The 60,948-nt window shown below is 41.5% G+C and overlaps 4 protein-coding genes and 1 long non-coding RNA gene across 5 annotated transcripts; 3 read left to right on the top strand and 2 right to left on the bottom strand.

Annotated features, from left to right (window-relative positions):
• Nucleotides 1-1,990: 1,990 nt before the first annotated feature.
• On the top strand, nt 1,991-19,380 carry arhgef11 (Rho guanine nucleotide exchange factor (GEF) 11; the record flags this gene model as incomplete). Its single annotated transcript, XM_079216325.1, has 43 exons — nt 1,991-2,025; nt 3,469-3,501; nt 4,365-4,379; nt 4,683-4,774; nt 4,872-4,976; nt 5,298-5,347; nt 5,448-5,505; nt 5,641-5,840; nt 6,011-6,082; nt 6,384-6,491; nt 6,843-6,891; nt 7,131-7,168; nt 7,292-7,384; nt 7,766-7,834; nt 7,959-8,063; nt 8,472-8,570; nt 8,981-9,023; nt 9,165-9,261; nt 9,348-9,470; nt 10,007-10,030; nt 10,220-10,346; nt 10,694-10,787; nt 11,186-11,215; nt 11,425-11,554; nt 11,663-11,869; nt 12,092-12,139; nt 12,386-12,534; nt 12,624-12,764; nt 13,578-13,654; nt 13,848-13,973; nt 14,337-14,454; nt 14,538-14,686; nt 14,801-14,876; nt 15,346-15,528; nt 15,617-15,698; nt 15,784-15,864; nt 16,025-16,080; nt 16,234-16,386; nt 16,642-16,881; nt 17,288-17,398; nt 17,544-17,830; nt 19,040-19,172; nt 19,255-19,380. 43 exons carry the CDS (start codon nt 1,991-1,993, stop codon nt 19,302-19,304), a joined length of 4,356 nt encoding a protein of 1,451 aa, XP_079072451.1. The 3' UTR covers nt 19,305-19,380.
• Nucleotides 19,381-27,405: 8,025 nt separating this feature from the next.
• On the top strand, nt 27,406-32,329 carry LOC306734607 (vang-like protein 2; the record flags this gene model as incomplete). The annotated part of the gene is made up of 7 exons (XM_079215968.1): nt 27,406-27,491; nt 28,330-28,453; nt 28,536-29,143; nt 30,541-30,677; nt 30,885-31,020; nt 31,135-31,381; nt 32,072-32,329. Exons 1-7 carry the CDS (start codon nt 27,421-27,423, stop codon nt 32,327-32,329), a joined length of 1,581 nt encoding a protein of 526 aa, XP_079072094.1. The 5' UTR covers nt 27,406-27,420.
• A 2,555-nt stretch (nt 32,330-34,884) lies between these two features.
• LOC306734445 (CD48 antigen) lies at nt 34,885-37,245 on the top strand (the record flags this gene model as incomplete). The annotated part of the gene is made up of 5 exons (XM_079215801.1): nt 34,885-34,955; nt 36,012-36,221; nt 36,315-36,425; nt 36,708-36,977; nt 37,094-37,245. Exons 1-5 carry the CDS (start codon nt 34,919-34,921, stop codon nt 37,243-37,245), a joined length of 780 nt encoding a protein of 259 aa, XP_079071927.1. The 5' UTR covers nt 34,885-34,918.
• A 6-nt stretch (nt 37,246-37,251) lies between these two features.
• Nucleotides 37,252-43,361, bottom strand: LOC306734444 (uncharacterized protein; the record flags this gene model as incomplete). Its single annotated transcript, XM_079215800.1, has 7 exons — nt 37,252-38,389; nt 38,907-38,981; nt 39,138-39,196; nt 39,289-39,396; nt 40,404-40,676; nt 41,308-41,613; nt 43,292-43,361. 7 exons carry the CDS (start codon nt 43,359-43,361, stop codon nt 38,312-38,314), a joined length of 969 nt encoding a protein of 322 aa, XP_079071926.1. The 3' UTR covers nt 37,252-38,311.
• Nucleotides 43,362-50,680: 7,319 nt separating this feature from the next.
• Nucleotides 50,681-51,179, bottom strand: LOC306734883. Its single transcript, XR_013770978.1, has 3 exons — nt 51,161-51,179; nt 50,947-51,077; nt 50,681-50,856 (listed from the first exon to the last, which is right to left on the bottom strand). It is a non-coding gene; the product is annotated as an uncharacterized lncRNA (long non-coding RNA).
• Nucleotides 51,180-60,948: the final 9,769 nt, after the last annotated feature.

Here is a 60,948-nt window from a genome sequence, read left to right as displayed (position 1 = left end):
TTGATTGGAGTTTTTTTAGAGCATGAATATATAAATAAACCATATATAATGTATTTATTTGGATGATGTATATATTTCTCATGCCAGTTTACAGCAATTTTACAGTCCACCCCTTATATATTTTGTGTAATGTATTTAATTATGTGATACATATATTGATCATGCCAGTTTATAGCAGAAACTGGCACAATAGTCAGTAGCATCAAGGCTGCGGTGGAGCAAACTGCCTGCAGTACCACAGTCCGTCCACACGAGGGCGCGTTGTGCTCTGTTTGTACGTATGATCTTTGAGAACATGGTGGTGTATCAGCAGCCAGTCAAGACAGCAGGATAACAACACAGCAGAGATCACTGTTTACAGAAACTCGAATTTTTTTAAAGGCAATCAATACATGCAACCATAACTTCCGAGTCTTCTGGCACACCACGAGAGAGAGAAGCAAATCCGGATTTTACCACTGCGACTTGTTTTGGGGGTAAAAGAAAAGACCTGAGGTGGAGCTTCACTGGAATCGTATTGCCTTCTAGCTCGCATGCTAACATGCAGCTTTAGTGTTTGAATTTGCACGAAAACGGGACTCGCGGATATATCGAGCTGGGATTTGCATGGACGTCCACTATCTCGGCCACTTCGACATCCATCTATCCGCATGCAGTTAACGCCATGCCGGCGTCTCATCTTGCAGACATAGCTGGTTAGCTAGCTACCTCCAAGGGACCCACTCCCTGTCGCATCTGAGAGCCGAACCCACGGCGCTTTCGGCCGGCCTGAGGACCAACGCGATGCCGCGGGTTGCATTCGGCCCGTCCATAGAAGCTAACGCTAGCCGGGTATAGCAGGCCGCTTCAGATGCTCGTTCTCACCCCTCAGTCGTATAATTAGATAACTCACAACCCAAAACAGAGAAGCAGCTTTTTAACTTTCATTCGGCCCGCTGCTTTAATTAAAAATGTTTGTACAATCCCAACGGCGGAACTAGTTAATGCCGGCTAACTAATCTGTTAATTAGCTGGCCAACGTGATTCGTTAGCGAGTGACGCAAAGCCCAACTGCAGCTTCTGGGTCGTAAACGACAAAGTTACAGTTAACGTTGCTTTGGGAAAGTGTCGGAGTGGTTTGGCAATTTGTCAGTGAACTTTTTTTTTAATGTACGTTATTTAGCGTATCGAGAAATTCGCAATATCGAGCCACACACACACACACACATGCACACGCGCGTGTCAGTCCAGTTGATGTCGATATCTAACCCACTTTGAGGGACTCGTGTTAAGCTAGTTAGATGTGTTAAACACACAGGTACGTGCGACGGTAACGCGGTGCTTAACTTGTGTGGGATTACCGAGTGCAGCTGTTTAAAGACACACATGTAAACAAGTCTGCCTGCGCGGAAGCTTTTGTTTGGGTATTTCACTCGCAAGGTGTCGATCCATATCAACCAGGCTGCTATCTGGAAGTCAGAGCAGTTGCATTGCACGTATCTGCCTACAATTAGCTTTACACGGAGGCTAAAATGCAATGCAGTTGTTGACACCCCCCGGAGCATAGCGAGACATATCAGCCATTCATTCATTCATGATTGATGACCTTTGAGGGAGCAGACTGTCCTTTATCCGCTTTACACTTCAGCTGAGCCAATTGCATCAAGCCACCAACAGTCTTGGATTTATCTTTTAACCACTCATGGGATACTGGAGGACATTTGAGTGTTAGTTTTTTTTCTTCTTGTTTTTGTTTTTTTAAATATTGCTGACAGGAACCAGTGGGTGCATGGGAACATGAGGAGCACCCTGTGTGATCTGCACCAGGGTCCCGGTAGCTTGGAGCTCTGATCAAAGCTAAACAGAGAGCCTCCATTGTGTGGACTGCAAACTGAAGAGGAAAGAGATGATGAGGAAGATGATGATGCTGATGGGGATGATGATAAGAGAGGCCCAGTGACAGTGTTGATCCCCGCAGCAGGAAGCAGAGGAGCGTCTCAAGGCTGCAGACATGAGTCTCCGCCAACCCACCTCGACACTGGACAGGTACGAGCCTCACACCCACGACACCCAACACCCACCTAGACACCTTACACACAACACATGTACTGCTCCCAGATCAGCCTATTGACATGTCTTTATCTGACTGAGGTCCAGTATGGCCTACGGAAAAACTAGTCAGACAGGCTGTTTACTGGGAGGTGTAAACACCTCTCCAAAACAATAGCAGCAAACTGAGACACATTACACCTCTTTTTTTTTAATGTTCTAATAAGAATCGCGATTTAAACTTCTATGGTTGTGACTCGATTCACAAATTGCAAAAAAAGATATTTATTTGTACGTTGTAAATAAAGTTTGTTGACGGAACGAAAAAACAGCGGAACTCGACATCAACCACACAGTGCGGCACCCGGACGATGTGCGGCGCGCACACGCGATAGTTATCGTGTAGTTCAGTTTAAAGAAGACACAAAAACAGTTAACTAGTAATGTTGTTCAGTAGATTTAAGTGTTTTTTAATTTTCATATAGCCCACTATAAGTATGACAGGGAAATGATCTGATTGGTCTAAAGTCTGCTAGACATACTTATCATCTAACTATCCAACAAGACACATTTTTAGATCACATGAAATATCACACTTTTATCAATCGTCAAAGTCAGTTTTTTTCAAAAGCTGGGAAAAAGCTGAAGTTGTGTTTTATCAAATGTTTCCCTCATGTTTATTTTTTGTATGATATGTGTGCATATATTTGATATTCAACTTGTCAAATGCTTGAGTTTCTGAGATACAGCCATTTTCTTATCATACTATATTTAGTCTTTGGGCATGTTGGACTACTTTTTTTCCTAAAATATAATGGTGTATATTGCAGATTATTACAGATAACATTTCCATCAAATACAATAAAGAAATTCAGCCATGGGCATAAATGGGAGATACGACTGTTACCAGCCTTCAAATACATGCAGACATGTTTAACTGCATAGTCACACTTCTCTTTGCATTTTTCTGCTCGGTCAGGAAGTGTTGGGTTAACTCCCAGTTATATTTTATTTTGCATTTCACTGTAACAAGAGCGTGAACATATACTTTTCTGTTAATTCAATCGAAACTCTGTTCTGAATCGAATCGTGACACCAAGAATCTGAATTGAATCATACGGCTCTTGTGTCTTAAGTGAGTTTAAGGGTCTATTTGTTGCTGAATGTGACTCTTCACCTGCTGTGTTTAACCCAGCCGCTGCTTAAACCTGATGCACTGTATCTCATCTTGTCCGTCATCACCACATTCACCATGTAGCCCGACACTGTTTCTGTGATGTCTGTTCAATGCATCTTTGTCCTGATCATGTGTCTTTCCTGTTTCTCCTGCTGTCAACTGTGTGTGTGTGTGTGTGTGTGTGTGTCTGTGCGTGTGTGTTTGTGTCTTGTGCACGTGCCTACCCCTGTGTCTGTGTGTGTGTGTGTGTCATGTGACAGCAGGGCAGCCAATAAGAAAAACGCCCATCCGTTCAGGTAGGACAGCGGTGCAGCGAGAGCTTCTGTCAGGGTTTGGGGTTAATGACACCGTCAGCATATTTCTCAGTGGCTGCTCTCGTTATTTCAGGTTAACTAACCTGACTACAGGGATGCGTCTAATGATCATTATTGTAAAGAGGTGGCAGTGGGAGCTTAAAGCTACAGTTACAAACACAAATGAGGAAGGCTCGAGAAGACGGACCGTGATACGGCAACAAAGAAGCTAAGCCAGAGTCTCAACTCGGCATCTTGTAGCAGTACGACAAAGTTAAATCATATTTTTTTCCCCAGACGTCAATTTATTTTCCTTATCGAAACCGCCTCGATAGCAAGGTCAATTTAGTCCGTACTGGTCTCCATTGTTTTTATTATTACTCCTCGGTCCAGACGCACAGCTGTCAATGGTGCTGAATCTGAATCTGATTTGCTATTTGCTTTTCTAATCTATGAAACCGCTGTTATGTATCACGATCTCAGAGTGGCCGAATTCAAAGGTCGGCACCCAAGCAACGCTACGAGTGTAGTAGCTCAATATCTCCAGATCTCAGCAAACAAACAACAAATCTTTCTGGATGGATTAATAACTTTAACCACGTTCACCTTTTTGTTTTCATAAGCCGTCCAGTCGACCTCTGGAATAATACCAAATCACTAAAGAGCTTTCCCTTGTTCCACGTGCACTTAAATAAACATACTCTCGGAAGTCCAGGCCGCTCTGTGTTTAGAATCTGTGAGAGTATAAAGGGCGTGGGTGATGATGTGATGGTGTGAACTCTTGATCAGGTTTCCTTCAAGATTGGTCTTCATGCTGAATTTCTTCTCTCTCTTTTTCCTTCTTTTCCGTCATGCTTCGCTTTCAGCCCTTTTGCTGCTTGGTGAGTTTTCCCTTCGACCCCTTTCTTGTTGCTTCTAATGCCTTTTCTCATATCCTCACCCCCTCCACCACACACCTGACCCTGAGCTCAAAAGCCCTGGATCCTCTCCCTCCTTACATCCTCCTCTCTTGGTGCTCAAATTGCAAGCTCCCCCTCTTTCTCTTTGGCATGTTACACCACTTTATTTATTTATCTCAATCCTCCCTCTCTTCAGATCTCCCCTCCATCAGTGCAACCCACTCCCTCAATCACCCCGTATTATTGTTCCGCGCTCACCCTCTTTCTCTCATCTCTCAAACCCAGGCTCAGCAGTCTGACCATCGGGGACTCGGAGCGCAAATCCTCTGCCGCCCAGCAGAGGGAGCCGATGGTGGACTTCTCTGCTGAGAGTACGGGTAATTGCGACTTCCCGCGCCAGTTGATTTTTCACAATATCTAACATCATTTAATATCTTCCTTAAACACCCTGAACCTCCTTCTGTCCTCCTCCAGGTACTGGTCTTGTCCAGAGATGTGTGGTCGTGCAGAAAGACCAGCTCGGCTTTGGCTTCACAGTATGTGGAGAGAGAGTCAAGCTAGTGCAGAACGTCCGACCAGGTAAGACGCATGCACAGCTGCTTAATGTGATCATAATGCTTATTCTGTTATTTTGCGTGCAGGTGCTCCAGCAAACTACCACGAAAAGTAGTTTTATACACATTTGTAATACAGTGTTCATATACAATTTTAAAAATCAGTTCTCAGGTGTTGATAAAGATCTAACACATCAGCAAAACTGTTTATTTTGGAGAGTATCTATGACATATAATATGACGTGGACAGTGATAGTCATTTGTTGCGCAAACAAGTTGGTGTTGTACAAGCGGTGTTGTATTACTCTACGAGAGCTTCACAGACCGACTGTACTCGGCTTTACAGGTGGTGCAGCAGTCAAGGCCGGGGTCCATGAAGGGGACCGAATCATTAAGGTTTTTTTTTTTACTTCTTAACACCACAGTTACACGGAATCAGAAAGTTATTGGTTTCTTCCTGTTTTTAGTGGTGCTGATTTTCCTCTTCCTCTCTCAGGTGAACGGCTCGCTGGTGTCCTCCATGTCCCATCAGGAGGTTGTAAAGCTCATCAAATGTGAGTTTGACAGAAGTGTGATTGTTGTGTGTGTGTTTTAATGTGTTTGTTAAATGCATGCTCTCTTGTCCTGTATTTATCTGATTCCATTACTGCTATTGTTTTTATTTAATTACATTTGTTATCGTCCCATAGCGGGTCCGTACGCCGCTCTGACACTACAAGGACCGCCCCCTTCCGCCGCCTCCTTGCCCTTAGAGCCCCTCTCCACTGACCTCACACCCAATCAAAGAACGTCTCTGGGTGGGGAGGCTCCGCCCCCTCCACCCCCACCCCTGCCCTCTGGACTGAGCAGCACCCCTTCCCAAAGAATCACTGGACCCAAACCACTACAGGTGAAAGAAATGATGCTCAGGATTTATGTCATTGCTCAGCCGGTATCATCTTGTCAACACATTTTATGCTTTAAGTTTGACAATATGAAGCTACTTTTCTGAATCGAAGAAATGTATAGGTCTCTAGCATGAAGGGAATTTACAATGTCTGTTGTAAATGTGTTCTTCAGGACCCAGAAGTACAGAAACATGCCACTCAGATACTCAGGAAAATGCTGGAGCAGGAAGAGGCTGAACTGCAGGTAAACACACACACACACACACACACACACACACACACACACACACACACACACACACACACACACACACACACACACACACACACACACACACACACACACACAGACTGCTGTCCCAGTTCAGTTCTGATCCCTGACTGCATCCTCCTGTAGATGGAGTAAGGATCTGTAATGTCCCACACTATTATTATATGCTGACGCTGTAGTGTTCTACATAACCCCTTGTTGCATCGCGCCCTCTGCATAAGTATTTATAAGGAAGGCTTGCAGCTAAAATCTGCTGTTGCTATCCAATTACCAGGAGTTGATGGAGGCGCAGTTGAGGAACCCGTCGCTGTCACTGGGCGAGCGGATTGAAAGTGCCAAGAGGAGAGCGCGCCAAGTCCGGGTCAAGATTCAGCAAGATCTGGTGAGGAGACTGAGTGTTTTTTTTATCTGCTCTTTGTCAGGCCTTTTTGCATTCACTGAAAACCCCTCGAGATGTGCTTTTGTTTTTTCCTCCTCATGGAGTGTGGTAAATAGGATTTTTGATTTGCAAAAAAATGTTTGAGAGAATTGCGTCCAGGCGACACAATGAGGAAAAACAGGAAGAGAGCGCATATTCAAATTTCACTGATTAACTCATTTGTAATTCGAATCCAAAAATGGTCTGACGTACTTCTCACCTGTAGTTCACCTTCTCTTCTTGCAATGTCAACTCCAATTGTAATCTACTTTATTATTTTCCTCTTTAACTGACTGCTTTATTCTGCTTCTCCAGGAGGGAACGCGATCAGAATTTGCCATAAACTACGTCCAAGCAGGAGAAGGTTTGTTTTCTCTTCATCTTGCACCTTTTTGAATTAAATATCTCAGTGCTACAAACATTCACAAGGGATCTTGTGCTTAGCACCGCACACATATCACCCCAAAATACACAGAAGTGACTGATTCATATTAGTAAATGTTATGGTTTACGCGACAGGACTATATGCTCTGACAATCTAACCATCTATACCAAGTATAAGTGGCTTTTTAAGTGGTTCAAAGCTGCTGTGTGCTCTGGCAGGTCGGCTATCAATGGACTCAAGTGAAGGAGACATGGAGGTAGGCTGCACAGTCTTGTCTTTTCATAAACTGGTGAGATTGTATGTGTGCGATTGTGTATGTGATGGTCCCACTCATCCCGTCCCCCTCGTGCTCCCTCCCTCCCTCCTCCTACCCCCCCAGGCCCTTGAGAGTCCCCACTCCTCCCCCTCATTCTCCTTCAGGACCCCACACCACCGACGGCAGAACTCCAACACACACACCCTGTCTGACTCGGTGAGAAGGACACACACACACACACACACACACACACACACACACTCGTTCCTCTTCATCCGTTCCTCTGCATTTCTCTCACTGTGACTTGCGTAGCAGTTTTAAAATGTATGAGACCAGCAGCGAGACTGAGAGGATAATTTATCACCACTACCCTTCAAGTCGCATTTCATGTCCCCCGACTCTTTTGCACTGAGCCCTGCATGCGCAGCAGCATATGGATGGAAATGGCAGATGTGCTTGGACCCGCTTGTCAGTGTCCTCGAGCGTGTGACCGGGTGCTGCCCATTACTTTAAATGTGTGTGTGTGCGTGTGTGCGTGTGTGTGTGTGTGTGTGTGTGTGTGCGTGTGCGTGTGTGTGTGCGCTTCTCTGTTCAAAGGGCGGAAAGGCCCAGATCATCGGCCCCGAGGAAGAGGATGAAGAAGATGACGGCTATGCATTTAATGAGGTGAGGACTCAAAATTGATCGGCGTTGATGTGATTTTCAGCTTTTTCTTTTTACCACCTCTACTTTTGTATTCCTTTCCCTCCATCGACACGGTTATCCATACTTCTTTCTGTCTCTCTCTCAGATGGACGGTCCATTCCAGGACATCGAGCTGTTGAAGTCACGACCGGCTCACATGGCGGTGTTCATGAGATACGTCTTCACCCAGCTTCTGGACCCCAACCCTCTGGTCAGTCTCCGTTATGTCTAAACATCCATAAAGTGTTGGGAATTAAGTATTCTCAGAGGAAAAAACTAAGAATAATTCAGAGATTAAAGAGATTTTTAGTCATACATATAGGTGTAAAATACCTTGAAATTCTCTGACACATTCAGGTGACATTGCATATCTCTAAATGAGTAGCCTATATGGGTCCACATCATCGACCACGGAGATGCGAGTGACGGCGGGCTTTTTTCAGCAATTTACGACTTTAAATCGTAAATTCAGATTTCTTTTTTCTCTGAATATTAGCCTCCTAACTCTTTATGTACTTTTGCTTGATACCTACAATGGCCCTAATACACCGCCTTACATTTCCATGTGTATATCCGAGTACGCTTGCTTTACATTGATGGTCATGTGTGTTCACAACAGCTGTTTTACCTGTCAGTGGAGGCCTACCTGGGCTCCAGCCCTAAAGACGCCCGCGCACTTGCACCTCAGATCTGCTCCCATTTCCTGGACCCAGACGCGGTACGTACCGACTTAATGATCAATAATGGTATATTCCTCAAAGCTGGAGTCCGGGACTTTTCCATATAAATCCTGAAACATTTCCTCAAAGCTTCTGCCATACTAGCAGCTGCTCTGTTTGCGGCAGTCTCTCCCATATGGTAGCTACTCTCACTTGCAGAGGGAGGAGACAAAAGTTAGCATTGGCTGCTAATGTGCAATGTGTTGCTGCTGCTTCTTCAATGAAATAAAAGCAATTGCATTTGGCATCAGAGAAGCTAAATATTCAACATTCTTCTAATCCTCCTTTTGAAAGTCACTTTGCCTTTTACCCCCAATAACCACCCATACCTTGTATCATGTTAAAACTTACAAGAAATTGAAAAATGTAGATGTGAGAAAAACATTATTTTTCTTCTTCTTTTCCATAGCCTCTAAAAATCAAAGTACGAGAGGAGTATCTCTCAGATATAGGTAAGAAGACTAAAAACGTGTTGATCAATCTGTTTTTCATTCTTCATATATATATATATATATATATATATATATATATATATACATATACACACCACATCATGGCTGTTTGCTTGTGACATAATGTTGTCTCCATTTCAGAGAGTCGACTTCATGCCCAGGAGGACATCAGAGGACCTTTGTCGGAGCTGCAGCAGCAGGTGCTGCCGGACATCCAAGACCAGATCCAGGACTACAGGTACATCGCACCTCAAGACCGATGGCAGCTAAGATGTCCGTCACTTTCAAGAGCTCCTATTAATCCGCTCAACTTGTGTTTCAAAGGAACAAGCAGATGATGGGTCTCGGCTCTCTGTTCGGAGAAGGAGACCTGCTGCAGCTGGATGGGGACCCGGTGAAAGAGAGACAGGTTGTGGACAGACAGGTCACCGCCCTCTGGGAAATACTGTGAGTCTCCGGCTAATGCAAATATGGCTGTTGCGTCATGTTTTTGTTGTTACCAAGTTCATGTCGAGGGCTCCAGTTCATTATACTCCCCTTTATCTAAATGATGGGAAACCAGAGAAGATCGGTTTTGTTTTTATTTGGAATTTATTCACATATTTTGTACTCATGTAATCATGAAGTGAATATTAACCTACACACCCTCAGACTGTTGAGCCAGGTTTGCCTAGCAACAGGGTCAGATGTTTGGGGCCCAATAAAATAGTTATTACAAAGCGACAGAAGGAGCTCACCCAAGCTATCATAACAAAGGTCATTACCACAGCGGCCAAACATGGAAACCACATGACATTTACTCCTTTGACTCGACACACACACACACACCGATTCTCATCACATGACGGCAGCACTGCATTGTGTTTCTCACCTGAACTGGATTTAACTTTGAGGAATTAAACCGGATATCTTTGAACGCCTGCAGTTTGTTGTGGAGCGAGTTAACGGCCTTTTTTATGTCTCTCTTTCTGCTCCCGCTCCAGATCAAAGCACGAAGAAGACAGGAGGTAAAATAAGTGTCTCGTCTGTTTGAGTGAAATGTAATTCATCAATAGTCTCTTTGAGAGCGTTGCTTCTTCCTTTGTTAACATCTCGTCTCTGTTGGTTTTTCCTTGTGGTCTATTCTCCCCACGGTTGTTCTCTCTCTCTGTCTCTCTCTCTCTCTCTCTCTCTCTCTCTCTCTTTATCTCTCTCAGTTCTCCTCTGGCGTCGGCCGTGCACCTGTACCTGCGTCATTCGGGTATCAAGCTAAGAGACTCCAAGGTCTTCCCTGGCCTGAGCACAGAGAAGGAGAAGTGGCTCGCCTTCTTAAAGACGAAAAAGGTAAATGGCAGTTGCCCTCTAAAAAAATAAACATACAGGAATGGATGGAAAAATGTTGCAAGTGATTATCTAAATATTGTTGTCTAATGTTGAAACCATACTTCTACAAATGAAGTCGTAGTAAATGTACGAGGCCGGTTGCACTTGTACTTGCAAATGTAAGCATGAGCATCTGTTTCGTTTGTCTGTTCCAACAGCTGTTTTTAGAGTTTTGGAGAGGAGAGGATGTCGTATGTGTACAGATTGTAAAGCCCTCTGAGGCTAATTTGTGATTTTGGGCTATACAAAATAAATGTAATTGAATACGTTGATTATATGACATGACTTTATGGCTCCTCTCTCCACAGCTGAGTGGAACCAAGAAAGACAAAGATGGGGAGGATAAAAAGAGAAATCCCATCCTGAAGTACATCGGCAAACCCCGGACCACGTCCCAGTCCAGTAAGCACACACACACTCACACACTCCCGTTACTGGGGCAGTGGCTTTATTGAGGCAAATATCCTTCAATCAAGCCACTGATCGCTCTATTAGTCATTATAATAACCTGATATCTAGACCCAGTTCATTTTACTTCATTATACTTTTTACATTTATCATTTTAGTTCAAAATATAATGATCAATCTATGAATAGACATTATGAGCCGACAGTATTGGTGCACTGGCACGCCGACACTAACATGTGATGCTCCCACTCATTGTATTTATCAGACAATATTGATTTATTTCTGTTCATCCTATTATTGTTTTTGCAGGTTTATTTATTGATTTATGGAATTTTCATTGTGTCTTGTTCTGATTTCACCCTTTTTCTTTTTGTTTCATTTTGGTTTTGTAGCATTCCATGTCCCGTTGTCACCCACCGAAGGTATATATTTTATGTCATTGCACTTTTGTTTTTTCATCAAAAACATACACAACTACGTTACCATTCGTGGATTGTATGTAGTGTGTGTGTGTGTGTGTGTGTGTGTGTGCTGCCTTATTTTAGACACACCAACCCTTTCTGCTGATTAGTGTGTGTGTGTGTGTACTATTTAATTGTATTGTACACTTAAGCAGTGCCCGTGTCTGCAGTCCGTCCTGGCAGTGTGAGAAACATCATTCAGCAGTTTGAGAATCACACAGAGACGGAAGAGGAGGGGGGCGACGCTGCCGACCCCCAGCGGCTCTCCTCCAGCAGCCTGGGAGAGGACAGCATGGACAGGTAGCTCGCTTAAACTACAGCCTCGGCTCCAGTTTATAGTCAGTATCGGCCTATATGACCGGGAAAGTGTTTAGTAATGATGGTGTATCTCTTCCCACTCTCTCGCAGCCCGACGGTCTCAGTGCGTCTGGCACGCAGCGAGTCGTTGAAGGCTCAGGGAGAAGGTCGACGGCGAGGCGTTGTCTCCGGGACGGAGTCGGTCCCTCGCTCTCGCAGTGACGTGGACATGGAGGACTGCGGGGAGGAGAGGGAGGGCCCGGGCCTCAGGCTGCTGCAGCACAGCGCGTCGTCGTCCGCATCCAGCAGCTCTGCGCGGTAAACATCCGCAGCACCAGAGAGTGTTTTAACACAAAGTTTCTATTGATTTTTGGTCAGAGATATTTTTTTGCAACCCTTCAGGCAGGGATAAATAAAAATAATAACATGAGCTTCAAAGAAGCAGACAGCACCCCTTTGGCTAAACACCTGGGACGTTACCCCTGGAAGTGTAGGTTTTCACCTCATGCCATCTCTCTCTCCACTCTCTCTCAAACTCAGGTCTCTAGAGAACCCTACACCCCCATACACCCCTCGGTCTAGACGCAGGTGAGTTTCCATGTCATCCCCGTAGATGTTCAGTGATTGTCTGGCAGGGAGTAAGAAATATAGACGGCTGACTTCCCCTCCCCCCTATGCAGTGGTTCACAAGAAAGAAATGTTTAGTTTCAATCTCCCCATGAAGATTTGTTTCATAATGGCTATGTTAGTGTATGTTTGTCTTCTGTCTGTCTGTCCATGTGCGTGTCTGTCTATCTCCCCCACCCGTGTTCATGCGTGTGCGTGACTCTGCAGGAGCGTGGACTCACCGCTGGCCCTGCTGCCGGATGCCGCGGCGCTGGAGGAGGAGGTGTCCGACGGTCAGAACTGGCAGGACACGGTTCCTCCTCAGCTTCTCGCCACGCTCAGTCCGAGGGAGGTGGACAGACAGGCCGTCATTTACGGTACAAGTCAAATACATCACGCCATCATCACGTTGCCATGATTGTATATGATTGTAATTGCCGTTCAACCCTCTTCTCTGCGTCGTCAGAGCTGTTCACCACCGAGGCGTCACACCTGCGGACCTTGAAGGTCCTGGACCAGGTCTTTTTCCAGAAGATGAGGTCTGTGCTGAACTCTGATGAGCTGGCCTGCATCTTCCCCAACCTGCCCCAGGTCTACGAACTCCACGGTCAGTCTGTGTGTCAATGACATTTTACAGGTGTTTTTTTTTTTTTTTGCTCCCAAAATGTGCACGAGTCGCACTCAGTTGTCTGAACGTAGAGTGTATTTGCTGTAATTACAGGTGTAGATGCCAATTTCTTCATATGAAGTAAAAATGTTTGGCTTTGGATTAACATGATCTTATTTGCAGTTTTTTGTACAGTCATGACTAGGGATGCATGATAATAATATACTAGACGATAAATCCTCGCCAAATTTGTTTTCATTGACTTGCGCAATATCTACACACAAGCGGTATTGTAGGTAGCGGTAAGTCGGTTGGTGATCCGCCATTAAGCTATGTTATATTAAATCATCCACTCTCAGGGTATCGGCCATGAGAAGCAGGTAATTATCGGCTGAGAAATATCCATATTGTGCGTTAAGACCATTTTAGGCCATTTTCAAATAATGAAATAAAAGCTTGAAGCTTTTAAATATGCAGACAATAAGGAACTTTCCTGTCCTTCTGTCTGCATATTAAAGCGAGTTGTGCTTTGAGTCAACATGTGTTCAGGGCTGCCTGTTTGCCAGGTAAACGATAATAAGTGAAGCAAATACTGTGACTGTAATCTCAGCATTGCAGCTTTGCTGAGTCAATATGTATTCTGGGCTTTAATTAAGAGCCAACATGAAAGTACATGGTGTGATTTTGCCTACTAGATGAGCATTTAGCTCTGGATTTAAGGATTATCTCTTTGGTAATTAGAAATAATTGGATCACCCAAATTGAGATAATTTGTATGTCTCTCTTAATGTTGCTTCTGGCTCCTCTTTGCAGCGAGTCTGTGCGAGGCCATGAAGAAGCGACGGGAAGCTCCCATCGTTCAGGACATCGGGGACGTTATGCTGGCCCGAGTGAGTGAAATAATCTTCGCCGTCTTCTCTCTCTTGTAATGTGAATCAATGACAGTGCAGTTAGTGTGTTAACGCCTGTGTGTGTGTGTGTGTGTGTGTGTGTGTGTGTGTGTGTGTGTGTGTGTGTGTGTGTGTGTGTGTGTGTGTGTGTGTGTGTGTGTGTGTGTGTGTGTGTGTGTGTGTGTGTTTCCAGTTTGAAGACTCAGCCGGAGACGAGTTTCAGGAACAAGTGTCGCAGCTATGCAGCCAGCAGTCTCAGGCTCTGGAGCTCATCAAGAACAAGCAGCGTAAAGACCCACGCTTCGCTCACATTATCCAGGTATACAGACACACACACACCGCTCCTGTCCACACATTACTCCAAAAGAAGATTGTGTTCATCATTTTACCAGTAACTTCTGTAGTGAGTCATACTTTGTGTGGACTGTCTATCATGTCATTTTCCCGGTAGATCGTACACGTTGGCAGACAGAATTAGTGAAAGCGAGGCTTATAGGGAACCAATCTATCGATCAATATTTACTTCATGATGATAAGAAACGTGTCTTTTGCCACTTTGTATGTCCCTATATCCAGAGTTCTATAATTCACGCTAAAACTTGAAAGACAACAGTTTCCCCATAAATCCTTCTTTGTCCTCGCCTGTGCAGCCTTGTGCTTCACGTGCTTTACATTTGTTCAGGAGTGTGAAGCGAGTCCTCACTGCCGAAGGCTGCAGCTCAAAGACCTGCTGGTGTCGGAGATGCAGAGGCTCACCAAGTACCCGCTGCTGCTGGACAACATCGTAAAGCACACAGAGGGTGAGCGCTCGGAGCCATCAACGCAGGAAACGTGCCAAGCAAAGTCTCATTTTAAAACCGATGTTCTGGTTCTTTCGTTTTAGCCGCTTCGTCGGACCTCCCGTCGCTTCAGCGCGCCCAGGCTTGTTGCCGGGGGATACTGCAGGCTGTAAACGAGATTGTCAGGGAAACGGAACACCGGCAACGCCTCAGCCAATACCAACGCAGGCTGGATGCTGCCCCTCTATTCAAGGTAGTCAAATCGTTTATGTTGGTTCACTCTTCCCTCCTCGTTCACATTGTTCATATTGTGATTTTTCTTTTTCTTCCTAAATATGTTTTTTTTGTTTGCTCTTCTCCCTCACAGAGTCTGAACCTCAGCACTAAGAGAATGATCCACGAAGGTCCTCTCACATGGAAAGTCAGCAAAGACAAGCAGATGGGTCAGTACCTCCTGTGCAGGGTTCTTACGGTCATGGAAAACCTGGAAAAGTCATGACATTTTAAAATGGTTATTTCCAATCCCCAAAGTTTTGAAAAAGTCATGGAAATGTGTTATATTCATGTGTTCATGTCATTCATTTACGCTGGGTTTGAAATAATGAATATGCTTTTAAAAGAAAGACGCTAAAAATGTAAGCAGGCATACATACAGGCATCTATATAAATGTTTATTCTTTTAATCAAACTATTGTCTCTCATTCATTTGTGTCCTTTAAGGTCTACTGTATGCTTTGTATTCTCATTGTTAGTTTAAATACTACATTTACTCACTTTTTCATGTTTACACCGAGATTTCACAAAATGATTGGTCATGGAAATGTGTATGAACCCTGTCTGTGGGGAAACATAACAGTCTCATCGGTTCGGTTTCATTCCCTTTACTCACACGTCTCCGTCTCCCTCCATCAGAGATTCAAGCGCTGCTGCTGTCGGACTGCCTGGTCCTCCTCCAGAGGGGCCCGGACGACCGGCTGCAGCTGAGATATCCGTCCCGCTGGCTGGGTGGAGGCGGAGGAGGCAGCGGGGACAGCAAGACCTCCTTCAGCCCTCTGGTGAAGCTGGACTCTCTGCTGGTCCGCTCAGTAGCTACAGGTGAGACCGAGGTCACACCGATGGAAGCCAATTGATGCTCTTCTGCGTTTTGGCGGTCAAATGAGTGAATCTTGTGATTTCTGTCCAGACAACAAAGCCCTCTACGTCATCAGCACCACCGAGAGGCAGATCTATGAGCTGGTGGCTGGGACATCGTCGGAGAAAAACACGTAAGCTCTTTTCCATCGCTTTGAAGGTTCTCCGTGCACCCATGGTCCTCTTCAGCCTCCAGCAACGTGTGTTCTTGTTTTGCAGCTGGAAAGATTTACTTGAAAGGACGATCTCATCGGCCGGCGGTTCATCACCCGTGATCAGTCACGGATCCATACCGATATCGTGAGTAAAACTCGTGTCTATGAATAATAAATAAAGGAATGTGCCGGGGCTGCTTTGCCAGTAGGTTACTTTAATTTATTTTAAGACAACTTATTTTTCCACATTTGTTTTCATCGCCTTGTGTTTTCTTAGTCTGCCTTGTCTTTTTTATTTTCTAAAGCTCCCCGAGTCTACGCAGTGTGTCCCCAGTGTCAACTGGCAGCAATGTCTATGCAGGTAATAACCACATTGTAATCATCAGCCTTGAATATATATATATATATATATATATATATATATATATATATATATATATATATATATATATATATATATATATATAACCCTCTGCAAACTTTAGTGATATATATATTTATTTATTTTGATCAGATAACTCCCTAACGGAGCAGTCAGATTCCACGGAGACTCATTCTTCCAGCGACGACATTGTGCTCTCGGCAGACGCAACCACGGACCAATCAGGAGCCTTCACCTGTCTAGAAAGAAAAGTGTCTGGTGTGGCAGAGGCCGCTTTACAAGACGGTGAGAAGCAATCTAGCACATATGCATCACCTCTACAAACTGTTGGATGTTAAAGTGTGAGAGCAGTGTGTAAGTGGTGCACATGCCCTATTTATTTATGCATTTATTTGCTATTGTAAAAAGATGGGCCATCCGCTCTTTGAAAGAGTTGCATCAGTTACATATTTTCTGTCTTTTATTTTAGTAATCAGCCAGCTGAGGAATGCCAAAACAAGCAAAATCAAGTTAGTATTTGTTGTATTCGTGCCCCCACAGTTGAAACGCTACGGCAGCTCATATTACGAGATTTGGAAGAGGACGGTTGGAGCCACGCCTCCGATGACACGGCCACCAACGAGACGGCCAATGAAAGAAGCTCGTTCACCGAAAGACAGCGGCCAGAGTCTCTGGAGACTGTCCTCAACTTCTGCACCAACGAATGGGAGGCGGAGCCTGAAGTAGAGGTCCCGCCCCCTGACGCAGAGAAATCCAGCAGCGTTCAGATCATACGGAAAGGTAATGGATCGAATGGAGAGACGTTGTCAAATGGTTATCTTTAATTCTTCGGCCGGGCAGGCTGTGTTCATTTCGATCCTCATACAAATTTGAAATCTTTATTTCAAGGTAAATACGTTTGTTTCCCTTGGGATGAACATTTGCGAGACTACTTTCTCTCGGTTCTCTGATAATACTGGGTGTCTTTAATGGCTGCCTTCCTCTGCATGTTTTCTCTGCACTCTGTGATTCATTATTTTGTTTCTTACACACTTAATCTGCACTCTTTCTTTTGTCTGCGTGCTCTTCACAACACACCTGGCATACACTTCATCACCTTCTTGTTGCCACACGCCTCTTCACTCTTCCCTAAATCACGTACAAACTCTTCCACACACACTTTTCTATCCTCTATCCTGTGCAATAGCTGTGGTTGCGGGTCCTTCTTCTTCTTCTTCTGTTCCTGATGACATCACTGCTGATGTCACCCTCCCCTCCGACCAATCATCCAAGCCGAGAGGCGAGGCCACTACGCAGGGTAATGATGACGAAATTGGTCACGTTCTGTAGCTTTTACCAGACAAAGAATCTCCAATATTCTTCAGGATAGAATAAATAATATAATCTTGTTGTTGTTGATTTGACACCTGAAATGACTCTGCTGCACACTTTCTGTCCTCTAGGGAACACTTTCTATTTGGTCATGCCGACAGAGCAGGGAGAGAGCGTCACTGATGACCTCAACGGTCCTCCCACCCCTACCGCCAGCCTCTTCCCGCAGCCTCTGGAGGAAGCGGCGTCAACACAGACGCAGCCAGAGGAGGAGCCCGACCAATCAGAGACTATGCAACTGGAGCAGGAAGAGGAAACGGGCCAATCGCAGGCTGGGCACCAGAGCCACGTGATCAAAAATGTGGATGAGATTTTCACCACGATTGAGGAGTTGATGAAAAAGTTGCGCCACCTGAAGGTGAGTTTGTGTTAAGGTGGTATTGAGGTGGCTGTCTGGGCTGAGCCGATGTTCCCTCTATGACCACCGACTCTCCACCTTTGAGAACACACGCTTTTCTTTCTCTCGTGTGTTTTCTAACGAGTTTGAGAGGCTTATCTGTGTCTTAGGAGGATGAATAGAGAGACAGTTGATATCTAGTTTGCAAACAGGCTGCATCTTGTAAAGTGTTAACCTGCCTTGACACGGTGCATGCTGATGAGTTTTCCATCATTGCCTCTATTCGCCGACCACTAGATTATTTATTTAGATCTTTTTAAATGTGGCCAACAGCAGAGATCAGGTGACGGGAAGAGGAGCTAACACTGCAGCCTAAAAGGGAACTAATGAATGTAGCGTACTTCATCAGGTTGTGGTGTGGAAAGACACTGGAATGTAGATTTTCCACCTGGATTATAATACACGCCTTCAGTCTGTCAAAAGCTCTGTTTTTTTTTTAATGGGCAGTGAAGCCCTCCCAGCAACAAACTGGGTCAAACCATGCTGCAAACTTGGTTCAGAAAAGTGAAACCAATGCAGTAAATGACAATAAATGTTTGACCCATAGACTGTATATAAGAAGGGGACGTAGTCGTCGTAGCATCACCCGTTTTTTTTGTGGACCGCTGATTAGAAGCCTCAAATTCAGCATTTTGGCCGTCGCCATCTTGGCTTTTTGAAACCAGTGAAGGAGGTGACCATATTTTGACTTTGGAGGAGTGACGCAGAGCCGCCGTATACGGCTCTGGCAATGGCTGATACCCGTCAATCACCTTGTAGCCCCGCCCTAAAGCATACTCCGCTCTAAATGGGACCATAATTTACTCTATCATGTTGTTTTGATGAAGGCTTGAACCATAAACTCATGTTTACAATGTTTACTCAGGGGATAAATCAAGTGAGAAGTAGAGTAATTTTCTCATAGACTTCCATACAATCAATTTCAATCAATACAATGTTTTTTAAACCAATGGAGTCGCCCCCTGATGGCCAGTAGAGAGAATGTTTAAGTTCCACACTTCAGTAGTTGCCGCCTGTATTTAACCTAGAAGGTTTCCAACAGTTTGTTGCTTGTGTTAGACTTGTCATCTCTCACCAGCTAGCATATTTATATATATATATATATATATATATATATATACACATTGATGTTCTTCTTGTATAACGTTCTGCATCGTAACCCTTTCACAGGAAATAGAGCAGTCCCATCAAACGCTTTTAAAAACCCTCAGAGAGCCCTTTGTCGATCAGGAGTCGGAGGACCAACAGTGTGGCTCGGCGACCGTCTCCAGAACACCAAGTCTGGATCGTGGCTCAGGAGACGGTGAGGGTCTTAAACCTTTGCAAAACCATGGCTGATGATGCAGTATCAATTATTCACTTATTTCTTTCTTGAACCCAACCAGGCAAGGAGGGCAGTCCAGCAGAGCCCAAGATTCAGTCGACGGGATTCTGACGTCGCTGCAGAGAGGACGTACTTGCAGTCGCTCGACCTTGATTGTTGGCCTACGGACGCACACATATGAACCCACTGTCGGACTCGGGGCCCCTGAGCCCCGCCTCCCCTCGACCCCCTCCTCGTCCCTGCATGCACTGGCCAGTGGAACAGAGCCCAGAAAGGACCGTAGCTGTGTTCAGCACCACCTCTGACTTCTACCAGAGCGCGAGGGAGTCCAGGACGGACTGAGGGAAAGAGTATGAAGGAACAAAAAGGCGGAAGACAAGTTGACTGGTGAAGAGACAGGAAAACGTTTTGAAAGAATTGAAAGCGTGTGGGGGAAAAAAATGACCCAAGTTGGATATTTGTGAAGGAAAAGGAGTTGTATGTCTTGCTGGTTAAAGGAACGGAGCAGAAAAGTGTTGAAATGTTAATTTAAGGAAAAATCCGAGGGACCCATCACCCCTGCACTTTACCCACAATGCATCCCTCTGTCATGTATGTTCTCGACAGTGGACGGATCAGGGACTGGAGATGCCGCTGACTTTATTTGGGGCTGATGTTTGAGCCCTTCCCCCCCAGCCCCACCTCCCACTGGTTGCTTTACACTGAGTTCACCTGCTACCACGGCCGAAGGACTGTGTCTATATAATTCAGGTTATTTGCACTGGGTAAGGAAATCAATATCACACACAAAACATTTAACCATTTCATTCATCTCAGACCTTCATATCCCCACATTGTGGTGGGACAATTGCAGCCGCACTGACATATCCTCAAGTCCTCATTTAAGTGGCTCGGTGTTAATTTTTAAGTTCTGGAAACACTACGGCGCTGTTTACTACTGAAATGCTGGCAGGTTTTATTTTCAGGCGCACAGGGATCTCAGCGATTTTTAATAAACAAGCTCAGTGGATTCACACAGCTGTTCTGATCATGTCAAGTTGTTTAGGTTTGGGAGACTTAGGATGTTTTGGATGGGAAAAAAGTTCAAGGCAGGCTATGGTGACGACTGCCGTGAGGGGAAAAAGGGGAAAACCGTGGAGTTGAACTTTAGAAACTTGAATATTCACAGGAAACCCGTTTATAACTCAATCGAATTGCTGCCAAATATTGCCGCTGACATTGCCTGTCTACACTTAAAGATTTGACGGTGCATCCTCTCCAGTGTATTGTGTGTGTAAATACCACGGTAAATACTGTGAACCAGCAACTTCTCCCATTCTGCAGTCGTACCATGCGGAGCGTTCATATCGGTCTCGCCCACATCGACAGCCTGTGCTGCGCTTTCCACTTCCGAGAGACCCGTTCCGCCTGCACCGAACAACTTGAATTCATTAGGAGACATCAAAAGTTTAATAAAACTCTATTTTGCAAACCCATACACACGGTCGAAGTAAAAGAAAACAACAACAAAACTGCTGCTGTATATGCAACTGTTGTATGAAGCAAACATGTATCTCATTGAGTAGTTTGCCATTTTGGGAAATAACACTTATTTGCAAAGATCAATACCACTTTACTATATGTACAGTAAAAATGAAGCTAGCACCAGCAGCTGCTTAGCTTAGCTTAGCGTAAAGACTGGAAACAGGGGACATAACTAGCCCGGCTCTGTCCATGCCAGCATCTCTGGAGCTCATGTTATGTTATAACTCATGAGTTCCTGGAGTCTCTGTACGTTTCGTTTTTACGTGTCGTTGTTTTTGAGGATCAAACGAATAAGATGTGTGTTAACTAGTGAGCTCAAGAGGTGCTGGTGGCTGGACTTTGTTACCTTAAGACGGGGCCGAGCTGGCTGCCGGCTCCTGGCTGCCGGCCCGTACGCAACGCGCCGACACAAGGGCGGCATTGATCTCGTCTCGCAGCAGAAAGGGTCTGAATATTTTTGGATCATATGTAGGAGAGATTTGAGGTTCAGAGAGGTTCCTGTATCCTTCGGTTGAGGCCTGTGTAAAGCAGCAAAGACTGACACTAAAGCCAAGTGCTTTTGCTTTTTTTCTTTAATCTATCTTGGACTAATTCTACCAAAACACTAGACCGAAAATATGCATTTAAACTGTTGCACGGAAAGTGTGTGTACCAGTTTAAATGCATGGTCTTTCTTTCTCTCATCAGGCTGGGAAGAAACCCACTGGACTGGATTTTATTTGAGCTGGTTTCAAATACTAACCAATGAGCGCTTTTAGTGAGTTACCCAGCAGAACTGACGATTCACGACCGACATGAACAAACCAGAAGCCACTAATATTTATATTTACACACCACCAGCCAGATTCTACTCTTAACAGGATGTTTCACTACCTGGTGGAAGGTTTTCACTCTTTGAGAGCACTGAGAACTGATACTTGGCTTTCACATATGAACAAACGAGTCGAAACTTAAAGCGAGTGCTACTGATCGCCAGGGCGGCTGATTTTAGCCGCTGGCCCCGTACAAACTTGAGGAATTTGTGAGAAAAAAATGTTAAAATATTCTACCAAAGTGAAATATGTCTTCAGAGGTGTTGAAGGGAACAGTTTTTTTTTATTTTTATTTTTTCTTTCCACATTTTGGCTGCTGATTTTCAAGCATCTCAGACCAGAGAGAGAAAAAACAATATTCCTTTTTGTTTGATTACATTTCCATGCCAAGCTATGGACACTCGGTCATTACATGCATAACATACGTGTCGTCCATAATTTGGCACAAAAGAATGCCAGATGGTCTGAGCTGGTTGAATCCGAGTCAGGATCTCTTTTGACAAATCTCTTTCCTCTTCTCTCCCTCCCACCTCTAACTACAGCATTTGTCATCTCCAATTTCTACCTCTACACCTGCATCTTCCATGATTTCTTCTTTTTCATACATTTAATCTTGTACATTGACATCTGCGTTTTGGCCCTAACGGGCTGTAAAAAATAGAAAAAAATGAGAGAAAAAATATGCTATAACCGATTCCTTTTTTTAAAAGAAAATGTTGCACAAACAAACTTCCCTGCACGGTGCAAACTACTGTATGCATACACACGTCTTTAACTATCATCTCATTGTCTTTTTATTTTGTCTTCTTTTTTTTTATATATATAAAAAAAACATTTGTCACTCATGTAATATAGAGAGATCAGACCCACTTGTTTTATATATGTTAATTTGTTTTCTGTAAAGCCGTAGTCCTTGTATTTGATTTTATTTTTGTAGATATGATTCAAAAAGAAAAAGGATGTATAAATTATTTTCTTCTCCCTTGTTTTTAAAATTGGTGAGATTGTTTAGCTGCACAGAAGGAAAAGAGAGCTCATGTCTCAGATTCATGTGTTTTGTGAGATTAAAAAGAAACTGGCTAAAGAAAATGAAATGTGGATCGTGAGTCTTTGATCTTTTGATCCTTACTTGCAGCCATGATATGCGTCATAATGTTTTTACCACTTCAACTTCTACCACATTTTTAAACCAATTTGAGAGGATTTGTCCAGAAGCTAATGCCAGCAAACTCTTTCATTTCCTCTGATAGTGAGAACAGCTTCATCTGCTCATTGGTATAGTTTATATTTGTGGTTAAAAGTAGGGAGGGAATTATAATACAATGACATCCTCTCGATTTGTTATCTCAAACGATCTAATGAAAGAAAAAAATCGGTTTACTCTCGTTTATGCTTTGTGAAGTCCTAAATGTGTCAAGCACGGTTGCTGAGAATATGACCGGAAATGAATCATTCTTGGTTTCAAAATAAAAGCAGAAAGCTTGCTTACGGTCTAAGCGGTATAATATAGATATACATATTAGCACGATATTCAGTATTTTTTAAATAAAAGCAGATACATAACTTACATTTGTCTGAACCAGTTTGCAGCAATACACGCTTTTCTGTTAATTTAGTAAAACAATTTGTATTTACAATATATGTACATCATTTTTCAACATTATATTGAAAATGTATTTAGACATACCTTTATCAGTTAAGTAAATGTATGTGATGTCATATTTGTAGTTTGTACATCTAATTATATAACGCATTTACATTATGACAACTTCTAATTCACAAAATGTATTCGGTACATTACATTGTTCGTATATTTCATGCTGTGGCGATCATTAATGCTGCAAGAAAACTGTTTTTCAAGAGGAATCATTTTGGATATAACACAATATAACAGCAGAGTATCGGGGAACAGAATCCCTTCAAACTTGAAAAAAAATAACATTTTCACAATGACTTTAGGAGAAAGTATTGTTTTTAATAATTTATAAAGACGAAGCAATACCATTCAGACGTTGTTTTTTGCTCCTCAGTCTGTTGTTGCGTTAATTATTAATAGGTTTAACCACTCAATGTAATATTCAAGAGCAGTTCTTAAGAGGATACAAGTGTGTGCAATACTTTGACCGTTTTATGGCTCAATGTGAAACTAGGTTGCAAATTGCGTGTTTGTTACATTGTAACGCGTCAGTTTTATTTTGAAAACCCCCGTCCCCCGGAAGCTGTGCCCCTACTCCATGTAGGGAGCTTGACGCAGTGGCTCTCAGCCGGCGCCGCCTGGCCGTCCACACGGAGCCGCTCAGCTCAGCGGGGCTCCTCCACACAGCAGATGCGCGGCCGGGATGAGGAGCGTGTCGCTGCCTTTTGTGCGGCTCCAGTGCTTCGAGTTAAGATGCGATTTCACGGCCGAGAAGCAACAAAAACGAACCGAGTTTACCAGCGAAAGGAAAACCATTCGACGAGTGAGCGTGGAAAGCGCGGACCGATGAGAGTCGGGAGAAAGTGAACGCGCAGCTTTTTGGAGGCACTTTTCGTTGCTCGGCTCTGCTGGTCGTCTCTTTGTGCGGCGGGCTGCAGCTTTCCCCCCCTTTTGGATAGAAAGGTAAGACATTCCTGCATGCATTATGGGTAAAAAAAAAAAAAGGAGACAAAAAAAAGGGCTGTTCGTGTGTGAGCTCGAACTCACCGGCTGATTGTTGCTTTAATGTGAAAACTACAAAACTAACATTTGCTCCCTTTTTTTGGTTGCTTTTTTCTTTTCACAAATACATTTTGGCTTTGGTCCGTGAGGACTGCTGAGTTGGCAGATAATCGTATCGATCACAGATCCACTGAAGCTGAGCCTCACCAGTGTGATCGCGATCCACACACTGACTTAAAGTCCACTCCCCGACTCATTCATTGTTTGTATCCGCGCACTTTTATCCATTTTATTTGCGCTTTTACGCGCTGCGTGCCAAACCGAACCCGGGTCGGGTAGGGTTGACTGAACCCTGGGGACTTGTGGCCCCATCAATGTTCGCGGTGCGGTCCGTCGCGCATCACTTCATCCTGGGTGTGTTCCGCTTTGTCTCTCTCGCGGACTCGCCGGGTTTCCACTGGCTGCGGGTCGCCGTGCGCTTTAAACCGTGCAGAGTGTGCGTGTGCAACGGGAAGGCCTCGAAGCCTGGGCTTGGGTTACTTCAAGGAGTCTGTATCGAGGCTGCGGCCACGCCTCGCTGGCCCACTGCCACCCTGAGGCCTGGAGGGCCCCCGGGAGCCGCACGGGCTGCAAGCCGGGGCCGCGCGCATGCAACAAGATGCTTCATCCAAAACACGAGAGGGAGAGAGAAACGTTTCTCTTGGCAACAAAGTAAATACACGTGCACACTTTACATGTAATAACACAGGTTTAGAGGCTTGCTTAAAGTTGATGAACCTCAGATTCACACTGCTGCTGCTAAGAAAAACGTATTAAACAATAGTTCATGACAAGCATCTTCTAGCCAAAGTTGACATTTTGTTTAGTGTGGTAACAAAAAAACTGTCCAGTCTGTTTCCAGACTGCATGTGGAACCTCTCATCCCAGATGGTGATGCTCAACTGGAAACCAGTGGAAATCAATCAGTGGTGGATTGATTTCAGTGGTGAGGCTCGTCAGAGTGTTCGATGGGATTGACCGTCTCAGAGAGAGAGAGAGACACAGATGGATTTGTTCGTGTTTATGGCACACAACCTGTGAGAATCTCTGATATTGTGCATTCTGGTGTTCGGCGTACAATTAAAGCTCTGACTTTACTCTCATGCTCGGCCTGACATACACTTTGGAGGTTTGTCAGTTCCTGCTCGTATACAAAATTTAAATGGTTAAATCTGCAAAGAGCATTTTTTGTGCCACTAGAAAATGTGGACTCTAGGTAAAAATGGAAATCACACTAACTTTCGAGTGCTCTGCCTGACGTGATGATGTCACAATAGCCCAGGATGATATTATTCTTTTTAAAAATAAATATATATGCAGAGATAGAGATGTTTTCCCTCTTCAGCATCTCTAAAAATATGTGTTTAATGTTTTATTGCCTCTTGGGGCACTAACATTGTTGTTAAACCATCCGTGTGCAGCTTCGGCTTCATGCTTGGGTTAATTTTCATGCCGGAAATCAAATGTCCCCCCTCAGGTGTTTCTTACAGGCTGCACCAGACGTGACTTCAACATTTCTCCACATTTAGCTGCGTTTCTCTGCCCTCACAAGCCTTCAGCAGAGAAGCGTCCCACAGCTCAAGGCAGCCAAAAATGGTTTATCGTTATCATATCGCAGATTTAGTCGGATGTCCAAAATGCTGAGTTTGAGTTTGATCACATTTTAGGACCTCGTTCCAGCTGATTCAGAGACTCCAACATGCTTTCTGGCATTAATGTAGCTCCTAGTTTATACATAAAGCTGCAACTGGTAAAGCCCCAGGGTAACGCTTGTTGTATGCATCAGTCTCTCTAATCTACAAATAAACAAACATGGATCCATCAGTCTTTAAATCCCCCACGAGCGCGTCTGCAAGCCACGAGATCAACACACAAATGACAAATCAAGTGCTAATTTGTTAATGCATTTTTTTGTGCAAACACTGTTTTCTGCCTCATTGGGGAGATTTCCTGCTTTTCCCAGTTTTGTATCGTATTGGCAGAGTATTTTGGGAGTTTTGGACCGACGAAACGAGACGTTTAAAGACATCTAGGAGAAACTCAGCAGCCGTAGGCGACACGGCATGTGATCTTGACACCGGGATTGAGAAACTGTGTGACGTGTAGATCTGTGGTTCTGAAATGCATTTCTAGAGCATCCTCGCCGCGTGGCTCTGCTTGATAAAATGTCCCGCGTGTGAATCACATGAAAGCCATCACCGAACACTGTAGTGTCCAATGTGGGGATCGGACACAGGAGGTCATGACACAAACTGAGAGCGCGAGATTTGTTATTAGATTAAAAGTCTATTTATTCTAAATCCAATTTGGGAAGAACTTTTTTTTTATTTTATAAAAAAAAAAAAAAACGGCGTAAACTTAAAATGGAGGACAGAAACGTATTCAGAGTCAGAATCCTAGTCAATGATTCGCGTCTCTGTCTTCTGAGGTGTGTATTTGAGGAAGAATGAGGGGAGGGGGTGCAGAGTTGATGATCTGGTCGCTGTGGCAACTACCCCCCTCCTGTCTCTTCTCACCCCGAGCCTCCCATTCATCCCCATTGTAGTAGTTAAGCTCTGTTGCCCTCGGAGACCACAGGGGACAGTTGGGGAATGTGGCGTCTGGGCGAGTGTGTATCACGCAAAAAAATAAATATAAACCCACAAATGTTTCTGCATTTGTGTGAACGAGACCCTGTGAACGTTCTCAGAGGTCACGCGTGGGAAAGTGGAGCCGCTCTGATGTTCTCTCTCCTGCACGCTGGAGACTCGTAGCCGAGAATAGAAGGTGGCGTAATTGCCCTTTATTGGCTGAGAACACACTCGGGGCCAAATCACTTGAGTTCGCTCATAAAAAAAATAAAAGAAACTCCCTCAGCCCTGAAGAATGGGCCCGGTTATGTCCTGTGTGACTGAGAACACACCTCCGGGTGCCAACTTTTGAACAATGTCTCTCTTCTTGTTGCTGTTTCTTGGTATGTTTCCCTCTGAGATGCTTTTATTCCTGTCTGTTATGACAAACTCATCATTTCTCTAATCCCCAATCCTTTCCCTCTGGTTTCCAGGCCTCCAAGATAGATTCCCTCAGGAGTAAAGTGGACTTGCTGCGCCTCCCTCTGGCCCTTTCCACCAAGGCCATCAGCAGTCGTAAGAGCCAGCTGGGCGTGGTCTGGGAGAAAGGCGGCGGCTCGGGGGCAGGAGGGGCCCGGAAACCCCGCCCACCGCCGGCCTCCGACATGGACAACGAGTCCACGTACTCGGGCTACTCCTACAAGTCGTCCCACTCGAGAAGCTCCCGCAAACACAGGTAGAAGGCCGCAGGTTGTCTTCAACTGCAGATCAGTTAATCTGCCGCTTCTTTTGTCCGTCAAATGTCTATAAAATAATGAAATATTATAGTGTCCTGGAGCCTAAGTTGACGTCTTCAAATTGCCTGTTTTGTCCGATTGTTAGTCCAGAACTCAAAGACATTACATTTCGGGAAAACCGATTTAAGCGACAAATAGTGTTTGCTCTAATTGAACAAGTGCATAAGTACATTTGTAGTTACTTTCTCTTCATAGATATGTTTACAATATTATATATATTTTAGCATGAGTATAACAAAAGAAAAATGCAAATAACAAACTAGAGCTTAAAGTATTAGTCAACCAACATAAAATGTATCTGAGGCTGTTAACTGATGGATTCATTGTTTCAGTTTCAAGCATAAATGCCCAACTCTATATTGTCGATTCTCGTCCATTAATTGAGAAAATAATTGGCCGATAAACAATAATCTAATTAATTGTTGCAGTCCTAGAATAAATGCATACAAACAAGGAAATACAAAAGGCAGAGATTAGTTAGAAAGAAACTAAAGCCACGTAAAAATTTACCCAGAGTGGATTTAAAATGCTCAAAATGAAAAACCGTGAAAGAAGAGAAAAAATATTTAATACATAACTTAAATATTTTTTTTCTTCTCTGGTTTTTGTTTTTATATTGTAAATAGATCCTTTCATGGTTCTTTTAAGCTTGTTAGTCTTGAGTTTTACCGCAACAGCTACCAAGTAGCCACATCACAGACTAGAGGATTAGACATTAGAAATAATGCATCCATCCATCAATACTGAACCATCCTCCTCCTCCTCTTCGTCCTCCAGGGATAGGCGGGACCGGCATCGCGGGAAGAGTCGCGACAGCAGCATCCGTGGAGACAAATCGGTGACCATCCAGGCTCCCGGAGAGCCGCTGCTGGACGCGGAGTCCACCAGAGGAGACGACAGGGTCAGAGTTCACACTTCACTTTATCCTCTGAAGCCGCCGTGTTGCGTCGTGTTTCTCTAACGCTCCTCTCCCCTCTCTCCAGGATGACAACTGGGGCGAGACCACCACGGTGGTCACCGGCACCTCCGTGGACAGCGCCTCCAACGAGGACCTGACCCGGCTGTCGAAGGACCTCGAGGATTCTGCGCCGCTGGAGTGCCGCCGCTACCTCAGCCCCGCGTTGGGCGCCGTCCTGAGCCTCTTTGCCCTGGTCACACCTCTGGCCTTCTTGGCGCTCCCGCAGCTCCTTTGGCGGGATACACTGGAACCTTGCGGGACGCCGTGCGAGGGCCTTTACATTTCTCTGGCCTTCAAGCTCCTGATCCTCCTCATCTCCACCTGGGCGCTATTCCTGCGCCCACCCAGAGCCACCCTGCCACGCTTCTTCGTCTTCCGCTGTCTGCTGCTGGCGTTGGTCTTCCTCTTCGTGGCGTCCTATTGGCTCTTCTACGGGGTGCGGGTGCTGGAGCCCAGAGAGACAGACTACAGGGGCATTGTGGGATACGCAGCATCGCTGGTGGACGCGCTGCTGTTCATTCAGTACCTGGCCCTGGTGCTGCTGGAGGTCCGACACCTGCAGCCCGCTTTCTGCCTGAAGGTTGTGAGGACCACGGATGGAACTAGTCGCTTCTACAACGTGGGACATCTCAGGTTTGTGTGTGGGGAATATACGCAATATTTTCATTTTTATTTTATTTGAAATAATAATTTAGCAATCGTCAATGCCATCACAAAGGAGGTTATCTGTGGAGCCTTGTTTGCTTGTTTATTGGCAGGATATCTCATGAATTACCAAATAGATTTTCACTTGGCGGGAAGCTCAGCCACGGGACGAGTAGGAATTGATACCTTTTTGTTGTGAAAAGAAAGCACTGCCTCGTGGCCCTTTTTAAAAAAAAAAAATATTATGAAGCAACAAACTGTTTCAGTTTGACCTGTAGAGAAAATTGTTTGTTCTTCTGGATTCTTTGTTTCAAGATGAAATAAAATACTATCCGCGTGTGGCTCAAAGGTTTACGGCATGTCTACACAGGAAGCATTTCAGCTGCATTTCTCAGTCCTCCGTGCTTGGCGGTGAAGAAAAGCTTCTACTTCAATCAATCTCGCCGTCTAGACGGCTCACAGAACTGGCGCTACGTGCACAAACGCGTCCGCAAGCTTATTTTTGGTTCCACGTCTATTTTTCATTCTGTTTTACACGCGCCGCTACAGTGAATGGGAGTCGGGCTCCGAGTACTGCCAAAAAACCTCGGGTGACCTACACTCCACACTCTGCCTGAACGCATCCTGTGTAAACACAGATGGAGGACAGAAGCGGCTGCCTGTACTCCGCCAACACGCTGCTCATGTTACCTCCTGTGTGGGCTGGATGACGCCGTGTTGTTTACCTTAAGGAGTCCAACACAGCAGCTGCACGCGACACATGATGACAAAAAATACCTTTTCCAGCTAAATGTTCCTCTCTTTGTCCGTCTATAGACGGCACTAAAGCACAATAAATATACAGTACTCGGACGCAATTTACTAGTCATGTGCCGGAATTCCTTTTGCAAAATGTTTCTGCGTGCACAGTGACAACATTCCAGTGCAGGATTATAACATTTCTGAAAAAGGGCAGTAAATACATACTTTTGCAGCATTGGTGCTGTCCAGTCTAAGATGTGACGCTTTCATCGTTACAAAATGAGCACAGGTTGCCTGAAGTTACGTGGATGCTGAAGATGTGGCTTTTACGGTCCACATCAATTTGGAGATGGTCATTCTGTGCTTTATAATTACTCTCCTGCCCTTCATCATCATCATCACATTTTGCCTAAGCTGTTTTTGTCTCATGGGCGTTACAGTCCCCCAGTACAGCAGATGTATTTATATATTTTTGAATGTGTGCAGCTCGGTGCAAGTGACTGTTTCCTCCTCTGGTTCACCACTTCCCTTTATCTGCATGTCCAAGGTGGTATACACTGATAAGAAACGCTTATGTTTGGAAATGAACATGCCAGTTAAAAGGAAGTCCTTTCCTTGTTCTTCCTCCCTCTCGTGCAACGCAGTATTCAGCGGGCAGCCGTTTGGGTTCTGGACCAGTACTACAGCGACTTCCCAGTCTATAACCCCGCCCTGCTCAACCTGCCCAAGTCCATCCTCTCCAAGAAGATGTCTGCCTTTAAGGTCTACAACCTGGGGGAAGGTAAAGGGATCTTGTGTGCTGCGTTTGATCCTAAACCTTTTCCATGCAGCCCACTTTAACATAGAATAAACAAGGGGCGGGAAGCAAACATTAACTGGGAAATGAAACATTTGTTCCTCCAATGCTATAATGACACGGGTGAGTCTGCAATATGAGACGTATGGACACTTGTTTCTTAGACGGAGCTTTCTTTTTGTTTGTCGACAGAGAACAGCATCAATAACTCTACGGGTCAGTCCAGAACCATGATCGCAGCCGCTGCTCGGAGAAGAGACAACTCCCACAACGAGTACTACTACGAGGAGGCGGAGGTGGAGCGGAGGGTCCGCAAGCGCAAGGCCCGGTGAGGTCACACCCACACAAATCCATATAACACAAACGTATAAAAATGCATATTGTTTGGGCGTAAATGAGTCAAGTTGGCGTCTCGTCACTCTGCTGTTTTCTCCCCCCCTAGACTGGTGGTGGCAGTGGAAGAAGCCTTCACCCACATCAAGCGCTACCAGGATGAGGATGCGACCGCGTCCTCCCCCAAACACCCGCGGGAGGTGATGGACCCCAGGGAGGCGGCCCAGGCCATCTTTGCCCCCATGGCGAGGGCCATGCAGAAGTACCTGCGCGCCACCAGGCAGCAGTCCTACCACAGCATGGAGAGCATCATCAACCACCTGCAGTTCTGCGTCACGCACAACATGACCCCAAAGGTAAGGAGGCTGGTTTAAAGTTTGTCTAGCTTTTTTATTTACTTATTTTTATTGTATTTTTGATTATTTTCACATTGATATTACTTTTTAGTCTAATTTTAATTCTAGCTGTTTTTTATGTTGTGTTAATTTACCAGTTACTAGTTAGTTGTCTGCATATTGGGAAGCTTTTTTTTTGCATTCAAACTAATTTTTCCCTTCACTTTCATTCAGCCAAAGTACATTTTACGCTGTCTAAGTTGACCCAGTTTACTGTACACTGTTGAACAGTGTCCTCTTAGAAGTAAACATACATCTTGACAGAGTAGACATTTTTTAATTGGGTTGAAAATCTGCCCCTCTAAAAGTTATGCATTACTTTCAACTTTATCTCTCCACCACATAAATAAATAAAAGACACTTAACTACTACGAGGATATACATACATACATACATACATACATACATACATACATAGAATAAGCCTTCACTACTATGCTATATATGGAATATAAACCTAAAACAATTCAAGTATCCGTAGTATTGTCAGTATCTGTTTTATGTGGCGGAGGGAGATAAAGTTGAAAGTAAAGCATAAAACAGATTTTCAACCCAATTTAAAAAAAAAAATAAAAAATGTCCATGCTGTCAAGATTATATATCTTATACACACACTATTTACAAACTGACTCACATTGTCTTCCTTCTCAGGCGTTCCTGGAGCGTTACCTCAGCCCAGGTCCCACCCTCCAGTACCTGGACACCAACAGGGGGCGCCAGTGGACACTAGTGAGCGAGGAGCCGGTGACCACGGCTCTGCGCCAAGGCCAAGTCTTTTCCCTGAGGCGCCTCGACTTCTCCCTGGTCGTCACGGTGACGCCCCTCCCCTTCTTGCGCCTGGGCGAGGAGTTCATTGACCCCAAACGGCACAAGTTTGTCATGAAGCTCCAGTCTGAGACGTCTGTGTAGCAGAGCCGGGACTCAAAGATACTAATCTTTTTATACCTTTTTTTTTTTTTATTTTTATTTTTTAAATTTTAGTAATCTTTCATGATTTTTTTTTTATTTGTAGATAAGCGGAACACCCAAATGACACTACTGAAATAGTGACGTGAAAGAAAAGGCAACATGATTTCTTCCTCAAACAAACATGTTTGTTCCTCAAACAAACAGTTCAAATGCGACACTTCGCCTCTCAGTGCTGACGGTTAACGTCTGACTTTGCACTGCCGGTTCCACTTTCCAGGATGCTTATTATTAGTTCTGTTTCTTTGTAGTATTCCAACACGCATTAAGTGCAACGCATTGTTTTGAAAAAAGACTTGGTTCTGAAGTGACCACTTGAGTCTATACATTGGATTTGAGCCACATTTGTAAATCATGCGTACAGCATTTATTCCAGAGAATAAACCCATGTAGGATGTGGAGCGTCTCTTTTTCAGAGCTAATCCTGCTTCTCTTCCCCTATTTTTTGGTTTTACAAATTTGACCTTCATGGGCTACAAACGTGCAGGATCAGGACTTCTAGGTCTCCTGGTCCGTTCTCATTTTTTTGGACATCGACGGGATTCGCTGACTGAATCAAAGTGCGGTGAAACTGCTTTCTGTAAGTGATTCCACTGAAAAGTTGACATGCATAGTTTCCACTGAAAGTATGAAGTAAGAAACACTGGATGGACTCGCCGGACTGAGCATTTCATAAGTGCATTGTTTTGTATTATTTCTTGCTCAGGTTTTCAATCGCCTCATTCCTGGAGAACCTACAGATATGCACTCCTGCACTGAGAAAGAATATAACTTTGTACGCTCACTATAGGACCAGTTTACGTTCAGTAACGCTGATAGTGGATGTTGTCGCCTCGACAAATTGGATTTGATGAGCTCCAGCACGTTACAGCCAAGTATCGCCGATGTGCTTTTTTAAAAAATTTTATAAGGCAGCTTAATGTTAATTACTGTCTTTTGATATTTTGCAAAGTGTGTGAATTTGTGTGTGTGTGGTTGAGCATGGCCGCATCACCGACCAGACAAAGTGGCCTGTGACCCAGAAGCCCCGGGTTCACCCCATGTATGTAATTTGATTACCGGTAATTAAAAAGTTTTGTATTTTGGAATTTAAACCGTGAAAGTGCTATTATAACCAGTCATAATAATAATAATAAGAGTCGTCCTTCATTACCAAACCCTTGTGGCCTCGTTTTTGTAGCGGTGCCCTGTGTCAAAATCTAATTTGATTACTTTAATAAAAAGTTTTCCACCGATTTTAACATTGCACTCGATAATATTGTCGGACTGGCGATGGACGGCGAACAACTTGATGCAGCAGAACCAGAGATATGCCTTTCTTTTTATTCCAAATAGTCTTCTTCCTTGTCGAAACCTGGCGCCTATATTACCCACAATGCAACTCAACTGTCACATCTCGATGCGTCTCAATATATCGCATCCTCCCTTTTTTTTTTTTTTTTTACATGGCCACTTTTTCATCAATTAATACCAGCAGTTGGATAAATCTGAACAATTTTTATTTAGAAAGTGCAGAATCAAATCTTTTTTGGTGCTTTTGCTGACTTTTTTTTAACAAGTACCTAAAAAAAATCGAAATACTTGCAGATTAATTGTCTGTTGATTAACGACCTGATTAATAGACTAATTCTTCTAGTCCTTGAGTACTAGTTTGTGCTGTATACTGTATATTAGGGGTCAACAGGGGCCTCCCAGCGGGTTCATCCGGCCACGGGTTGATGCGTGTGCACGTTAGTGTGTCTTTTGTCACTCTTTTTATACTGAAGATAGAGATTGTCGTGCCACTCAAGCAGTTTACGTGTGCATTTTGGTGCCGTTTTCTAAGGTTGTATGTTTCCTGTTTTTGATGGATTACTTTGTTGTACTTGATATAAGCTCCTAACACTGGTTCTTGATGAACATTGTCTTTGAAAGCAAGATTGTTATTTACTGTTGCGCTGTTTTTTTTTGTAAAAGGTTTTTAATAAATGATCTCACCCAAAGTTCTTAATCTCATGTCAGTCACAAGTTATTGTTCTTTTCAGGAAGTGACGCCTACGTTTTATTCAGGAAGTGACGCCTGAGTGTGCGAGTGTAGTTTCCATGTGTGTATGAATTATCGAACACCCTGTACATGAAGCAATATGAATTCACTGCAAAATTACTATGCAATATTAAAAGAAAAAAATTATCCAGTTTCAGAATGTCCAGTGGTCAATGGGGAATTTACCCAAAAAGTAACATTAGGTTTTTATTTTTTCAGGCTGATTAATTTGATAACCAAGACAAATAAAGAACATAAAACAAGTATATATGTTTTTCATCAGAGCGTAAAATGTATCACACAAACCAAAATATTGAGTCACTCCTGGAAGACAATGCATGGTCAATAATCGTAAAATATGCCCAAATTTAGATTTGTGACATTACGGGCTTTGATGGAGCACGTGGTGGGCTTGAAGGAAGGAAGAGAGAGCGAGAGAGAGAGAGAGAGAGCGAGAGAGAGCGAGAGAGTAAAGATCCTCTGCTCTCTGTTTTTGCAACTCGGTAACAATGAAACTACAAATCCTCCTCATTCTATCCCTCCAAGGTAGGTCCTATTTACCTTTTCTGAAAATATCATTGAGTAGCAGCTGCTTAGTAAGATTTTCAAAAACTAAACATTTGACCTGTAATATTTTAGTCGTGTATAGAAGCAACGAACAAAGCAGGAAGTATGTGGGGGAACTCACAAAGTGTGTTTAGAAATCTTCAAAATGAACATGCACACGCTAAAAGTTTTGAGTGTACATACATTGATAGTACATTTACAATTATATTATGTCTACTGTATTAATTATACAGTTTGAACTCATGTAGTCTGACTTGTATTACCAGAAAATGTTAAACTGACACTGGTGAAAACATTATTTTAATCATCCACAGTCCATTTCAATTTAATGTACTATACCAGAGTACTATCTTCAGAGAAAAAGGTTTAGGATGCCATACAAAATGTCATAGTATTGTACGTCGAAAAAAGTTGTAGTATAATATATTGGAAAAAGTCTTAAAAAGTGATTAAAAAATCCCTAGTATTGTATTTTAAAAAAAGTCCTAAAAAAGTTATAATATTGTACGTTGAAAAAAATCTCAGTATAGGATGTCAAGAAAAGTCATCGTATAAAATGTGAAATGTCAGTCATAGAAAAATGATATGGTTTAGTATGTTGAAAAAAGACAAACACTACGGTTGCCTTCACCTGTTTTTTAATGAAATATCTCAATTGCATTGATTGCCATGAAATTGAACACAAACATTCATTATCCCCAGATGATATGTAAAAAGTTTGATCCTCTCACATTTAATCTAAAACCACTCATCAAATACTTAACACTGTCAAACTAACTACTTTCCCATCAGCCTCAGCTGCACTTTGTGTTTGTTTAGCCTTCACCTCTTAGGAGGGTTTTTGTTTTAATAAAGTCTGCTCACTGACACCTCAGCTTTTGAGTCCTGATTGGAATCCCGGCCTGACAGAGGGTTAACATAGTATAACAAACATGTGAAGAAGGGAAACTCCAGGTTGCCTTTGCAATATTTCTTTTAAAACATCATCCAAGATCAGCTGTTTTTCTTTATTGTTTCTCTAAATATTTTTTACAGTGGCGCTAGTTCAACCGCTCAGGGAAGTCTCCGGGTACCTGGGGGATAACGTCACCTTGCCCTCAGGAGCCGACCCATCGTGGAAACTTTCCTCCATCGAGTGGTCAATATTCTCAAACAACACTTGGATCGCAACCTATCGTAGTGGGAAGAAGAAACTTGATCGAGTTGATCGGTATAAAGGGAGACTCGGTCTCAACACCACCACAGGTAAAAGACAACTCCATTTCCTGCCAGTGAAAAGGAGTGTGTGCATTGTATTTATCTCGGCAGTGTCTCCTCAATGTTATTGTTGTTCCTTAGGGGACCTGACGATCCATCGCTTGACCGCAGAAGATGACATGGAATACACGGTAGACCTCATCAATACTAAAGAGCAGTCCAGCGGGAACAAGACGAAGGTCACAGTGAGACGTAAGTGTGGTCAACTCTCGAGACGGACACACATTGTAGGTTTTGTCAGCCTTTTATACGTGTTGATGGGTAAAAAATATATATTGTCATACCTTGTATTTTTACAGTTAGGTTTTTTGCCTTTTTCCCTTATTTCTGCGTTGACTTTTAAAGCACTTAAAATAACGTAACAGCCCGCAATAAATGAGATAGACTTGATTTTTGTTACTTTTCTTTTATCAATATGTTACTGAGCAGTCACATTTGGTCTAATCAACAATTCCAATGTGAACCCCTCTGCAGAACACCTCCAGAAACCGAGCATACGGAGATCTTTCTTGAAAAATGAAAACTGCTCCTGGTTCCTGCAGTGTTCCTCAACAGATACAGGTGTGGCCTTGTCCTGGCAGGATCTACCTGCGAGTGGGACCTTCTCCAACTTGACTAATCCTGATGGCAACTCCGCAGTTCTTTTAGCATTTCTCCACGCCACAACGAACCGCGTTGAAATAACCTGTACCTCCCGCAGGAACACGGAGGAGGCCTCATATGTTCGCACTCTAGAGTGTGATGGTAAGGCCACGGTGGTCACAACATGTTACACTATGATGCCCTTCATGCCAGTGTCACTCTGAGAAACCCATAGATGTTGTTTTCTTCACTATGTTTCCTCTCCTGTGTTGTTCCAGGTGAGGAGCCTGAGCCTCGACCGACGCCGGATGCTCGGCCTCAGAAACAGCCCTGGTTCAGGGAAAGATATGGTCTTGTTTTTGTGCTGGGAAGCACACTGGGAGTTTTACTGACAGTAGTAGCTAGTACGTATGCGGTGAGAAAGAATTAATGTATTTAGGTCGAGAAAAGACCGGTACAATCTCATGGAAGCAGCTAAAACAACAGCGTAAAAAAATCCAGAGATCCAACACAGACGCACTGAAACATAGGGAACATTTTATTGATGTTTATTTATGTTATGCTTTCTCTGCTTTTCATGACTTGTCTTAGTGTTTTCTATTTCATCATCAAATGGGAACTTTCTATTTCTTTAAATACACATTTTAACTTGTGCCAAGTTCCTGGTATTTGATTGATTGTTAATTTAAATGTTTCTGCATCAGTATACAAGCACCTTTGTACAAACATAAAAGCAGTGTTATGTATATTTACTGTTTGTACTGCTTTTGATACATTGTTTCGTTTCACTGTTTGTCGTTGCTGCTGTCCAATTTGACAGAAGTATTGTAAATACATTTATGTTAAAGTTGTATTGAACTTCTGTTATTGTTACGCTAATTAAAGTCGGTGCATGAATTTTTATATACAAAATGTGTTTTCAAGTATTTATGTATTTTGTTTATATATTGTATGATGTGTGTCTGTTGTGTTCACGACTGTTTGCAAACCAAATTGCCCCTCAGGGACATTAAAAACTATACAATCCAATCCGACAATTTTGATAAATGCTTACATATTGGTGTCCCATTTCAAATAACCACCCAAAACCGTTTGATTAAACAACATGATTACAAAGAGACAGAGTGACTTAATGACAATAAATGTAATTTAATATGATCACCTTTGCACAGACTGAACAATGAAGTACAAATATAATCTCTCTATTTACAGAATGTACAACACTGTTAATAAAACTGTGGCTTTTGCTCGCAAAATACAATGGAAGCTTTATGTTGTTTTAATATGATAAAGGGAAGGTTTGATACTCTCTCAAGGCCAAAGATAAAAACTTTACAAAAGTATGACACTGCCTCCGTGTCGCAGGTTTCCTTCCTGATATTAACCATGCCGGTACATATTTTTGGGCTGTGTGTTTCCCAAATGTTGGTCTGAACCGTGAACATTGATCTACTTCAGTTTCTTCCTCAACGGACAATACATTGTGCTGTGAGCCTCTAGGAAATCTCTTGGTAGGGCGACACCGAGGCCTTCCTCATACGATTAAACTGGATCTGGTCGTACACAGTGTGGGGCTGGATGTGTGACAAAGGGAGATAAAAAAAACAAAAAAAACATCAGTATCACAAGATGAGTCAAGACTTATTTCATACGAAAAACACAGCACTTTATACCAAGGATACTCATATACTTAAGTAATGCTCAACTAACGAATGTCTCGTGATAAGGTAATGCATGAATTAATACATTTAATGGTGAATTATGAATTCATCATATTTCACCATTGAATAGTGATAGTGGATCTTGGTATCATTCACTTTCCTGTTGTCGCCACTTGTGGTCACAGTTTCACACATTTCAGCAAACGTTACACAGGCTGTCTTTAAGACCTTTATACTGTACTTATGTCGATTAAATATGATCTCAGTCATTCCATTCATACAAGAATTACTAATGGAATTAAAACATTCAAATGTGTCATGTAATCAATACAAGTGAGGCAAAAGCACACTAGCCACATGCTTTAGTATGTTGTACATTCTAATTCAGTCTCATCTGCAAGAGCCTCAAGGGTAAAAGTGTCGTTCTTACCCCAGGTGTGACTGTGTTGACTCTGTTTTCAATGGTTTCATACAGTGTGCATGGCTTCATGGAGGAAGAAGTCCCCTGGAAGTTTGAATGTGCACACATCCCAGTGAGAGGAAACAAGCAAAGTGGGTAAAAACATGTATTTCATCCTCAAAAGCAGGCATAGCATATCTATTTCAAACTGATTTGTGCAAACAAAGCATTGTACGCAAATACACACAGGCGAATACTTACACTCCCAATTGCAACATCAGCGATGTCAGCATACACCGTGAGGTCGTTTGAGTCACCGCCTGTTGGGAGATTTTAATGAAGATACGAAGCAGAATAAAAACTGTGATGTGTCAATCATGAATAATACAAAATAAGAAGCGATGTTTCTTACCTGCTTGACTTTGTTTGCGGTGATGAACACATACAGATACTCCAACTATAACGACTATGATCAGACAACCTCCTCCTGCCGCACACAGAAGAACCACAAAGCTTGGGCCTGCAAATAACGGTATTATCACTGTTATTGTTATGTGAGATAAAAGGGAGTAAATATACTCAATACAACAATGTGGGCAACAAAAACTAATCTTTAGTTTTTGGTGTTGATGATTGTAAGGGCGGCCGTTATATAACAACATTCACATGACAGCTATCGTAACAAGATGTATATCTTGGAATAAATGTAGTAAAGCACTTGTTTTAAATTATTAAAAATAAGAAAACTGTTGTACTTCTCATTTGTTATGTATAATGTATAAGAACATCAAGTACAGCATTTTGATTCATGCTTTCCTCAGATATCCAAAAAGAACATTTAAATACCTTTAATTTTAAAGTAAATGCATCTGTATTTTAAATTATGACTAGTCAGGACGACATCGGAGTATTTGTACTCTTGTACATTATAGCAAATTTGAGTTTCGACTATAGTTTGACATTTGAGACGAAACAAAAAAAAAACTGAGTTGTAAATATCATCAATTTAAGCTTAACACAACTTAAAGGGAAAAGGAACGTCAATCGTCCTACACAGAGTCTAATCAGAGATATTTTAAATGCATTGTCTTTCTCACTTGTTAGTTATTGCAGATGACTCATCTAAATGTATGTACAAATATCTTTCATATAAGTACAGATAGGAAAGTGAAAGCCTTCATATGTCAAATGTTGCCATACCTGCTGTGCCTCTTTATTCTCTGTATCGTCACCAGTATGATTCATAAAAGCATTATGAAACTACATGCTAATAAACTATAAACACTTATCCACACATACCTAATCATGCTGTCAGATGCAACATTGCTGCACTTTTACTGTTTTGATTGTCGACTTCTCACTCATATATCAAGTCATATAGAGGCATTAGTATTAAATTAAATTCCACTTCCCTTAAAAAGAATGTATTAATTACCTTACTAAAAAACAGTCACTGTAATATATCATAAATGACTCAAAAGATTAAGATAAGTAAAGCACCTAAAATGTTCTTTTCTCTGCTCGTACTTGATTCTCGTGGGTCGCTGCTGCACTTCACTGTTGCCGATGCCGACTTCTCACTGACAACATTGGAAATGGAGCAGGTGAATATGGTGTCTCCGTCCTGAGGTGTGATGTTGTAAAGCTGCCTGGAGCCCCTTAAGGTTTCGTTCCTCACGGCCCAGCTGTAGGTGACACTGCTGCCAGTGGTCGCACTGCACTCCAGATAAACTGTACACGAGTTGGTTGAGGCGTGCCAGGAGGAATTATAAGTCGGGACAGGCTGTTTAGTTATGGGCTCTAATGAGGCATTTGGGAGAGAGGGAGCAAGAGAGGAACTGAGTGTGGTAAAAAGCATGAAAACACCAACACATACATGTAAAGCCGGTCTAGGCCCAGAGAGCAAATAAGTTACATCAGTGAAGTTTCCCTGGACAAAAGTCTGACTATTATTTTAAACATTGGATCAAAGAAGCAAAAAAACAACGTTATCTGGCCCAGAAATTCCCAATAAATCAGCAGGTTATCTTCAGGAAGTCAAATTCAGACTACGGACAGGCTCAGCTCAAATATAATTACATCTCAAATGTTATTATTAACTTTCAAATAAGTTTAGGCCATTAAAAGACAGAGGGAAAACAGTAAGGTAAACAGTTATGTGTTGTGATGAAACCTTTCATATTCATAGTTTGGGCACAGGACACAGTATTTTTTATGGGTGCGTCCCATTATATCCAATTAGCTTTACTATCAGACATCATCAACTGATAACTTCAGGCTCGAGAGAGCCCGGAAAACACAGCTGAACACAGAAAGCCTCTTCGTGTGTTGAGTGCTTTCCGCTACTGTTCTGCCATCTGTTCTCTATGAATCAACTAATGTATTGATAATATATCATTCATGAACAATTATTAGGTTACTTGGTCCTTACCATGAACATGCAGAGTGATGGTGACTGTATCACTTTGTATTTCATTCACCTCTGATATAAAACTGAAATCACCAGAATCTTGCAGAGTCAGTCTTCTCACTGTTAAATTAAAGCTTGTGGGGTTTAGCTCTAATCTGCCCATGAACTGAGGTTTTACAGGAACATTCTTATTTTTGTTCGCAATCATTGAACCTCCATATTTCCACTGTGCCGAGGTGACCCCTTCAGCTGATGAGCATGATGACAACTCCACCGTGTCTCCAACCTTTTTATGGATGTTACGTTCACAACTGGAAGTCTCCACATCTGAAACACATGAACAAAGAACGGACGGTCAAATGTAGTTTCTAAACATGAGGAGAGGCTTTCTTCAATGTGTACAGAGCGAGAGCAAAAAGGTCCAAATCACCTGAGACAGATGATAAAGCGGGGTATGTTTTAGGGCGGGGCTACCTTGTGATTGACAGGTTGCTACCACAGCGTCTGGGAGTGGTCTGTACTTTAGTTTTCCAATTTGAACCCTTTCACAGTGTGTTTTCAGTTCATGGCAGTGAATTGTTACATGTTGGTTGTTTAAAAATGTCTTATTCAGTGTGTCATTTCATGGTTTCAAAAAACCAAGATGGCTTGGTCGGCCACAATGACAAACTCAAGTCCACAGAATGTCAGTCCACAAACAAATGATTGACATCAAGGTGACAACCTTCACTTCTTAATACAGTCTATGGACGTGACACACGACTGACAAACAAAATGTCCTTTTTTTTGTCAACAGTCACTACATAAACATAAAGGTGACCTGAACCTGACAGTTAAATCAGGAAATAGGAAAATACTCTCATGAGTCATATTTTGAATTCTCATTTGGTTTGTGGAGCTGCACCGACAGACACCTCATTCTTACGTCATTTAGAAAAAAGTACTTTATTTTCAGATTTCTTACTGAAAATAACATTTGGGAAGGAAATATTAGTGTCAGTAAAGCCATTCTTGTCATGAGCAATCGTTCATAACCAGTTGACACTTGTGTCTATAGTATATATAAATAGTCTTTAAGGCTGTCCAAGTTGCCACGGCCTCATTTCCAAATAAAAAATACTGCAACCACAGCGGCAAAAGTCATGAGATGCCTTCATTTTGTGCTGCGCATCACTTTCGGTCAATGCGCAGAGTTCTCATGAAATGGACACTTCACATGTGTCTGATGTCGCATTGTGTGAGAATCTAACAACAAGCTGACAAGCAGTTCCAATGCAACAGCAGCTATGTGCTTGCTAGTAACTAAATGTTGACATAATATTGAAATACTGATGGCTTATACTGAGCTGTAATGGTAGCAAGGTCATTTTTACTCTTATATACACTCCCCTGCTTCTGCAAATAGCCTGAGAAAGGTCCACACCTCTTTGTTCTTGTGAGAAGTTATATTATGTAGAACAAACTACATCAGTACAACTGATCCTCAAAGAGGAAGCAACAGAAACAGGAATGACCCATCCCTAAGTTGCGTAAAGATTTAAATGTTTCTAGCCATGCAGAAGCAGCAGGAAATTTGCTGATAATGTACTAAAAAAAGCAAAGCATGTTTGCAAATTCCAAACCACAAGATGCAGGAGCTCAAATGTATGATAAATGTTGTGCAACATGCACATATTACTTTTTTTATCAGGAGATCAAGTCATGTTTGATAATCATCTTTAAACACACACAGTCGGCGCATTGAATTCATTTCTTGAATTTGGATGTCACAGTTCTTAAACCAATAAGTTACCGGCTTTAAAGCCACAGCTGCACGCCTCACTAATGCCTTTTAAACGTCTTGCAGCTGCTAACACACAAAGACTGAACCGACATGACACGCAAACATCCAGTCGATTCCTCAATCTTGACCTACCTGCTCTATTCTAAGGACAGGACAGAGGGAATCGAGCAAAAAAACTAAACAAAGAGTCAAAATCCATCAACTTAAGAGCAGAGTACATACCTTGGAGGCAAACCCCAAGAAGTAGAACAGACACGTATGTAAAGAAGCAGCTCAGGCAACCGCCAACCATCTCTGTGGGGAAAGATACAACGTCTGTTTCCTCTTCGAGTCAAACTGTGCTGTGACGAGTCACGACTAAAAAAACACACACAGAAAAAAGAATAGAGAGGGTGAGCGGGGAAGGACTCTGTTTGCGTCTGGCCCCATATACTGCGAGATAAAAGAAAGGCACATCAGTAAGAACACAACGGTAGAGTGTTAAAAATGAGGGTTTAATAAAAGCTTATTTGTCAGATCCTTTGGTAAATCACAGCCAGTTGTTATGCATTAGAAGTGTTTCTATAGGAGACAATAAGACAAACAATGAATCTACAGACTACCGCAAGCAGCCGAATATCTGTGATGCATGTGTGAAAATTCAAGGTAAAGTCCATTTGTGAAAACCCTTGAGCAGGATGGAGCTAGCTAGCCACATCCTGTCATCAGATACTCCTCCATGAGGGGTTGCAAAAGCGATTCATATTTCACACTGGTCAAGAGTAGATGCTGTCAAAACACAAATTAGAGCACATTCAGTGGACATTGTATACACAACTGGAACTATAGGGTTAGGGCCATTACCGAGAATCCTGTAAGTGGGGGATGGGAACTTTACCCCTTTTTGGGACCTGAGAAGAAAATATTTCAGGATACTGTATTCATCTATGTCTTTTTTTCCACTTCACTTGCATTCTGTTAAGTGCTATAATCCTCCACACAATCTGAAAATAAAAACAAGGCATTTTTCTCTGCTCTTTACTCTGCAGTTTGTCCATCTGTGCTTGCATGATGAGGGCCACAATTGAATGCATCCAGTGTGCAAGAGGTGGGGGGGGGGGGGGGGGGGGGGGGGGCAGGACGGTTGAGATCCCCTAATAGTCTCAACAGCATAATCTTTTGTTTAGTTGTGTGAGAGGCATTATCGCGTGTGCAAAACATTCAAGCTACAGTACAGCCTAGTTATTGGCTTGGCTTACATCCACGAGGTCTTGTATTATATTGCATTTTGAGTCTGGGGCCCCCCCGCATTGCCACTTTGTATTTTGCACAATGCATTCATCTTAAACAGAATTTGAGGTTTGTGTGCAGCCCTGAGACTTTGTGAGCACAGAAGGAAGTGAACTAGTCAGCATCAAGAGACGATCACCGATAACTGTCTATGCACCCGTAAAGGAGGACGTGTGTCCCTGCATGGTGCATTGTCTTATTATGATAAGATGAATATTGAAAGACGATATTTCAGATCAATTTCAAATGCTAAAATCCAAGGATTCGTTAGGCTCAAGTGAGCAAACAAGGAACATATTGATACCGACTGCAGAGCATCTCAGCATCTGGCAGTGAAAGACTGCAGGTCCCTCGTTTCATCCCCCCCCTAAAAATGAGAGCGATTACTGGTTCGCCACAAACTACGTAGCAATGCATGGTGTTTCTGCAGAGGTGGTCTTTGCACTGCAGCCAACTTGATTTCCTATGAACTTTAAGCCGGTGGAATGTTTACAGTTAAACCTTGATGTGAAAACCACGAAGCGAAACAGAAGCGGGAACACACCTAAAGAGCAGCCATTTGACACTTCATACAACTATATTCACTCAGATGTTTGTGTCGACACTGGAATCTCACCTGTCACTGTTTTTTTTATTTTTGATTAAATCCACAAGTTACAACTTAAAAACATATACACCTTGCATCATTTCAATTTTGCATGTATTTACCATCATTTGTGATTTTACAGTTTTGTTGTCTGATCAGTCGGTCTACCACTCTGGTCCGGACTGATCAATCACAATAACAACTGGATTGCCAGACAATGTTGCACAGACATTCATGGACCTCAGAGCCTATACTAGCTGTGTTGAAACCCCCCATTTCTTTCCAGCCCCACCACGAGGTTGACAACATCCAGGGTAAAGATCACCTGCTCATCACCAGCATGTTACCATTGTCAATGTTGACGTTAGCATTTAGCATCTACTGCATTCAAGCTAATGCAAAATAGGCATTAACAACTGCTCTGATTGTTTTTACAGTGAGTGATTCATGCGAAACCTTTACTCTCCGAGTGTGTTTGCAGTGTTTGGTATCTCTTCAGAAACACATTACATGGTGCAATCACATTCCTACAGATATTTGTGACGAGAGCAGAGTTAAACACACAGGGGCCCAATATAATTAGGAAGTTTTAGTCATTTTATTTGTTCTGTCACGATATTCCAGAGGATTAAATGTGTCAACTACCATACGAACTTACATTCAACATTCATTTTCAAGTTGTCTGTTTCTACGTTCTTGGTGACATCCTCAAAGTGTAACATGGCCATGTTTGCTGACATTTCTTTTGAAAGCAGAAGTGACACAGTGCCGGTAAAAAGGACTCTGACCAGAGAGTCATCTTAGAAACAGAACCAAGATATAACGACACGCTAACATGGACATGTTCAACAACACACCCTGAACCCTGACATCGTTTTATAAAAACTCTGAAATATTTTTTTTAAGTTCGGGCTGCTCTACATCTTTTTTACATAAAACTATTTGCGGACGTAAAAAAGAATACCAATGTAATTATAACAGGTATTAACCTAAAAAGAAAGAAAAAGATTACAGTACAAACAATAACAATATAGTATTTAATAATTTGCATAAATGGAGAGAAAACTATTTTTAATAAAACATTTTAAATATTAATAGTCCACTAAACCCTATGCAATGATAATACACATTAAATGTGCTCTCGCATGAAGCTATGCATCATGCATGCACTCGCTGATGCTTCTGCAATGACATATGACCACAAGAACCACTAAGCAGCAAGTAGCTGGAAGGAAAACCACACTGCTCCACCAAGTGGCTAGAAGGTGTGAAAGAAAATATAGACAGCATCCCTTTAAAACACACTCCTTGCTGCTCGTAACACTGTCAAATAACTTTAAAAGATGATAAATAAACATTACTCCACGGGTTCCTCTGTGAGATAAAGTAGACAGATGAATGCACAACTAAATGCTGTAAAACTGCCTGAGCATGAATGCTGGTGTTCATGTTTTCATCTGTGCTTCTGTGGTTTTTTCAGGGCGGACCTCTCTTTGATGAGCCCGGAGCCAAATCTGAGGGGACAACTGAAAATTAAAAATGAAGTGAGATAGTGAAACAGCTTCTTCAGTGCCTCATATTTATTCATAGACACAAGCATCACAGGCCATTCATAAGTAAGTCATATGAAGCACAATTAGTTTATTCATCTTCAGTTCCTCTTTGAGAGAAGTGTTGCTGAGACACGCTGCCACATTTAGACAGTGTTAACACCACAGCGTGTACAGTGTGTCCAAATGTTACAGTTTAGAAGAAAGCTGTGGACCCATTTCTTTTAGTTGGCACTATTTTGTACCCTCAATTCCAATTGTTTACTCATTTCTGAAACACTGTCTATCAATATATTCTGATCTGGTCGCATGCTTTTTTTCAAGGATTTTTTTTGCATTCATTTTAAGTAAAAAGTAAGAATGAAATAAGAAGAAGTTTTGATTTACTTGACTTTTAACCAAGGAGTTGTTCAAAAGCTCCATGTTTATACAAGTTTTTAACCGTACCTGTTCCAGCATCATCAAAGTCTCTCATAGTGTCATAGACACAGTCGTCACCTACGGGTCAAAGATAATCACGGTGAGGTCAAAATGGATATCATATGAGGTCCTAAAAAACTGTCTTTTGGTTTATGAGCCTTATTGTGTTTAAAAAGTTGTGAAAGCAAACAGGAGTGAGTGTAAACTGACCATGGAGAAGAGAGGAGTACACCTGCTGTTGAGATTCATCTGGGTTGACTGTTTGAGACTGGGCAACCCTGAAATGTTAAACATATATAGCAGTAATTTACAAAAACTAATAAAAGTAAGATTTTTTTTTTTTAAATGAACAAATTGTATATTCCTGCTGTTAACTTGTAAAAGAGAAGAGTTTCCTCACCTGTTACAACAAAGACCTGTGCAAAATAAAAGAGTTACATGTTTTATTTTTATTGCAAATGAAAAATGAAAATGTGGATAATCATTTAATATCATCAAGAGGAGATCTCACCCTTTGACTTTGTGTAGCAAAGCAGCGAAAGCAGCAGGAGAATAAACAGTAATAGTCCAATAACCGGGCCGACAATCAACGGTACGATAGTTGAGAAGTAGGACGCTGAAATAACAAATAAGAAGTTAATATGAACTTTTATTTTGTGTTGATGTATGTCGTTGTGGATGAAAGTGGTAGTGTTTCTGAGCACCAGGGTCGAAAACATTTATTTTCATTAGGGGTCTGACAATCAACTCAGTTTTGGTTCTGGTTCTTCTCGTTGATGGTTGTATTACTTATGAAGGTGATATAGGAGCATTAGTATTAAATTAAGAATTGTTTCATAACCAGTTAAAAGTTGCTTAAAGGAACTGTATTGTATAGCTCCCTAGATTTAGGGAGTACCCCACAAAGAAATATGTCCAGTCACTCTGTAATATATCATGAATGTCTCAAAAGATTAAGACAAGTAAAACAATAAGCAAAGCACCTAAAATGTTCTTTTCTCTGCTCGTACTTGATTCTCGTGGGTCGCTGCTGCACTTCACTGTTGCCGATGCCGACTTCTCACTGACAACATTGGAAATGGAGCAGGTGAATATGGTGTCTCCGTCCTGAGGTGTGATGTTGTAAAGCTGCCTGGAGCCCCTTAAGGTTTCGTTCCTCACGGCCCAGCTGTAGGTGACACTGCTGCCAGTGGTCGCACTGCACTCCAGATAAACTGTACACGAGTTGGTTGAGGCGTGCCAGGAGGAATTATAAGTCGGGACAGGCTGTTTAGTTATGGGCTCTAATGAGGCAGACGACAGAGAGAGAGAGGGAATAAGTCGTGTTAACAATAAACAATAGCACAGGGGCATTTCAGTTTGGACAGATTTTTTGTTTGGGAATAAATCACTGACATCCCTTTAATGCTTTTAAATCAACAAATATGACTTTGAAGCATTTACTGATTAAGTTGGACAAAAACAGAGAAATCCTACCATGAACATGCAGAGTGATGGTGACTGTATGCCTTTGTCATAGTGACATATTCACAAACTATTGATGATGAAGGTAAACAGTTATGTGTTGTGATGAAACCTTTCAGATTCATAGTTTGGGAACGGGACACAGTATTTTGTATGGGCACGTTTGTGCATCCCATTATATCCAATTAGCTTTACTATCATCAACTGATTACTTCAGGCTCGAGAGAGCCCGGAAAACACAGCTAAAATCAGAAAGCCTACTGTTCTGCCATCTGTTCTCTATGAATCAACTAATATATTGATAATATATCATTTATGAACAATTATTAGGTTACTTGGTCCTTACCATGAACATGCAGAGTGATGGTGACTGTAACCCTTTGTATTTCATTCACCTCTGGCATAAAACTGAAATCACCAGAATCTTGCAGAGTCAGTCTTCTCACTGTTAAATTAAAGCTTGTGGGGTTTAGCTCTAATCTGCCCGTGAACTGAGGTTTTACAGGAACATTCTTATTTTTGTTCGCAATCATTGAACCTCCATATTTCCACTGTGCCGAGGTGACCCCTTCAGCTGATGAGCATGATGACAACTCCACAGTGTCTCCAACTTTTTTATGGATGTTACGTTCACAACTGGAAGTCTCCACATCTGAAACACGTCAGACAACAACAGAGTGAGCATCATTATGGCTGACGATGGTCACCAATGTTTACAGAGAGAGAGAAATAAAACAACTGTTATTTTAAAAATTACGATTTCTGTGGGTAAAGAATGCCAAATTATACACAGAGGAAATTTACATAAGGCATTGGATAGAATATTTTAAATATAATTAAACAGAATTAAACTTTGTTCAACTTAGCTTTCAAGTAATTGTAAACAAAATAACGAAGATATGCAGACATCCAGGAAATACTGTCAGCTTGACTGACGTGCAGCTTTGCAATGCTTAGGTCATGCATGAGTGCATCAGGCAAACAAATATCTCTAATAAGAGTAAAACTGCAACGCCTTGCCGAGCAGAGCCCTACATACCATGGAGCAGGTAAACGACCAGCAGAAGAGCAGTGGATGTAAAGAAGCGTAAGTATCGGAGCTGACCAGCAGCCATCTTTGTGATCAGAGGAACAATACGTTTCCTCTTCTGGTTCATCAAACGCTGCTGTGGTGAGTTAAGGGGCAGAACAAATGAAGGGCTGAAAATGGTACAGCGAGCCGAACATGCAGTCTGTAACATTAGAGTTGAATAAGAGACCATTATTGAGATCTTTGCAAAATTACAGCCAGCTGTTTATGAATGAAATAGTATAATTTTACCACAACACTATAAAATAATGGCAGCTGACCAAAGGTAAATGTTAGAATTGCTGAATCACTATAAACCCTGGTGACTGTATTCCTGACTGCAATATTAAAATCATATGTGAATATGTTTTTACCAAAGAAACTGAATCAGAGTCACTTTTATTAGCCAAGTATATGTACCACATACAAGGGTCTTTATTATTTTCTTGCATCGTTCTCAACATACACAGAAATATATACAGCAGCTAGGAACAGGGACAACAAAGCAGAACAATAGACAGGAGTGTTATTTAACCAAATATGTGAAACATACAGTAGCTAATTATAAATATCATATGAATATATATAAAAAGCACCAATGAAAAAAAGATGTATATATAAGTCAAGCGTTCTATAAATTGTAAACTTAATGCAAATAAATGAATTCTGAATGGATATAAATGGACTGGATGATTATGCAGAGTATATGTATACATGTCAATATACTATACAACGTGTAGGATTAATATTGACAGTGACAGGTGACATGCATGGAAGAGACGGTTCTGGTGTCTGGCTGTTTTGGATTTCAGAGGGTTGTGGCGCCTGCTAGAGGGATCTATCCGCCACTACAGAGAGAGATTAGGAGTCTAACCTTAGAGCAAGAAGAGTTTTACCACATCATGCCGTCAGATTTCCCTGCATGCCTTCAAGTCAATTAATTCCAGGTCAATGTGGAGTTGTTTCTGTTAAATGGTATACCTCTGAAGGAGTGGTAGACTGTCTTCATTATTTTCTATTTTAAACAGGATTTTTTTGGATTGGTTCATGTCGACTTAAAAGTTGTCCCTATGTAAAAGGATCATTGATGAGCTGTCTGGAAAGACTCGACCCAACCTCATTCTTCATATTATTTAGGAAAACTCTGATAAACAAACTAGAATATGAAAAAAAGACTACTACTTAAAGGATTGTTTAGCATAAAAATGTATCTTAATGTACTGAGTAATTATAATAATTTACTTTGACCTTCAAATAGGAGATATCAAGCCTTATTTAAAAAAGAAACAGGTAACAATGCGTTTAACCATATTATATTATATTATACAGAGCGGTTGTACTACTGCAAAAAACGCCATAAATATAAAGTTTGTAAAGTTGCCATCCGTGCTTCACTTGTTTTCTTGATGATGCACTTCTCTTTATGGACCTGGAACAATGGAATAAAGTCACAATAAGAGAAAGCTGAAAAGGATACTGAACTATAAAGATAGCTATAGAGTTAATACAGTGAATGTACCTGTTGTTATAAGTTCACATTACGGTAGTTTGAGGTTTCCACAGGATCTTCATGCTAACTGCTTTTTTCAAGACCGCTGAGCTGAATTGAGTGAAAAGTGGCATCATTGCCAAATTCTTCAGCTGGTCCATCTAAAAATATGAATGTTTTCAATATCAACCAATCCCTTTGAAAACAATTGTTCCCTTATTGTTCACATAAAAAGCCTTCGTACCATTCCCAGTGTCTTTGCAACCGCCGATTGAGTGGTAGATGGAAGTATCACCTAAAATCAAGACAAAGTCACATTAGTCACTGAGATATAACGACTTATATTCAAGTTCAGTGTCAGCCTGCAGCAGAGGAAATGCTGCAGGAAAGTGATCTTGGTCTAATAGCCTTGAAAAATAAGGACCAGTCTTTTTAGACCGCTGCATTACAAACCAGCAGTGATATTAAACCCAGTCGTGAAAGTATTCAGGAAGGCTGACCTTCAAGAGGAGAGGTGTATATGTGCTCTGGAGTTTCATCCTGGTTGACACATTCATCCTGACGGGCACTCTGAGGTTGTGGGAGTCTAACACATGTGGGAATTGTTGTACATTTAGCAGGAAGCATGAACAGTATTGCTGTGAGGTTCAAAGTGGTAGAAAAGACTGATGCACCAACCTTTCAGTGCATGGATCTGTAAAACAAGACATTTATTGTCATTAATCTTGTATTATTAGGGTACTTCCCTTTAGAGTTATGACATAAGAATGTCTTTCTCACCCTTGGACTTTATGAAGCGATAAAGCGAGAGCAGGATAATAATCAATGCAGCTCCAGTGAGGACGCCAATGAGCAGCGGCACAATAACCAAAGTCATTTCAGTCCTGGACACTGCAGACAGAAACGGTATTATTTAAATATAGCTGTAAGACGTCAAATTACTGATTTCACAGTGAGCCTTTTGAGTGACTTCAAAGCCTGTGCTTCTTTATTTTTGATCAGAAAGTTGTATGTTGACACCAGTAAAGGGTTTGAGAGCAGTCATTAAGTTAAAATATATATTTTAATGAATGTTATTGAAGGGAATATCCCAAAACCCTTAATTCTCTATGATGAATAAGTGCTTCTGTAGCATTTTGGTAACTTTCCACCATGAAATGCAATGAAATCACAAAGAAAAACCTTGCAGAACCGTGTAAACATACAGTGGACAGTGACGTTGACAGCGTTGCTGAACTTTTCTGATCCGGACTCACACCAGTACACTGCATCAGTGTATTGTAAGGTGTGGATGTTGCATGTGGATCCAGTCATTGTTCCCCAGTCGTAACAGGCTGACAGGATGCCCGTTTCACTAAGCCTCATCACTCTCCATTCCCTGGAGTTCCCCTCACAGCTCAGTGACAAAGACTCAGAGGAGAAGTGTTGCACTCTGTCAGGGTTCAATGTGAGAGACGCTGTCGAGTCAGAATCTGAAAAAAACAACAACACATGATTATACCTCAAACCAAGTAAAAGGATATTTTACATTAAGGGGAGTGGAAATAAGCCTTCAGCTTGTGGTCCTTTTAACATTTTAAAAACCAAGGTATTTTTTAGGATTCTGCTCGAAATAACATACCCACACTAAAAAGGGTGTATCTCTGCAACCACAAGGGCCATTTGAATAGTTATTGTGTTATAATAAAGGCAACACTTGTGTTCAGATGTGTAAATATTAGTATATATGTTACTGGTTAAGAGTAAATAAAGATTGAAACAGCAAAAATAGAAGTTAACGGTCCGCCTCACCCAATAAAAGTGCCATGGTGCTTAAAAGGTGTTCATTTGCTTTCTGGAGAGCATGTGAGCTCATTACAGCGGTGTAACATCAAAGGGTAGATATCAACATCACATTAAACTATTTTGTTGGTGTTGTTCTATAAAGCTGGACGTTTTAATTAATTTAACAGTTTTTGATAAACACAGAATGATTGAGTATTTCAAAGATTCTCTTCAGTTTTGAAACAATTAGAGATAATTATAAAGTGTAACTAACCATGTACACCCTCAAACTCTGCTAGAGCCATCACTCCAGGTAAAGGATGGAGTAAAGGCAAAACAAATAATAATTAAGTGTCAAGTTCCTCTTTTTTAAAAAACATCAACTATAATGCAGAATGATTTGGCCATCATTCTGTCTGGGAAGTGGTTGTGAAATAAACGTGATGCTAGCATGAGTAGAGAGGTCATGGGCTTATATAATTGTCCTTGGTAAATAAATATGTTTTTTAAGAACAACAAAGGAATACAAAAATATACTGACCTCCAGACCAAGTGAACTTAGGTTCGCTAAACATAGAGTACAACACTGGATCTCCTCTTCCAGCTCTGCACACATATGCTGTTGTGTTTGATGGTCCAGGAATGATGTAGGAATCCTGTTGAGTCCCATTGGTGCTAGTTAGCGGCACACGTTTGTAGGACTTTTCTATTAAGTGAGGAACAGCCTGATACCAGAAGAACCTCCATCCTGCAGATGGATGTTCAACACTGCAGGTCAGAGTTACTGAGTCTCCAGGACTCAGCCATGATGGAGACACAGTGAGGACAGTCTGAGGTTTATCTGTTGGGAAGTGATTTCAAGGTTTTATTATTACTTTTTTTAGGGTATATAAGTAAACTATATAAGAATATATTCATAATAATACAATATATATATATATATATATATATATATATATATATATATATATATATATATATATATTATACATTATTTGAATTAATCACTCACATTTTGAGCTCATTGTCAATTCGAAGACATCACTCCACTTAGTTGAAGACTTTGGGTCATCTTTGTCGCTGCCATTACATCGGTATTTTCCAATGTGGCTTTTATTCACACTAATCCTATATTCTTGTACATTTGGAGGTTTTATTGCGCTCCTTGTTGCCCATTTGTACTCCCACACAGTGTTCCCTCCGTTCTTAACCTCACATCTGAGAGTGATCGTCTCCTTTGTGTATATCTTCGGCCAATTGGGTTGTACGGTCACAACAGCCCTTTGTGTCTCTGTTCATATTGAATAATAATACAAATTAGTATTATTATAAACTTTATATATGTAGCACCTTTCTTAAAAAGGGTTGCATAAAACAAACACAAATAAAAACAACGAATAAAGTTAAGAAAAGATGAGACGCTAATGATGTAGCCTGTCTTATCTCAATAAGCAGTGTTCTACAGTCTGGGGTCTCTAACAGCAAAGGCCTCGCAGGCAAAGAGATTATCTAAACTGCTGCAGCTACTCAACCCAATCTCACGGAAATATAAATATATAAATAGCATGATGTTTCCCGACATTTAGGCAAGTCATGATCCGGCACTGAGTTTCGCGTGCTATTAATACGGCACAGTTAACGGAGGTTAGGTTCACGGTAAAACATCATGCTTGGGCCTAAAATAACTTGCGTATATCGTCAACTTTACATGAGTATGGAAAACATGTCACTTACTTAACTTAAAACAAAAAAAAGACAACAACAATCTCTGTCTACTGACAGTGTTTGTTTGGCTCATCCACCATAAGTAGTCTCTCTCACATCTTACTTCCCTTGTTGAGAGTGTTTCATAGTTAATAACACGCAAAAAGCAAGAAAGGCGTACTTATTGCATGGAAAATGTTGTGTCATTCATACACCAGCTGGTGAGAGCTGAGTTACTCTACTGGAGAGGGACATAACTATGTTTTCTTCATAAAAGTGGTGGAAGATACCGCGGTGTTAATTGATGTGGCTGAGAGGAAGCGTGTATATTAAAAAACAAGAATGGACTCCTTTGGACCATCAGGATTAAAATGAGCAACAGAGCCACATGCATTTGCTATAACAATAGAAAAGGTTTTGTTGGATCGATAGTAGATGTAGAGCAGAACCCTTGAGCCGAACCAGGTTTCTGGACATATTTAATAATATGATGTTAATGTTATGATTCAATTTTGTTCCTGACTTTGAGTAATTTGGTACAGATTTATATTAATTAAATGTGAATAAAGAGAAATGCAATAAAGAAATTAAATTGTGCAATCACCTATAGCGTGTCCAAAGTAGAGGAGTGTATTCAGCACTAAAAAAAAGATCAATACTTAATTAGACAATATTAAACTGACAAATTAAAGAGGTAAACACAGGCATTTGAAACTATAGTTGCATAGGTAGAAAAATCAAGCACATATCACAATTCCATTACATAATTTATCAGTGCTCCACTAGATGCCAGACATGTTGATACAAATCATGAGCTGCTCTCTCAAACAAACTGGAAACATTTCTGTCACTTAACTCGTCTCACCACAATCATTCATCTTAATCTGAGCCACCGACAATGAACGTTAATCATGTACTCACAGAATATCTCCAGCTCACAGAACAGAGTGGGCCTCATCCTCACATCCAGCACTGCAGCGAATGAAACAACGGAAACAAGCTTCCCATTTCATATCAATTACCTGGAAATTACTGGGTGTGAATATTTAGTAACAACTAATCTTTCATCATAAATCTCTTTTAATTGTAAACCTCCACTTAGTAAACTCTTATGTTATAGTTTTAAGTTATGAAGCTCTGGTGCATCATCTTAAAGGGTAATCTGACATGAACATGTCAGAGTGCATCAGGTCAACACATATAGTGCATAAACTGAGGGAGGTGTACGTACCGCGGATGCAGACACATTCAGCAGCGGAGCGCCGTATGCAAAGAAGGAGCTGAAGTGTTGGAGGCGATCAGCATCCCTGTGGAGAGGAACAAGTCTGTTTCCTCCTCTGGCCGATCAAACTCTGTGGTGAGGAGTACATAAAACACATTGATGGGCGGAAAGGGGGACAGCAAGCCAAGTCTGGCCGGGCCTGATAAAAATAAATTCACAAATTAGAGTTGAGTAGGAGAATGTCGGTGAGATCTTACAGCAGTTTTACATTAAACGGTACAAATTTACCGTTTGCTTTTTTTTTTTGTGAAAAAAAGTAGAGGCTTTAATCCATCACCTTGGCAATTATATCCCTGATCACAATATTCACTATGTGCTGAACTATTTTAGCATACATAACATACATGAATGCATACATTTAACATGTCTGATATGGCTGTGTGAGGTGTTGGGCTGAGGGTCAAAGCACCCACCTGTGCAGAAGTGTTCTCTACTCTCTCTTTACTGTTTTCTATTTTAAACATGAATTTACAATTGCTTTCGTGTGTCTGTTTTTTTTTTTTGTTTAAGCCCAGAGATCAGGGAGACATCTCAGGCTGCGCATCATCTATTTTGCAAATGGATTAAACATTATGAGAATGTACTTCTTTACACTAAGAGAAAGGGGAAACATTTGGAGCTGTTTTTATTTAAAGGTTATTATGATGATGATGGTTTTTACTGGTTTGGCCAATTTTAGGTAAAATGGCCTGCATGTGGTCGCCAAACTAAAATCTGGGATGTGGGATAGTTGAAAAGAACGGAGCCATCGTAAATGTTATTTAGTTAGAAAAAAGGGATATTGGCTGAAATATGCTGAAACTATTCTTTAATAAACACAAACAAATGCAGACAGGCTGCATCAATCATACTCCCATTTGACTGACATCCCCCCCCCCCTGTGGTGAAACCTCTCCTAAGTGGTCACACCTGTAGAAGCTTTCGTCTGACTTTGACGCTGCAAAGATTTCCAGATCTGGTCTTGTCACTTTTTTGGATGAGTTTGTCATGTTTGTAGAAAGTGACATTTTTTTTGTGTCCTCCGCATGCAGCCAAAAGTAACGTCTTGTTGGAAACTGTTTGCAAATAAAAACAGAAATTAAACAGAGGCCAAAACCAAGACCTCACGCCACACTCTATTAATAGACACATGTGACAGTTTTATAATATACTTGTTTTTATGTACTGGTATTCACTCATCAGACATAATCAAACTGGCTTAATATGAAAAAGATAATAAACAAAGGCATCAGCTGGAGTGTGATATATGAGACCAGATGTTTTCTACATGTTCTTTTTTATTTATTTAAGCCCTCACACCACATCACTGTACCAAAATATAATTTCCTTAATTGGTATTTCTTCTTAACTAGAGATGGAGCGAAAACCAGCCACAGCTCAGCTTGTCAGTGTAAGATAATTAAACTCAGCTTCACTTCCCGCACACACCAACAAAACATGTTGCCGGATTATTGTTTAGACAGTGTTATCAACGCCAGCTCTTTTCTACACAGCAACACAATACTATTATGTAATTATTAGAATATTATATAGTTATACTGTAAGTTAGAATGCTTATCAATGGAAATCATTGAATAAAAAACAGCTGTTATTGTTGTGGTTTTGAATGCAACTGTCCCTCGTGGTGCTGTTTTTTTTTTTAAATGAGGAAGAAGATGACCAAAATGGATTTCATAACATTGTGAGAAAAACTTGTCTGCAAGATTGTTGAAACATTCAATTTGAATGGGTTTGAAAAACTATACAATTTAACAAATACACCAAAGTGGATGTGGATGAATAAAATAATATGTAAAAGCTTAACTTAAACTTAAAGCTCAAACTTGTAATGTTACTTAGATTAAATTTAATTCCAGATGGGTGAGTAACAGCTGGATACAAACCGGTTAGATACAACGAGCACAACACAAGATCTTCACCTTAACATGTACCAAGTGACAGAATTCAGCTTTTAGCCATGTGTGTGGACAGATACTGTAAATAATTAACAGATTGTAATTATGGAAGTGCATGTGAAACTCTAAATATATAACCACAGCAGGCTCACCTTAGCCGACCTGCATTGTCTGAAATAACTACATGAATTATGTTTTATGACCCGCTTTGAAAACTGAGCAAAATAGTGTGTGTCTGGTATTTGTATAGCAGAGTAAAGAAATCCAGCTGTCTTGCTCGTGATTATTTAAACACGAATATGGTCTTTTCATGTTATAATCTTTTCCACTAAATCACAAAAAAAGATTTAAAAACAGAGAGAGGAAGAGCTAAGCGCTCTGTTTAACATTTTACATCATTTATATTTCATAGTTTTCTTAATAAAGCAGCATTGAGAATATAGTATCATCACGGTTGTTCCCATAGGCCTCTTAATGAACACTTATCTTTAGTTTCCTCAAATTGTTTGCAAACACACAAGTTCACACAAACATAACTTCTCAGTTCCTCTTTAAACAAACAAAGATGACTTGCTGCGATAGGCACATTTACACCACATTTACAAGTTTCTCAGGTGGCACAAATCGACAAAAAGAAGTTAACAACATGCTCTAAATGCAACTTGATATATATTTGAATAACATGTTCTTATATTAAGATGTATATGAACTTGTTTTTTTGTTCGCATGAAATATAATTTCATGCAACCAAAGTAGTATATTATCTCGGGTTATACATTATTGTTTGTAGCTGTGGCTGAATCTGTCCTTAAATAGGTGGTGCAATATAGTAAATGTACCAAGAAAGATGGAGTTCAAGTTCAGAGAGTGTTCCCAACTCAGTGATTTGAGACACTGTTGGAGTATGATTCATCAGAATAGCAGCATTGGTTATATCTATTTGTTTAAATATATCTAAATGTTTGAAACCCACATACATGACATCCACATATTGCGACCTAGTGTGAATATAGTGTGGTCTGAATGGGCTCACATACAGAAGGCGTAGCAGGTGTATGGGGAGGCTATCATGGAAAAGGCAAGCGTAGGCCGCTGGTGCTGTGATAACAACAGCCGAGCTGTGATGAAAAAAAAGAGGAAAAGGCTTTCAACTCCCACTAGACAGATACAGCTGACCATGGCACATTGGTACATGCAATAGACACATTAAAAACGTTACACACATAACCCTCACCCACATGACAGGAAAAGGGACACACCTGTGATGTACTGGGTTTGATTAAAAATGATTGACACATCAAAGGAAACGGAGGAAGAGCTTAACAGGACGAAGGCGATGTCAGCCACACTATGAGGCTGTGGAAGAACAGAATGATGACTCGGCTTGTATTCTTTGCTTGAAGGGTAAACTCTATTAGATCGAACTCTGTCTGATTCTAGTGCTTTCTTCAAAGAACGGGTATTACGTTTTGCACAAGAATAGAGTTGTGAAACAGTAGTTTAGACTTCATCAACTGGCCCGGTCTGAACTTCTTTTCCGCCACAACACTTTGTACATTCTAGTTGGATGATTGCCATGGAGCTTTTATTGTGAGGGGAAAATGCGCCAAAAAGTTTAGCCAAATAATTAAAAAATGTAAAAAACTGCATCAGTTTGTTTCTCCACCTTTCTCTGATACCTACCGGATACCAGAGGAATTTTGTATTTTCATTCAGACAACACGATTTACTTTGGACAGTGCATACAACATGTACACACCACACACCACAGGTGGTTGCAACAGCAGTGGGAATATAAAATAGTACATACAGAGATAAAATGCAACACTAAGTGTTTCAAGTGGGTTTATTGGATGCTTTATTCATCAGTCTTATTTCTGAGATATGTGCTAAAAGTGTGCTGTGGTCAAACAAGTCTAGTTGAGTGAGCTTTGAGTCAAAGGGAAGGAAGAAGAAAAAGAAGGTGGAGAAAACGTCCAATCCAATGCTGCAGTTTCAAACTTTGCTCAAAGTGTAAAAGCTACAAAAGCCTTTCAGAAGCAGAGGACCAGAGTGAGAGTGGATGTGAGGATGGCACTCACTTTAGTTTACTTGCTGGGGCTTTTCTGTGAGTACTTTTTGTTTAAATCATAGTTTTATAGAGAAAACATTTTAAATGCAAGAGGTGAATAGTTTCTGTCAGTTTAAAAATGAATGATGAAGTTTCTAACTTTATTTTAGTGATGAATATACTCCTCTACTGTGGACACGCTCAAGGTAAATATTTTTTACTCACTTAACCCAATTCTCCACCTATTGTCACTCTAACTCTAACACATAATACGTATGTGTCCTGTTTAGTTCATTTATGATGAACAAATTTCACTCTTTGTGTTTGTTTCTAGATATTTTGCTGTCCATTGAGCCAAACAGATCCACTTTCTTTACTGGAGAGTCTGTCACCTTCACATGTGCCATGAAAGAAGGAGAAGACACTGACTGGTATTACTCAATCAGGAGGGATGGTCAGATGTTTCTCCGCCTCATCCCAGATCAAAGATATTCATCACCACCTCTAACTCCAGGTGACAGTGGTGAATATCAGTGTGTTGGTGATCACAAAGGCTCAAGACCTTTGAGAAAAGAATGCAATAAAATCTCTCTAACTGTATCAGGTGAGTGAACAGAGTTTTACCATCATGACCAAGTGCACGAAATGCACATCATTGTTGTTCTTATGGCTTAAAACATATCTATGGGATGACGGGAGGAAGGTTCACGATAAGTGCAAGACGTCATGAGCGCTTCTGTTCCGTTCGGAGAGCAGTCTACGATGTGCGATTTGTTAAGCATTACGTCACATTTCTGACTCTGTTCCTTCTTTGCAAAGGATAAATGTCCTGATTAATGATTTTACAACCGGTGTCGAGTAACAATTTTTCTAACATAACTAATGTATTGTAGGGATAATGTATAAATGTTAATTAGTGTAAGATTCAGAAACCTTAAAGTTTGACCACTGATGCTGTTTATGCAGCTGTATAACCGTGTAATCCTGAGCTTCATGTAAAGGACCAATCATCACATAATCTTGATCATAAAAATAAAAACAAAGAAAGATGGACAGAATTCAGCATTTTACATAAATAATTTTACATAATAAGAGACACCATCCAATATTGTATCCCTTTTGAGAAATGAGTCAGTGATAAATTAGTGACAACATGAATGCATCAAACAGGGCAGGTGAGTGTGGCGCCTCCTTCAGGGGAAATGTACTCATTACTTAGTGAACCTGTCATTTATTACAGCAAGAGTGACTCCAACTTAATGTTAAATTATAAGTATGTTAAAACATAAATAACTGATACCTTGTAACATTGTTAATTTAATTAAACTGATTTACTA

This window comes from Taurulus bubalis, assembly GCF_910589615.1.
Source record: "Taurulus bubalis genome assembly, chromosome: 3".
Taxonomy (NCBI): domain Eukaryota; kingdom Metazoa; phylum Chordata; class Actinopteri; order Perciformes; family Cottidae; genus Taurulus; species Taurulus bubalis.
Note: the sequence above shows the minus strand (reverse complement) of the source record. Positions and strands in the feature narration are given on the sequence as shown.